At 38.2% G+C, this 66903-nt stretch overlaps 1 protein-coding gene across 1 annotated transcript; it reads right to left on the bottom strand.

Annotated features, from left to right (window-relative positions):
- Positions 1-6304: 6304 nt before the first annotated feature.
- On the bottom strand, positions 6305-55210 carry LOC115210938 (F-box/WD repeat-containing protein 1A). The gene is made up of 15 exons (XM_029779729.2): positions 55096-55210; positions 47625-47715; positions 44511-45210; positions 39260-39325; positions 34888-35032; positions 31650-31810; positions 30330-30420; positions 28058-28122; positions 22983-23108; positions 22792-22881; positions 20663-20751; positions 19497-19575; positions 17684-17877; positions 11699-11756; positions 6305-7311 (listed from the first exon to the last, which is right to left on the bottom strand). Exons 1-15 carry the CDS (start codon positions 55208-55210, stop codon positions 7168-7170), a joined length of 2214 nt encoding a protein of 737 aa, XP_029635589.2. The 3' UTR covers positions 6305-7167.
- Between the last annotated feature and the right edge of the window lie 11693 nt (positions 55211-66903).

Raw genomic sequence — 66903 nt, 5'->3', positions numbered from 1 at the left:
ATTTAGCAACATGTACGCGAAAGGTTGCGTCATCACTCATGTAAATACCCAGGTCACGCACTGATTGTGCCTCTGGGATTGCAATTCCTCCGGGTCCAGTGTATTCATTGGGTATTGCATTTAGTTTTGCATGTTGATAGCATAAAGCTTGAAACTTTTCAGCATTGAACTGCATGCTATTCTTTTCAGCCCACTTGTATATTTTGTCCAGCTCACATTGCAGGCATTTAGTGTCCTCAGGGTTCTGTATTGCCTGTGAAACTTTTGTATCATCTGCATAACTTGTGATCGTGGCTCTCTGTGTGGCTGAGGGCATGTCTGAGAGGGCCATTATGAACAGTAGTGGTCCCAAAACAGTGCCCTGCAGAACACCGCTCACTATTTGCGTATTAATGGAATTGGCTACTACCACCTGACTTCTATCTTTCAGAAAGTCATGAAGCCATTCTCCCAGTTTTCCAACTATGCTAAGATCACGCAGTTTGTGACATATCATTCCATGATCGACTTTATCAAAGGCCTTTGCAAAGTCGAGATATATCCCTTCCACATTTGAGTGGTTGAGCAGTCGTTTCAGCACCCAGTCATAGTGTTGTAGGAGCTGAGTTAAGCAGCTTCTTCCTGGTTGGAAACCATGTTGGGTGTCAGGCAGCAAGTCATTTTCTTCAAGGAAGGTGATCAGTTTCCTTCTGACTATTCGTTCCATGACATTGATGATGTGTGAGGTCAGAGAGATAGGTCTGTAGTTCTTGGCCTCCGCTCTGCTACCTCCTTTATGAATAGGGCATATTTTACCTTCCTTCAGTTTTCTTGGAAGTTTGCCAGTTGCAAGGAAGCTCTGAAAGAGGAACTGCAGTGGTCTTGCTAGGACTCTCTTACATACTTTTAGGAGGATTGCTGGGAATCCATCGGGGCCAGTAGCTGAGTCTATTTTCATTTCATCTATAGCCTTTATTACATCGTCTATGCAGGATACGTACATACAGATGCACACACATACATACATATGCATGCACACACATACATACATATGCATGCACACACACACATACATACATACACATGCAAACACACACACACACACATGTATAGGCACACACACACACTGACCCACACACATGCGCACAAACAAACAAAAGGGAACAGGGTCGATAAATTAAGTACCAGTTACACACTGGGATCGATCTAATCGGCTTACTCCCTTTGTCTGTTCTTGTTTGTCCCCTCTATGTTTAGCCCCTTGTGGGCGATGTTGGGGGGACAAACAAAGACACACAAACATATACACATATATATTTATATATATATGACGGGCTTCTTTCAGTTTCTGTCTACTAAATCCACTCACAAGGTTTTGGTCAGCCCAAGGCTATAGAAGACACTTGCCCAGGGTGCCATGCAGTGGGACTGAACCCGGAACCATGTGGTTTGTAAGCAAGCTACTTACCACACAGCCACTCCTATGCCTATGCTAAAACTATTTTTTTGTTTTCTGAAAAAGCAACATTGTGGACTTACAATACTTTACATAACAACAACAAAATTAAGATCTGGCAATATATAGGCACAGGTATGGCTGTGTGGTTAAAATGCTTGCTTACCAATTATGTAACCTTGGGTTCATTCCAATTGCAAGGCACATTGAGCAGGAGTCTTCTACTATATCTCTTGCTATGGTACTATACAACCAAAGAGTTGTGAGTGGATTTGAAAAACGGAATTGGAAGAAACTCATTTTGTGTGTGTATTTGTGGGTATGTAGTGAAGGCATGTGGCCTGGTGGCTTGGATGTTGTCCTCGAGATCACAAGATCATGGGCACTGCATTGTGCTCTTGAGCAAAAACAATTCATTGCATGTTTTGTGATCACCTAAATGTCTGAGGTGTGACACACTTTGCACCTGTACAGGTAATATTGATTTGATGGAGAAAGTGAGCTATGTACAGCACAAGTGTTTGATAAGTATACACAAATCATCCGTGTAGTTTGATCTGCAAGAAATTACAGAACCCTCTTTCTCACACTCCAGAGACTACCATTTATATAGAAGCACTGTTTGTCCCACCCACACTCTACCACAATGAACCAAACTACGTCTCTACATCCCTTTTCTTGCTCACATTTCTGTTTCATGTACTACGATTACCTCCCACTCCCCAATCCTGTCCTATTGGCCCAGTGCCACTGTATCATTGCTCTCTGCTTGCCCCTGACCTGTGCATTCTACCCACATGCCTTACCTCACTCTGTTATTGCCATCTGCTAGCCCCTGACATGAGTGTTCCACCCACATGTAACAAGAAAACTTTTCCTCTCACCCTACCCCAACAAACCAATCTACATCTCTTTGTTTTCTTGCATTTCCTCCTCCATTCACTATGCCTAGCTCCCACTCCTCCATCCTGTCCCTCTGTATCATTGCTATTCGGTAGCCACTCCAACTTTATATATGCCCAGGTCTTTCGCCACTTACACGCCCTCCCTTCACAATATCCTGTCACTTATGACATTTGAACCTCAAGGGTATGGCCTGGCACTTGCCACTGTTTGATAATGATAATGATAATGAAATTCTGGTATACAGTGCTCAGGTGCACCACAACTTGTCAGAAAGTGCATATAAAGTACATGCAGTAATGTAAAAATGTCTGGAAAGCGAACAATGTATGAGTCAGATACATGCTTGTGTGTGTATGGAGGGGAGAAAATCAGGTGTAGTGTTGGCGAATCTCAGAAAGCATGGAAGTTTTGAAGTGTTCGAAAGTTCTCTCATCTTAATTAAACATAGGAAAATAGAAATTGTGAAATATAATTTGACAATATATATTTTTTTTATTGGTGATAGAAAAACTGTGCATCTTTACACAATGTGAATAAAATAAATAGATCAATTGTTTTTCTTTGAAAACTGATATCAGCAGAGAAGAGATAGGTTTGTAAACATTAATGAAATCATTAACAACTTACAACAAAATAAATAGATCAAATATCTCTCTCTCTTCCTTTACTCAGCTATCTCATTTATACTGATCCCTGTTAGTATACCCAGCATTTTGTCACCATCTCCATTCTGTTGTTTCCCACTCTCTCTCTCTCTCCTGCACTCCCCTCAGGCTGGGCAACCATGTATTTTCTTTGCGGTAGCACATCTGTTTCTGTCTTCATTCTTGACCTTTCTCTCTCCAGCTAGGTAACCTTGTACTTCCTCTACAGCAAGACACCTGTATCTGTCTCACTATAATCTTTTCATTACCTCCTCCCCTCTTAAAAGATTTTGTCTTGCAAATACTTGGTGACCTTGTCAGTGCAGGTGCCACTTAAAAGCACTCAGTCCATACTGTAAAGTGGTTGGTATTCGGAAAGGTATCCAGCTGTAAAAATCTTGCTAAAACTGACCTCACCTGGGCTTGTGCCACATAAAAAGCACTAAGTCTATTCTGCTGAGTGGTTGGTGTTAGAAAAGGCATCCAATCCTGCCAAAACAGTCACAGAAGTCTGATGCAGGCTTCGGCCTGGCCAGCTCTTGTGGTACCATCCCACCTATGAACACGGATGTTAAATGATTATGATAATATATATATATAGGGGGAGAGTTCACAAAAAAAAAAAAACCAACAAAAAAGACGAAGACAGGTGGTGTACAGAACAAACAGATGTATTAATATAACGCTCATGAATTGAAAAAGTCTTTTATGTTTCGAGCCTATGCTCTTCTACAGAAAGGGACACAAAAAACAAGGAGAAAAAAAAATGTGTGTAGTGGCTACCGATCTATATATATATATATATAAAATCATTATTACTTAATGTCTGCTTTCCATGCTGGCATGGGTTAGACAGTTTGACTGGAACTGGTAAGCTGCACCAGGTTTCAATCTGATTTGGTATGGTTTCTATAGCTGGATGCCCTTCCAACTACTCCAAGATTGTAATGGGTGCTTTTTACATGTCACAAGCATGGGTGCCATTAACATGACATCAGCAATGGCCACAACTATGATTTCACAGGTGCTAATTACATGACCCTGGCCATGACTACCATTTCACTTGGCTTGAGTCTTATCAAGCACAGCATATCGCCAAAAGTCTGTCACAAGTCATCACTAGTGTGAAGCTCAACATTCAAAGGTCATTCCTTCCTGGGTCTACCTCACATATATCACCATTTATGTATATACTCTCTTTTACTTATTTCAGTCATTTGACTGTGGCACCACCTTTAGTTGAGCAAATCGATCCCAGGACTTATTCTTTCTAAGCCTGGTACTTATTCTGTGTCTTTTGCTGAACTGCTAAGTTACGGGGATGTAAACACACCAGCATCGGTTGTCAAGTGATGTTGGGGGGACAAACACACACACATATATACACGACAGGCTTCTTTCAGTTTCCATTTACCAAATCCACTCAAGGTTTTGGTCTGCCCGAGGCTATAGTAGAAGACACTTGCCCAAGGTGCCACGCAGTGAGACTGAACCCAGAACCATGTGGTTTGTAAGCAAGCTACTTACCACACAGCCACTCCTATGCCTATATATCATCCATTATCCATGCTGGAATGGGTTGGATGGTTTGACCAGAGCTGGCAAGCTGTATCAGACTCCAGTCTGATTTGGCATGGTTTCTACAGCTGGATGCCTTTCCTGATGGCAACCACTTTACAGAGTGTGCTGCGTGCTTTTATGTGGCACCACTTGAGATTATAGTGTTTGTGTACACCCTCATACTGACATGATGTGATGGTTGTAAATGAGCATATTGTTTGTTTCCAGTCTTCTGTGAAAAACATGTCTGGCTATGGGAAATATTACTTTTCCTGAAAGCAGGTAAGGGTTGGAGACACAAAAGGAATCCAGCCATAGAAAATCAGCCTCAGTAGATTCTGTCTGATGCATGCAAGCATGAAAAAGTGGACGTTAAATGATGAGGATTTGGTTACTTACTTTATAACAGAGAAAAGTTTTAAAAAAGCAATTGAACTCTTAATAATGTTAAAATATTTTATATTTATTGAAATCCAGCACAAGAAAATGTACAACTTATCTAAATATATTACAGATAATGACAGAAATCTTTAAAAAAAAATAAAATAAAAAGAAAGCAAAGCACTCACAACCAGGTTGGTCTTATTGAAGTAGATTTTGAAGAACACAAAAATTTTTACAAAAAATGTAAAAAATAAAAAAATAAACAAGAAAAACAACTTGAAAACAAACAAAAAAAAAATTCTAAGTTTGATTTTCTTTATTTTAGTAAAATTTATAATTCTGAATTTTTTTTTTAAATACATATAACAAGAGTTCACCTGATTTGCGGAGCTTATGCTTGTTTATATACAATAGTAACAAACATTTTTGAACAAAAGACTATTTGGAGTGAAATAAACAACACACTTGGATGGAACTACAGAGAAAATAATCTACTTTTGATTAAAAAAAAAAAAGAAAAATTTCAAATGGAAAGTATGGAAGAATTAATGCTCAATTTAGTTTTACAGCTCACAATATCTAAGCCTTTAAAGTGAAGCAACTATAGGATTCCATATTTTTCTTCACACAACATTCAAATATCTATTTTCACAGAAAATCTCTGGGTGCCATATTTTTGCTTTAACACTGAAAGTTGGATTCCAAATTCTAAGCTATTAATTCCACTCCAGACAGTTAAAACAAAGTACATAATTACAACTAATTACAAAACTATTGCATTTTTTTTTATTTAAGTAGCACACGAGTAATAAAACTGCATAGTAACTGACTTAAAACCTTAGTTTTATTTTCACATCTCAGCTTTTTTAATTATTCATTTTTATACACATTAACACAGATTGTTTAGTAATTGGCGGTGATTGAACCACATTCAATTGATTTGTTGTGCAGTGTAAGATTAAAAGATACACCTTAAAGACATCGCAATAAATAAATAGATTAAAAAAAAACAAAAACAAAAAATGATTTTGTAAATATTTCTGATTTGAACCTTCTGCTTTGTTCATGTCAGCCTGTTACGGGAAATTTTGTTAAATTTTATTCCTTATTTACAGAAATTTAATTTAAATAAATGTATAACTCGAATTCTCAAAATTCAATGTAAATAATAAATAAATCGTCTTTCAAAACAAAAACAAAAAAAAAATATATATATATATATATATAAATATGTATATATATAAATTTAAAATAAGGGTGAGGGTCGACTTCTAGCATAATGGATGTCCACTTAGTGGTCATCCCTCTTATATGTAATATATATATAAATATATATTCTTTTATTCTTTTACTAGTTTCAGCCATGCAGCTGTGGTAATGCTGGAGCACCACCATAGTGGTGTGTGTGTGTGTGTGTGTGTGTGTGTGTGTGTATGTATGTAAATATATATATATATGAGAAAGAGAGAGAGAGAGAGAAAGGAGAAAAAGCAGAAAAGTCAAGAGGAACACTTGATATTTTCACATAAAGAAATCCTTTTTCCAAACTGAACCACAGAGAACTTGCATTATAAACTTTATTAAACAGGCATGGAAGTTGACTGAAAAGCTCAGAAAGGCTATTTTAATTAGTATTAATGAAATAGCAATTCATTTTACAATAAATTATCAACAGTAGTAACCAGCAGGAAATAACTGGATGAGAACCATAGATAAGCTTGAAATCAATTGATATTGAGATGGCGCTACCATAAAAATTGCTCTTATTACCGTAACAAAAAATTAATGTTAAATACAAGTTACAAGACAACTATTAATTACATTTGAGAGTGAAAAAGTTAAATCAAAATCTTAGACAGTAATTAACATGGAGGTTTAATAAACCAGTTCTAAGGCAAATGATATAAATAAAATATTTTTCAAAAAGAAAGAGTTGAGAATTTATCAAAACTCACTACATTGATTGTTCAGTAGCTAAGCAAATTGTTCAAAGAAGATTGGTAAAGAGTATCATGGAAAGCTTTCGAAATATTAATTTGGAAAACTGACCTTCAGAGATCATAGAGAAAGAATTGTTCTTGGAGTAAATTAAGAAAGACAGATGTATATATATATGTGTGTGTGTGTGTGTGTGTTTGATGATAGTAAACAGAGAGCAACAAGAACAGAAAAAAAAGTATACATGTGCAAGTACACATATACACACATAAGTTTGAAGACATTAAATAAATGTTCTCGTCAGCAACAACTGAAGTCCCAAAGCTTTACTGTTTTATCGTAGGAACCAGACACTATAATGAAGTCACTAAACTGCAAACAAGTGACACCATCAGAATGATTTCGTAGAGTTATCAGTCGTTTTCCTGTCTCCAAGTTCCATACCTGTACAAAAGAAAAATGCAACAAAAAAAATTCATATATAATTTCTTCAGAAAATGAATCAGGCCCACCAAGGCCTTGTGAGTGGATTTTGTAGACAGAAACTGAAAGAAGCCTGGAATATATATTTATTGTATATGCATGTGTGTGTACATTTCTACATCTTGACATCACGTGATAGTCGTAAATGATTGATATTCGGTATAAACATGTCCGCCATGGATCCGGACTTGGAAACAGGTGAAGGTTGGCAACAGGAAGAGCATCTGTCCACAGAAAATCTGCCTCAGTGAGCATAGATAAAGTGGATGTTAAAATGATAGTGAAGTCACAAACATAAACACCTTCTTGGCCCTTTCAATCTTGCCCCTGTATTACATCAAGGATGTTAATGGGGTGGGGTTGCACCAGCACCTGGCTGCTACGCATTTATAACAGAATAGACTGGAGCAATGTAAAAATAAAGTGCCTTGCTCAAGAACACAACACTCTACCTGGTTCAAGAATTGAACCAACAGCCTTCTGATCACGAATCCAACAATGTAAATACTAAGGCCATGCACCTAAAAATAAATATAACATGTCAGAAACTGAAAATAAGAAAATAAGGGGCTAAACACAGAGAGGACAAACAAGGACAGACAAATGGATTAAGTTGATTATATCAACCCCAGTGCGTAACTGGTACTTATTTAATCGACCCCGAAAGGATGAAAGGCAAAGTCGACCTCGGCAGAATTTGAACTCAGAACGTAGTGGCAGACGAAATACCTATTTTGCCCGGCATGCTAACGATTCTGCCAGCTTACCGCCTTATCGCCCCTTCTTATACCTTGAGAATCCTCCCAGATAACCTCACCTCCACTATCTTTACTCCCGTTCCTGTTGGGGTGCCCATGCATCTCTACAGCAAGACAAACATCCCTATCTCACTTTCCTACTTTAGCTTCTCTACACGTGATACAATGCCACCTCCCTCAGTACTGCACATCCACTCTGTGAAGGGGGTCTTGCTTTTTCAGTGGTTGGCATTAAGAAGGGCTTCCAGCCATAGAAATTTGGCCAAAGCAGACAATGATACCCACCACAGCCTCCAAGCTAACTGGATCCTGTCAAACCATCCGACCTATGCCATTATGGAACAAGGATACTAAATGATGTTGATAATGATGATGTTTAGATTAAATGTTTCCTGAAGTCAAATTCCAAAATTCTACAAAGTACCAAAGATAATATTGTAACCTCAAAGGTAAGCCTAAACTAAATATCATCATCATCATCATCGTTTAATGTCCGCTTTCCATGCTAGCATGGGTTGGATGATTTGACTGAGGACTGGCGAACAAGATGGATGCACTAGGCTCCAATCTGATCTGGCAGAGTTTCTACAGCTGGATGCCCTTCCTAATGCCAACCACTCCGAGAGTGTAGTGGGTGCTTTTATGTGCCACTGGCACGAGGGCCAGTCAGGCAGTACTGGCAATGGCCACACTCAAATGGTGTTTTTTTATGTGCCACCTGCACAGGAGCCAGTCCAGCAGCACTAGCAATGACCTTGCTCGAATGTTTTTTCACATGCCACCGGCACAAGTGCCAGTAAGGCAACACTGGTAACGATCACGCTCAAATGGTACTTTTTACGTGCCACCAGCACAGAAGCCAGTTAGCTGCTCTGGCAACGATCACACTCAGATGGTGCTCTTAGCGCTCCACTAGCACGGATGCCAGTCATCGAATTTGATACTTAATTGTTACATTGTCATAAAGCCACAGATTTGTAAGAGAATGCACAACAGACTGGATCAACCCCAGTACAGGTTTGGTTTTTACATTATGCCACTTCAGTTTTTGGCTCCATGTAATTAAGACAAAGTTGCTACAAAAACTATATCCAAAAGACTAGCCTTCCTCTTCAGATCCATAAAATACCTCAGCTCTGAACAACTGCTGTCTTCAAAGCTCAAGCGAAATGCACACGAGAGGATTTCACCTCAGTCGTGGATGATACTGTTGCTGGTACAAACAAAATCATCCTGGACTGCATCCAAAAGGTGGTCAATCCAACTGATTGGCAAGGAATTACTCACAAACTCACAAAACCTCCAGGACACAGACACACTGCCTCTTCTAAAACTACTACAATGGCCTGCCAACTATGTCCATCCATCTTCCTTCTTGTCAGCCATTCTATGTTGCTTCCAATAAGGCTCCACATTAACTTCTGTGTCCAGTCTCTCTAGAATTCCAACCTTTTGGAATACTTTCCAACCTGGATTTTGCTCTAAAGATGTTGATCTATAACTGTTCAAACTAAACGTCAACCACATCAGGTTGACCAGTTTGGATGGCCTGAAAATCACATTGGCATTGTCCCTTTATAGTGGTTGCTTACGTAGACCAGTCACAAGTCCTAGGACTCAAAGCTGGAACGTAACCCGATTTTCACTGCACAGGTGACTGAGATTGCCTCCCCTTCCCCATCAATGTGACCTGGCACAGGTGCCCATTATCTGTGTCTGGCGATATGGCTTGGCTAAAATAATCCATCTTGTGATTCTTTCCTGCAACATTCTAATATGATATCTGTAGTACCAGACTCCTTGATCTCCAAGCTACACACCCTGTGGTGTAACATTACTCCCTCAAATATTAAATCTTGTAATTTTCCTGGTGGTGACAATATTTTTTGTTTAGTTTTAGTTAATAAGGGCACATAGCTTGGTGGTTAGCATGTTGCTGGTCAGTCACAGAGTTAACTGCCCAGTGATTGCTGGAACTCATTCACAGCTGAGTGGATTGGAGCCACAAGGAATGAAGTGCTTTTCTCAAGAACACAATGCAGTGCTTGGTCCAGGAATTGAAACCACAATCTTATGACTGTGAGTGCAACACCCTAACTACTTGGGGAGATCAAGAAGTCTCTCCAGGTGGAACTGTTATTTCTAGCATTTGGAATTCACGTGCCAAGAGCACCATCTGAGTGTGATCGTTGCCAGAGCAGCTAACTGGCTTCCATGCCGGTGGCACGTAAAAGGCACCATTCGAGCGTGATCATTACCAGCGTTGCCTTACTGGCACCTGTGCTGGTGGCATGTGTAAAAAGATTCGAGCGAGGTTGTTGCCAGTACCACCTGACTGGCCCCGTGCTGGTGACACGTAAAAAGCAGCCACTACAAGATGGTGGGAGGATAAATATGAACACACAAATTTTAGTTTCCATTCACTATCTGTTCACAAGGCTTTGGTCAGCTCAACGCTATAGTAGAAGACACTTTCTCAAGGTGCCACACCCTGGAACTGAACCTGGAACCAAGCAGTTGGGGAGCAAACTTCTTCATTTCATTATATTGGCCATAAAGGCCTTACATTGAGAAAGGAAGCTGTGAGCTGGACACAGACATAATGTTATATGAAATGAAAAATGAAAATGATGATTAATGGGGGGAAAAGCGACGCCTGCCGATCGTTTCTTTTTTCCCCGAGAACATTGATCCCTTATATTATTCGTGAGGCAGCAAACCTCTTACATTGTTCACAATTCAATAACAAAATGAGGCACCTAAGCCTCTTATCCATATTCCTCCCCAACATCGCTTGTGACCGCATCCTCCGCCATCACCCACGCCTCTTATCACACAGCCATGCTAGCACCTCCAATTAGTATGTCACAAGACAGGTTATCAAAGTCAAGCCAACCAGCAAGAGACCCAGGGGCAACCAAGAACGAGATGGTTGGACGATATCCATAAACTTAATTGGTCATGCTTGGGAATCTGGCTGCAAAGAGTCATGGTGGTTGCTCGTAAGGTGGCAAGCTGGCAGAAACGTTAGCACACTGGGCGAAATGCTTAGCAGTATTTCGTCTGTCTTTATATTCTGAGTTCAAATTCCGCCATGGTTGACTTTACCTTTCATCCTTTCGGGGTTGATAAATTAAGTACCAGTTACGCACTGGGATCGATGTAATTGACTTAATCCGTTTGTCTGTCTTTGTTTGTCCCCTCTGTGTTTAGCCCCTTGTGGGTAGTAAAGAAATAGGTATTTCGTCTGTCTTTATATTCTGAGTTCAAATTCCACCATGGTTGACTTTACCTTTCGTCCTTTCATGGTTAATAAATTAAGTACCAGTCACGTACTGGGGTCAATCTAATCAAGTGCCCCCCCCCCGCCCCTCTCCAAAAATTTTGGGTCTTGTGCCTTGAGTTGAAAAGAATGGTGGTTGCTTGTGATAGGACTTCATGGACAAGGTGTCTGAAAGCTCTACCCACCCCAAAATAGTAAGTGGAGAATATGGATGTGTTGAATGGGAGTTTGAATTCAGAACAAGGGTGAAACAGAACAGAAAATAAAGAAACTGAAAATAATCTGAAGGCAATGTTAATAAGCTTACTTTGATAGTTTTGTCATCAGCAGCACTTACAACCCTCCAGGAATCAGCTTGGAGACATCTTAAATAAAATAAATAAATAAATAAATAAATACTAAAAATACAAACAAACAATAGTTGTAGTTTCTACAATTAACACTAAAAGAAAAGAAAATTTTTTAAATGTAAAAATTTTAAAAGATAACTTTTTCACATTTTTCTTTCTTTTCTTTTTTTGTTTTGCTAAAGTTACAGCAAATTCATCAGATTAAGATGAAATTCCATAGCATAACACTATCCTTAATTGTTTAGCTACAAACCTATTTAACTTTCAGAAAATCTGAGTGGGGAAAGAGGAGAGGAAATGAATTCAAAATATTTTTGGTTCTTCAATCAGCAGTCAGAGAAACTAGAGTGGTAATAAGAATAACAGGCAGGAAATTGCAAAACTGGGCCGATAATAGATCAAACAGAAAAGCCAGAAGGTGAGAGTGTGTTGCCATAATCACCCATAGTAATCTACAGTTTGCTTCCAACCAACCAACCACATATTTCTTAGATTACTTCACATTCAGATTTGGGTTAAATCAGTCTATAGTTTGCATAAATTTTATCAGCCTTATACACTGCCGCCTCCCTACCACTCATATATATATATATATATATATATATATATATATATATATATATATATATATATATATATATATATATATATTAATAAATGAAATAAAACATATGCATATATATAAACTTATATGTACGTACCTACCTCTACATGTACATATACATGCATATATGAGTACAGGACACCAAAGGGATGTCGAACACAATGAGAAACGAAAACATAGACACAAACCAAAGGAACTGGACATTTTTTTAAAAACAACAAAAAAATAGAGTACAAGACAATTAACACAAAGAAAAAACCCCTTCTTCAGTCGCTACGGTTTCATCTACTCTACGTTTTGAAGGATAAAAGCGAAAAGATATATATATATCTTGTTATATTTCAGAATGGTCATTTTGCCAGTTTAGCCAATAAATATATAAACATACAATATATATATATATATCAGCAAAATTTTGATTCAGATGAATATGCTACTTAAGTCAAAGGCACCAGAATTTTGTATGGTATTATCCATATAAATCAAATGGGGTGATTATAATCAAAATAAGCAACAAGTATATCTGAGGTAGAGCAGTACAATTGTTTCATGCTACTTCATTTTATTAAACACTGTAAGTATTACATCAGTTTTAAAATGTCGAGCAATCTTCAGCCACTTATAGAATTTGCCAGTCAAACGGACAATGCACATTCTTATCTCTATTTTTGGCTGAAGATTGCTCGACATTTTAAAACTGATGTAATATTTACAGTGTTTAATAAAATGAAGAAGCATGAAACAATTGTACTGCTCTACTTTGGATATACTTGTTGCTATTTTGATTATATATATATATATATATATATATATATATGTATATATAATATAATAATAATAATAATGAAATTATTGTATACAGTGCTCAGGTGCACCACAACTTGTCAGAAAGTGCATATAAAGTACATGCAGTAATGTAGAAATGTCTGGAAAGTGAACATGCTTGTGTGTGTATGGAGGGGAGAAAATTAAGTGTAGTGTTGGCGAATCTCAGGAAGCATGGAAGTTTTGAAAGATGCAGTGCTCCGACAACTAACAACAGATACCGGCAGTTTGTTCCACGCTTCAGCAACTCTCAGCGTGAAAAAATGTTTCCTGAAGTCATGGGAGCTGTGCTGTTTTCTTACTTTGTAAATATGTCCACGGGTGTTAGATAGGTGGAGTTTGAAGAGGTGCTCAGAGTTATTGTTTGTGCGATGGTTGATAATTTTATGGGTGTCTGCCAAGTCAGCTGCCAGACGTCGGAGTTTCAATGTGTCCATGCCCAGGGAAGTAAGGCGTTCAGGATATGGCAAATGCCTGATGGAGGGTATTCTTTTGGTTGCACGTCGCTGAACAGCTTCCAGACGATTGATGTCCTGGGCAAGATAGGGGTTCCAGACCGGTGATGCAAATTCCAGGTGAGGTCTTACCATAGCTATATAAAGCCGCAGATAGATAGCCGGAGAGCGGCTCACAAAGGATTTGGTGAGTGATGCCAAGACACCCTCAGCCTTCTTGACAATTTTAGCGATGTGTTTTGTCCAACGCAAATCACTGTCGACAATAACACCCAGGTCACGTTCACTTGAAGACTTTTTGAGACTAGTGTTGTGGAGGGAGTAGGTGGACGCTGGGTTTCTCCTCCCAAAATGCATGGTGGTACATTTGTCCACAGCCAGCTTGAGTTGCCAGTCCATGATCCACTGCTGCATTGTGTCCAGGTCTGCTTGCAATAGAGATCCATAGTGTACAGGATTTGACCTCTTTATTTCGAGGTACAGCTTGATGTCATCTGCATATTTCAGTACTGTGGCATTCTTTAAGTTGGCATCTATGTCATTAACATATGCAACAAATAAAAGGGGGCCAAGAACAGATCCCTGCGGCACACCAGATGTCATCTCATAGGGCGAAGAGTGCTGTCCTAGAACTGTGACAACCTCTTTTCGGCTGAAAATAAAGGACTTTAACCAGTTATAGAGTTCGTCTCTTACACCCAACGCAGAAAGCTTCACCATAAGTCTTTTGTGTGGCACAGAGTTAAAAGCCTTAGCAAAGTCCAGGTAAACAACATCCACCCAGGATCCGCGATCAGTGATTTGGGTAACGTCCTCAAGAAACTCGATGAGTTGATTACAGCAGCTGGAGTTAGGAATAAATCCAAATTGTGACGGCTGGATGAGGCTGTGAGACTTCCAGAAGTTCCAGAGGGTTTCTCTGATACAGGATTCCATCAGTTTGGCGATGCAGCTAGTAAGACTGATGGGGCGATAGTTGACAGACGATGTGCGGTCGCCTTTTTTGAACAGAGGGATGACACTGGCAGTTTTCCACTGTTCTGGAGTAACACCATTGTCAAGACAGAATTGGAAGAATAGAGAAAGTTGGCTTTATTTATTCAAGGTCACAATACATATATTAAATTGCTACTAACAGTTCCATATGTTGAGAGAACTCAAACATATTCTTCAGGTGTGTGTGTGTGTGTATAAAATTATATTCAATTTCTTTAGTTCATTATCTGTAGTTTGCACCTGAAGAATATATTTGAGTTCTCACACCAGATGGAACTGCTAGTAGCACTTTAATACATGTATTGTGACCGTAAATAAATAAATATTTCTCTCTCAACAGATTGTTGAATTTTCTTCATGGATCAGTACATTATATATGTATGTATGTGTATACTCGCTTTAATTGTTTCAGTTCTGTGACTGTGGCCATGCTGGAGCACCGCCTTTAGTCGAGCAAATCGACCCCAGGACTTATTCTTTGTAAACCTAGTACTTATATGTGTATATATATATATATATATATATATATAATACCAATGATCAACTTCTCATTGTTAATTACTGCTCCACTTCTTTTCTTTTCTATAGACACACACACTAAATGATGATGATTGATCACACACACACACACACACATTTATATATGTATATCATCCTTTAATGTTTGTTGTCTAAGCTGGTATGGGTTGGACTGTTTGATCAGGGCTGATAAAGTGAGGGGCTGCACCAGACTCCAGTCTGATTTGGCATGGTTTCTACAGCCCTTCCTAATATGCCAACCACTCCAAGAACATCAAGGGTGCTTTTATGTGCCAGTTATGTGACACCAATATCTGCCACGACTTCAATTTCATTTGGTTTGATGGGTCTTCTACTGAAGCATGGCATATTGCCAAAGGTCTTGGTTGTTTGTCATTGCCTCCATGGGGCCTAATGCTCGATAGGTGCTTTCTACATGTCACTGGCACAGGTGCTAATTATATGACACCAGCATCGGCCACATTGCCTCTATGAGGCCTGTCACTCGAAAGGCGCTTTTTATGTGCCACGACTATGATTTCACTTGGTTTGACGGGTCTTCTCAAGCACGGCATATCGTCAAAGGTCTTGACCACTAGCCATTGCTTCCATGAGGCCCAGTGTTTGAGGATTATGCTTCACCACCTTTACCCATGTCTTCCTGGGTCTACCATTCCAACAGGTTCCCTCCACAGAAATCAGCACTTTTTTTAAACAGTTGTCCCGTGCGGTGGAATGTAAAAAGCACCATCTGAATGTGGCTGATGCCAGCACTGCCTTGACTGGCGTCTGTGTCGGTGGCACGTACAAAGCACCCACTACACTCACGGAGTGGTTGGCGTTAGGAAGGGCATCCAGCTGTAGAAACACTGCCAGATCAGACTGGAGCCTGGTGTAACCTCCTGGCTTCCCAGACCCCGGTCGAACCGTCCAACCCATGCTAGCATGGAAAACGGATGTTAAACGATGATGATGATGTCCTTGTCCATATGCATCACATGATCATACCAACGCAGTCATCTCTCTTGTGCACCACATCTGATACCATTAATGCCCAACCTTTCTCTCAAGATGCTTACACTGTTGTACATGCACACTGACATTGCACATCCAGTGAAGCATACTAGCTTCATTTCTTACAAGCCTATGGTAATATATATCTAATATGATAAATGTGAAAACTAATTTCTGTGTGTCACTTAGACTCCCTGATGGAGTGAGAATAATAATAGGCATTGAGACAGTGAGGGCGGTGGTGAAGACAGACAGAGAGAGGGAGAAAGAAAAAGAGAGAGAGAGAGAGAGAGAGAGAAAGAAAGAAAGAAAGAGGTTAGCAAAAAAAAAAAAAAAATTGTACTGACCCCCACGAATGGGAAGACGAACAATATTTACCATGCAGCTCTGCAATAAGTTCCAAGTTGACAAGTTATATCATTGTTTTAATGAAAATTGTTCATTGCTTGAAAAATATTGTTTAATAAAATTTAATACATACCCCATGCATGATGTGTGATAGTTGGGCCCAATGAAGAGCCCTTCATAGGAGCTAGCTTAAAATCTGCCTGATAGGGTGGCTTTTAAGCGAGTATGTGTATGTTTGTGTATACCCTTGTCTTGACATTGTATGTTTGTCATTGAGCATCACCATCATACAAAGATGATATTCATTTCCAATCTTCAGTGAAAGTCAAGTCTGACCAAGGTGCATGTATGACCTTGTTTGGAAACAGGTAAGTGTTGGTGACAGGAAGGGCATCCAGCTGTAGAGAATCATCCTCAACATATTTTGTCTGAGCCATGGAAAGGAGGATGTTAAACAATCTATATCTGTGTGAGTGTGTGTGGATAGGTAGATAGATAGATAAATAGATAGCTGTTGTCTAATAATTTTGGTGCTTTGGCTACTTGCACAAATGATGATTGTTTTCATCATCATCATCATCATCGTTTAATGTCTGCTTTCCATGCTAGCATGGGTTGGACGATTTGACTGAGAACTGGCAAACCAAATGGCTGCACCAGGCTCCAATCTGATCTGGAAGTGTTTCTACAGCTGGATGCCCTTCCTAATGCTAACCAGTCCGAGAGTGTAGTGGGTGCTTTTTACATGCCATCGGCATGAGGGCCAGTCAGGCAGTACTGGCAACAGCCATGCTCAAATGGTGTTTTTTACGTGCCACCTGCACAGGAGCCAGTCCTGTGACACTGGCAACAGCCTCGCTCGAATGTTTTTTCATGTGCCACCAGCACAAGTGCCAGTAAGGCAACGCTGGTAACAATCACGCTCAAATGGTGCTTTTTATGTGCCACTGGCATGAAAGCCAGTTAGCCGCTCTGGCAATGATCACGCTTGGATGGTGCTCTTAGCGCTCCACTAGCATGGATGCCAGTCATCAAATTTGATTTCGATTTTACTTGCCTCAACAGGTCTTCACAAGCAGAGTTTAGTGCTCAATGAAGGAAAGGTACACCCAGGCTGAAAATTAGGTATGTTTTAAGAAATGATCTCAGTTTAAAAATAGCAGAAGTGCATTATACTTTACCTGACTACACCCGTGTGTCCTTCAGCAGCTTTCCAGTCAATAGTGTTAACACACACTCCAGTGTGAATGTCCCAAAATTTGAGGTTACAATCAAGCGACCCACTAACAATTCGAGTCGAATCAAACTGCAGACAAGTGACAGCATTTTGATGACCATCCAATGTCATGATACAGTTAGCATCAAAATTCCAAACCTGTTTAATAAATAAAGCTTAATTAATTAATTAAAAAGAAATGTGAGTGTGTTGCCATAATCTCCCATTGTACCAACATATGTAGTGGGTCTCCGAAAGTGGTCTCAAGGAGTAACGTCCCTGCCTTCCTGAGCTAGTTTTCCACTACATTTCTTAAAAATTGTGGTAGAGGCCTTGGTCTCGGGACCACTCATGTCTAGAAATTGAGGTTGGGGGTAAGCAAGGGCATGCTCCCCATAGAAAATCCAGCTCCAAAAAAAGCCTTATGATAGTGAAGGTGAATGGGTACCAGTCAGTCAGCCAGCCAGCCCAAAGGTTGGGGTGGGCTGCACCTGCCTACCTTAGTTGCTATGGCATTGATGTAAATGTGGCCATCCCCATTAATGGGGACAAAACCTGAATTTAAAACACTGGATGATGATGATGATGATGATGAAAGGTCTGGTAGTAATATTTCAAAAGTATTCCATCTAATAGTGTGGCTGTGTGGTTAAGAAGTTTGCTTTGCAGCCACACGATTTTAGGTTCAGTCCCACTGCATGGCTCCTTCACCAACCAAATCTTTGTGAATGAATTTGGTGGGTGGAAACGATGCGTGTGTATCTGTATACATGTGTATGTCTTTGTGTTCATTCTCCCACCATTGCTTCTCAACCGGTGTTGGTTTGTTTACACCCCCCATAACTTAGTACTTCAGCAAAAGAGACTGATAGATAAAAAATAAGTATGGGGGTTAATTTGTATGACTAAACCCTCAAAGGCTGTGCCCCAGCATGGCCGCAGTCCAATGGTCCGATGGCAGGATCAAGTAAAAGATATGGTTGATGCTGCAACATCCCCACTATCTGTAACAGTTCCTCAAATCTATGATAGTCCATTTGTGTTGAGCAATGACAATTTTATGTAAATGAGAGCAAGCATGGCCATGTAGATTAAGAAGTTCCTTTGCAGCTATATGGTTTTTGGTTCAATCTCACCGTACAGTACCTTTGGTATTGCCTTGAACGAAATAGTTTTATTTTTTATAATAAAAGCTTAGTCAAAGAAGGAAGGGCAATTCCCATAACTGTTTTCAGGCATCCTTGGGTGCCTTTAACAAAGTATTTTGTTGCAAACTCATTGGGAAATGTATTGTGTTCCCCAAAATTCCTGAGTGAGGGATTAAGTCTACCAGCCATGAACAGAAATAATCCTGTTAATGGGCTTCCACATAGTTACCATCTATCAAATCTTATGCACAGGAGTCAGACAGATGGCACCTGGCCAAGGTGCTATGCAGTTATGCAGTGGGATCGAATCCAGAACATGATTGGAATTAGGAAGACAGAAACTGTGCAAAGGCTCATCATTTTAACGTCCACTTTTCCATGCTTGCATGGGTTGGACAAAGACTTAATGAGGTAGATTTTCTGTGGTCAGATAGTAGAAACCTTTTGCTCATGTTGCCAAGGAGCGGGACTGAATTCAAAATCACAAGGTTGCAAAGAAAACTTCTTAAAAACACAACCATGCTTGCATCTTATACTATCCCTGCAATAAACAATATCGATCTAATATTTGCTAAATCAGAGTTAATTAGGTTGATTATGAACTATGAAGTTAATAAAAGAATTAATTACCTTGATTGTTTTGTCTGCCGAGCCAGATACAATTTTTGACTCATTGAAGCGTACACATAGAACAGCAGCTGAATGGCCCCTAAAAAGAAATAAAACGTTTAATAGAAGTTTATGTCAACCTGCATGCAGTAATACCATGAAATCAAAATTGAAATTTCAAATTCTTAACCCTTTAGTGTTTAGATTATTCCATCAAATGTAATGCTTATTGATTCAAATTATTTTTAATTAATCCTACACCATCCCATATCTTCAAGGGCATCCAGCCGTCGAATATCATCCTCAACATATTTCGTCTGAGCCATGGAAAGGTGGATGTTAAACAATCTATATCTCTGTGTGTGAATATATATGATAGATAGATAGATAGCTGCTGTCTAATAATTTTGGTGCTTTGGCTACTTGCACAAATGATGATTGTTTTATTTTTATAAAAATAAACCAAGCTGAAAATTAGGTATGTCTTAAGAAAAGGATCTCACCATGATGTGATTATTTAATCCAGGTAGGCATGAGAGAGCCTGGATCTGGTCAGTTTGAACGTAAAACATGGAATATTTTGGCCAGATATGGCCAGTTTAAATGGTAAAGGTCGAAGCATCTAATAGTATAAGAAATTATTTCTAGGTTTGTTCTCAAGTAATTTTGGAGTTATAACCACGAAAGGTAATAAATGGAATTCAAACCTACAAAGCTTCAACTTTAGATTATATTTTTTACAAACGAAAAATATATATATATATACTGCACATTAATTTAATGTTTTTGTCATGAAATACATTAACCCTTTAGCATTCAGAATATTCAGACAAAAGCAATGCTTTCTCACTCAAATTGTTTTGAGTTAATCATGCATTATCTCATAGCTTTGAGATTTTGATGATGTGACTGTATATTTTTACAATGACAGTGTAAAGTAGTTGTGAGAGGTCAGATCAGGTCAGTTTGAATATAGATCAAATAGAATATTTTTGGCCACATATGTCCAGCTTAAATGCTAAAGAGTTAAATTATGTGACCTATATTTAATGAATTCCTAATGAGCCAGTAAAATATTACACAATATCAACTACCATGAAGAATAGTTGAGAGTAAAAGATGATCAATATTATTCTATTTTTCGCTGACCAAAATAAACTGCTTAACCAAAATTGTAATATTCTTACCTGAGTTTCATTTTACATTCTCCTGTTCGAATATCCCATACTTTCAGTGTTTTATCATAAGAGCCACTTATTAACTTCTCGTCGTCTGCCTACAGAAACAAAAAAATATTGTATATGTAGTCATTTTTTTATTCTTTTACTTGTTTCAGTCATTTGACTGCGGCCATGCTGGAGCACTGCCTTTAGTCGAGCAACTCGACCCCGGGACTTATTCTTTTTGTAAGCCCAGTACTTATTCTATCGGTCTCTTTTTGCCGAACCGCTAAGTGACGGGGACGTAAACACACCAGCATCGGTTGTCAAGCAATGCTAGGGGAACAAACACAGACACACAAACACATATATATATACATATATACGACAGGCTTCTTTCAGTTTCCGTCTACCAAATCCACTCACAAGGCATTGGTCGGCCCGAGGCTATAGCAGAAGACACTTGCCCAAGATGCCACGCAGTGGGACTGAACCCGGAACCATGTGGTTGGTTAGCAAGCTACTTACCACACAGCCACTCCTGCGCCTATGATCATTTTTTTTTTTATTTCTTTGGTAAAAACTTTTTAAAAACTTAAAGCTCGAGAGAAAGAAGAAATGTTGCTGTATGGATAAACACTTGAAGTAAGTTTTCATATTATAAGGTGCCTCTATACTATAAAGTCTGTCACGAACTTAGAGGCAAATCTTATCCAGATTTCTTGTTATAAGGGGTCTCTACAGTGTAAAGTCTCTCTTGAGATCCATGAGGTCAGAGCTTATCTAGATTTTCAAGGAATTTAGGTGACTTAGAATATAAAACTTCTCTCTGAAGACCCTGCAAGCCTTCACAGAGTTAATTCCCAGCTACTGATGGTACTTATTTTCAGCTTAGGGGATTGGAGGAATGTGAAATGAAGTGGCAACTTCTATGCGGTCACTTGATCTGCTAGAAACAGCAGTCAAATTTCCTTTAAATTACATCCTGTCGTAAAGGAGAGGACATTGGATATTGTAGTCAATGGTACATGGACCAGAATAAAACAAAAGAGAGGACAATCATGACTAGAGCACCTTTGATCAGAGATCTTTGTTTTCTATTTGTTGAATCTGAAGGAAAGGTTATTATTACTCATGGCTTTTGTAGACCCTTGGAGGTCAGTGAACTTGAAAGCAGAAGTTCTAGGAAGCAAGGCCAGAGTATAGAGGTTAATATGTGTGTGTGTGCAGGTTGGATGTACTAAGAGTGATAAGAGGTGGAGAGACAATTAGGTTGGAGTGTTTGAATGGTGGAGGTACAAGATCAGCTAGTTTTGAGGAAGAGAGGTGATTAGAGAAGCAATAAAAAAAGCCAGAGATAGGAGACAGCAGACTTGAGGACTAGAGGTTGGAGCATGTCAATTGGTGACTGAATTCCATTTGATCACAGGACACTGTCAATGTGGTCCAGGAAAACTGGGGTGATTAAAGCTGATATGGGTGGGGCCAGACGGCAACAATTAAATATTAGTTATTAATTAGCAATCCATTATCTTTTCAGTCATTATACTGTGGCCATGCTGGGGCACCGCCATGAAGAATTTCAGCTGAATGAATTGACTCCAGTGCTTATTTTTGCTTTGTTTTAAAGCCTTGTACACACACTATTGTTTTTAGCCTAATTGCTAAGTTATGAGAATGCAAACACCCCAACACCGGTTGTTAAGCGGTGATGGTGGACAATCAAAGTCAGACACACACACACAAGATGGGCTTCTTTCCATTTGTAAAATTCATTCACAAAGCTTTGGTTGGACTAAAGTTAGTAGAAGACACTTGCCCAAGGTACCACGGAGTGGGACTGAACCTGGAAACATGTGGTTGGGAAGCAAACTTCTTAACACACAGCCATGCCTGCACCATTGTCACACACTATCAGGCTGATTCTGAGGACTGTGTTAAGGGTACAAGTGCCCATGGAATATTCACCCACTTACACTACAATGTAGTGCAAATGGGCGAGTATTTCACAGACACCTGTATTCTTAACAAAATCCCCAGAATCAGAATGATCATGTGTGACAAAGCTAGCCTGCTTTGAATTAAAGAGATAAGTTGATCGAAAGGTCTACAACACAGCTGACATCTGACCAATTTGTAATTAAAAATATTCTTACCTGTAAACACCTTACTGTATCCAAATGGCCTACCATCGTCACTTTACACGCTATACTGGACCATCTGTCTTGGGTTGATAAATCCCAAACCTATGTAAACGAGTGAGGGGAAAATATATATATTATGTATGAAAGATCAGGTTGTGGGAAGGAAAAAGAAGTTTCTATTTTGAAATTAGTTAAGGGCTTACTTTTATTGTTTTGTCGGAAGAACCACTCACAAGACGGTTGCCTTCTAAATGCAAACACCGTACAGTCCCACTATGGCCAACTAATGTTTGAACTGACCAAGGAGCATTTGTTCGAATATTCCAGACCTGTAAAGAAAAAAAAAATCATAGGGACACATAATATTTAAAAAATTGAACAGAAGCACATCAGTGAAAGTTTACATACAAGAAATGGACATGTTCTTTTTCTGTCAGTTATCCAAAAACCATTAATGCCTTTAATGATTTTATACATGCACACACACACACACACAAGAAAACAAAATCATAGGGATACATATACATATATAATCACACACACACACACATATATACATATTTATACACACACACACAATCATTTTAATAACTGCTTTTCCATGTGCACATGGGTTGAATTGAATTGATGGGGAAAATTTTCTTTGGCTGGGTTCCCTTCCTCTTACCAACCCTCACCTGTTTCAAGGTATGGTAATAATTATTATTGTTCATTTATTTATCTATTTAGCCCCAAAGTTTCATTTATTCCATGCTGTATGTTATAGTAAAGTTAAATGCAAATGTTCAATTGTTTCACTTTATAACACTCATTATAATTATTTTTTGTTTTTGGATTAGGCTTGCAAGATTCTTTATGTGAGTTCGTGTGTTGAAGCATATTCTGTTGTATCTGAGGAGAGTCATTTTCTTTTTGTACCTTATAATGTAACACACTCACCGGTAAAATTTCCACTTATTTCCTATTTTTGCAAGACGCAACGGAAATTTTTGGAAAATAAAAATAGGAAATAAGTGGAAATTTTACTTGTGAGTGTGTTACATTATAAGGTACAAAAAGAAAATGACTCTCCCCAGACGCAACAGAATAATTATTATTCATTTAGTTATCTATTTAGTCACAAAGTTTCATGTATTCCATGCTGTAAGTTATAGCAAAGTTAACAAACCCAACTGTCAATTCTGTTTACTGTTGCTCTAAATCTTGAGAATTCCTCTTCTTCATTTGTTTTGTTTTGTTCCCACTATCTTATCCAAATGTTCTATTGTCTCCTTGACTGTAGCCCTAATTCTCGAAAATGTCCCCTCTCTCAGTTTCTTACCCACTTGCTTTCCCATGTTGATTGTTAATTAGGGGCTTTCACCTTGTTTGTGGAAATGTTACATCGCCTTTAGCTAGGGAATAGGGCATCCATAGTGTTTTGTCATTTGCAGTGTGCCCTTCCAACCCACCCCCTATACCAAAAGTCTTCCCCCTCTAACGTCTACCAGATGTCTTTCTCCTAGCTCCTCTAGTGGTTACCTATACAGAATGCTCTCCCCCACTTCACTCCATCTCTGTCTAGTGTCTATCTCCTGGTGGATGTAGTGATTGTGAAGTGAATAAAATAACGGTGAAGCGCATGCAGGTTGAAGCCTGTTTGTATATTTACAATGTCTGCCAAATGCACATGCAAGCTTTCTTTACAGACGCATAATCCTGTCTCCCATCCTTGGGTCTTGCTGGCCCATACCTTCCACAACCTCAGTGTTGGCACACTTAATGTCTGGAGTATGAAGGGTGATAAGTGGAAGCACTTTGTCGGTTACGACGACGAGGGTTCCAGTTGATCCGATCAACGGAACAGCCTGCTCGTGAAATTAACGTGTAAGTGGCTGAGCACTCCACAGACACGTGTACCCTTAACGTAGTTCTCGGGGATATTCAGCGTGACACAGAGAGTGACAAGGCCGGCCCTTTGAAATACAGGTACAACAGAAACAGGAAGTAAGAGTGAGAGAAAGTTGTGGTGAAAGAGTACAGCAGGATCACCACCATGCCCTGCCGGAGCCTCGTGGAGCTTTAGATGTTTTCGCTCAATAAACACTCACAACGCCCGGTCTGGGAATCAAAACCGCGATCCTACGACCGCGAGTCCACTGCCCTAACCACTGGGTCATTGCGCCTCCACCAAGGGTGATAAGTATCAGGTGAATGAATGAGGATGCTAATAAAAATAGACTGAAGCAAATCTGGAGTGAATTAGGAAAGCTGATAGAATATGTTTGCTATTTAAAGGACAACATAGGAAACAATTAACAAAAAAACATTAGAGAGAGAGAAAATTAAGTTATTTAGAAGTAATTAATTAATTGTTTCCTCTGAAACTATAATACCAACTACATAAACACATTAAAGGGAAACAAATGTAATTTTTTTAGAAACTGAATACATTTTTTCATCCACCAACAATTCAGCAAAACGAATTGTTACCAGAAGGCAGGAAGTATCATCGCGGTGTGTACAAGTTTCATTTTATGGTCAATCATGGGAGACAACTCTCTAGGTAGTCTGAATCTTATTCTGGTATCCTGTGAAATGTAAACTTATTGGAGGAGAATCAATCGAATAGATAAATAAATATAGAGGAATGTATATTTATAGGTATAGATAGATGGATTAGTTCAGAAACTATTGTGATGCCCGCTGGCCGTTATCATCACCATGATGATGGTGGCATGAGTTGGAGCATTTGGCAGGAGATGGCAAGCCAAAAGACTGTACCAAGCCCCACTCTCCCTTTCTCTTTTACTTGTTTCAGTCGTTTGACTGTGGCCATGCTGGGGCAAATCGAGAAAATCGACCCCAAGACTTATTCTTTGTATGCCTAGTACTTATTCTATCGGTCTATTTTGCCGAACTGCTAAGTTACAGGGACGTAAACACACCAGCATCGGTTGTCAAGCGATGTTGGGGGGACAAACACAGACAAAAACATACACACACACACATACACACACACACACACATATACACACACACACATATCATATATATATATTATATATATATATAATTAATTAATATGGGTGAGAGAATTAGATACTAATTAATAGTATATCTATTCAACACCAAGTGGCCTAGTGCTCCGAGAAACCTGGATTATTATAATATTTTATAACATATTATAATATTTTTACAAAATAAATATAAGAGAGTGGTCACTATATGGCTCATCTAGCACCAGTTAATCCAAAAGGTTTCAACCACGAAAATACATGCTTCCCATGAAAGTCAGTACGATTGTTAGCTCACACGGACAGGGCAAATAAAAAATAACAAAAATACAGATTATTTTGGGACAATTGTTTCGCTATTAATGAATTAAATGTAATTTTACTTACAAAAAAAATCCATTTGTAGCTCGTCAGCCAAAACTATCTAGATGAAATCCACTCAATCACACGCCAGATTTTACCATAACGATAAATACGCGTGTGGTTCAATTGATTACATCCGACGTTATAATTCAAATGCCCCAACTAACAGCGCGCCAAACTTTCACGGAAAACAAATACAGCATTTAGAAATAAATGCAGCATAATTATAATTAATTAATAAGGGTGAGAGAATTAGATACTAATTTAATAGTATATCTATTCAACACCAAGTGGCTAGTGCTCCGAGAAACCTGGATTATTATAATATTTTATAACATATTATAATATTTTTACAAAATAAATATAAGAGAGTGGTCACTATATGGCTCACTCTAGCACCAGTTAATCCAAAAGGTTTCAACCACGAAAATACATGCTTCCCATGAAAGTCAGTACGATTGTTAGCTCACACGGACAGGGCAATAAAAATAACAAAAATACAGATTATTTTGGGACATTGTTTCGCTATTAATGAATTAAATGTAATTTTACTTACAAAAAAAATCCATTGTAGCTCGTCAGCCAAAACTCTAGATGAAATCCACTCAATCACTATTAAATTAGTATCTATTCTCTCACCCTTATTAATTAATTATAATATGCTGCATTTATTTCTAAATGCTGTATTTGTTTTCCGTGAAAGTTTGGCGCGCTGTTAGTTGGGGCATTTGAATTATAACGTCGGATGTAATCAATTGAACCACACGCGTATTTATCGTTATGGTACAAATCTGGCGTGTGATTGAGTGGATTTCATCTAGATAGTTTTGGCTGACGAGCTACAAATGGATTTTTTTTGTAAGTAAAATTACATTTAATTCATTAATAGCGAAACAATTGTCCCAAAATAATCTGTATTATTTGTTATTTTTTATTTGCCCTGTCCGTGTGAGCTAACAATCGTACTGACTTCATGGGAAGCATGTATTTTCGTGGTTGAAACCTTTTGGATTAACTGGTGCTAGAGTGAGCCATATAGTGACCACTCTCTTATATTTATTTTGTAAAAATATTATAATATGTTATAAAATATTATAATAATCCAGGTTTCTCGGAGCACTAGCCACTTGGTGTTGAATAGATATACTATTAAATTAGTATCTAATTCTCTCACCCTTATTAATTAATTATAATTATGCTGCATTTATTTCTAAATGCTGTATTTGTTTTCCGTGAAAGTTTGGCGCGCTGTTAGTTGGGGCATTTGAATTATAACGTCGGATGTAATCAATTGAACCACACGCGTATTTATCGTTATGGTAAATCTGGCGTGTGATTGAGTGGATTTCATCTAGATAGTTTTGGCTGACGAGCTACAAATGGATTTTTTTTGTAAGTAAAATTACATTTAATTCATTAATAGCGAAACAATTGTCCCAAAATAATCTGTATTTTTGTTATTTTTTATTTGCCCTGTCCGTGTGAGCTAACAATCGTACTGACTTTCATGGGAAGCATGTATTTTCGTGGTTGAAACCTTTTGATTAACTGGTGCTAGAGTGAGCCATATAGTGACCACTCTCTTATATTTATTTTATATATATATATATATATATATATATATACAATGGGCTTCTTTCAGTTTCCGTCTAGCAAATCCACTCAAGGCTTTGGTCAGCCCGAGGCTATAGTAGAAGACACTTGCCCAAGGTGCCACACAGTGGGACTGAACCTGGAACCATGTGGTTTGTAAGCAAGCTACTTACCACGCAGCCACTGTCTGTTTTGGTATGATTTTTATAGTTAGGTGCCTCTCCTAACGCCAGTGGAAATTAATATTTAATACATGCAACATTCAAGAGCTGAAGTAGAATAATATGTGGAGAAGAAACCAAAATGATAATTAAGATATAACATACCCGAATAGTTTTGTCTGACGATCCACTAACGATTCGTGTATCATCAAACTGAATACAAGAAATACCTATAAAAAAAAATCAATAAAGCAGAGGCTGAGATAAAACAAAAGCATTTTTAAAATGAAAGCATACACCATTATTTTATGGGTCAGATAAAGTTTGCTGAGGCAGATTTTCTATAGCTGGATGTTCTTCCTGTCACCAACCCTCATTTATTTCCCAGCAAGACAACATTTCCTCATGGCCAGGAATGTTCTTCACAGAATACAGGAAACAAACATCATCTGTATGACAATGATGCTCATTTGCAACCATTGTGTGATATTTATTACCGGGTACACACAAGCAAACAAACAAACACAGAAACAGACAGACAGAGGCTTCTTCCAATTTCTGTCAAATCAAATTCACTTAATAGTAGTTGTGGCCGATACCAGTGTCGTGTAACTGGCCCGTTTAAAGTACCCTTCAATCGTTGGGTGATATGCAGTGCTTGTGAAGACCTGTCGAGCCAAGTGAAATCGTAGTTGTGGCCGAAGCCAGTGCCATCTGACTGGTACCTATTCTGGTGGCATGACACTGGCATCAGCCACAACTACAATTAAGTGGATTTTGATTTGATATAAATTGAAAGAAACCTGTATGTGTGCTCCCTGTAATAAATATCACACGATAGTTGCAAATATACTTGCCCAAGGTGCCACTGAACACAAAAGGCTGCATGATTGGGAACTAAACTTCTTAACCACAAAACCATATCTATTTCTTTACTACCCACAAGGAGCTAAACATAGAGTAGACAAATGGATTAAGTCGATTACATCGACCCCAGTGCATAACTGGTACTTAATTTATCGACCCCGAAAGGATGACAGGCAAAGTCGACCTTGGCGTAATTTGAACTCAGAGTGTAATGGCAGACGAAATACGGCTACGCATTTCGCCCGGCGTGCTAACGACTGCCAGCTCGCCACCTTGCACAAAACCATATCTGTCTGCACCTAACAGCCACACTTGTGCCAAGATCATCTTTTTAATAGATGTGAAGACATAAAAGGGATTGGATTCGGCAGAATCTATATAGAAGCGGATACAATGCCATTTGGTGCTTAGTGGTCACACCTTGTCACGAGTTCAACTCCTGCTGAAGTTAACCTTAGTTTACATTTTTCTGGAGTTGATAAAATAAAGTAACAGTCAAGTAGTGAATTGAAATTTAGTCAACATCCACAAGGAATTGTTGGCCATGTGTCTATGTTACAAATCATTATGAAGACATACATATGACTGAAACTGCTATAAGACATACACGTAATCATTGTACTAAAACCATAAGTCTAATTAAGGCTGCTATAGCTATCATCATCATTGTTTAACATTCACTTTTCCATGATTTTTTACTCTGGGCAGAAGGCCTTAAATTTTGGGGGAGGGGCCCAGTTGGTTAGATTGACTCCAATATGCAACTGGTACCTAATTTATCGACCCTGAAAGGATGAAAGGCAAAGTTGACTTTGGCAGAATTTGAACTCACAATGTAGAGACAGACGAAATACCACTAAGCATTTCGCCCGGTGTGCTAACGTTTCTGCCAGCTCACTGCCTTATTCACTTTGCCATGCTTGCACAAAGTTTATTAAAGCGGGTTTTCTATGGCCTTCCTGTCACCAACCATCACCCCTTTCCAAGCAAGGTGACATTTCCTCAATACCAGGCTTCTTTCAGTTTCTATCTACAAAATCTACTTTCAATGCTTTGGTTGGCCTGGGGCTATAGAAAAAAAGACAACAACACTTGCCCAAAGTGCCAAACAGTAGGACTGAACCTGAAACCATGTGGAAAGGAAGTAAACTTCTTAACCACAGAGCCTATTAGATATGTGTAATTAAGGGTAATAAAGCTTTATATGTAATTAAGGGTGTTAAGGTATGTATAAGCAAAGGTGCTAAAGCCACAGGTGTACTTAAGAGTGCTAAAGACGTGTAATTAAGGGTGTTACATACGTACATATAATTAAAAGTGCTAAAATCACATGTAATTAACAATGCTAGACTCAAACAAGTCTGAACCAATAAGGAGCCTCTGTGTAATTGCTTGATCTACTAAGATAGCAGTCCAGTTTTTTAAAATCACGTCCTACCATCTTGAAGCAGGAGCAAGGCATTCACATTGGACAATGTACATAGGGTGGTCACTGCTGGAATGCCTTTGACCATAGGTTTGCTCAATCTGAGCAAGACAATGAAGGTTTAAAAATTCAACAGTTATTTACCTTGAGTGTGTCCCTCAAAAGTCCTGACTGTGCAACGCCCTTTTAACCAGTTATTTCGCAATCGAAACCGCTCAGCAAAAACTCTCTTCCACTGAAAGAATTAGAAACAACAAGTTCAGGACAGTAGAGAATAATTGCAAAAAGTTAAATAATTCCAATGATCCACAGTTATGTACATTACTCAATTGGAAATTCATCAGAACCCCCCCCCCCAAAAAAAAACCAGCTAAATTTTTTTATGTATTCACTTTTTCAAGCTTCCCCGTCACAGAAGTTTAAAAATGTAGGCTTTTGAAATGAGAATAATGGCAATTTTCAGCTTCTGTAGAACTAAATTAAATGGACAATTGTATTTTATCTAAGAGCACAATTCGAAAGCAGAGACAGAAATAGAATATATGGTAAATCTTTAGTCATATTGCTAAATTTCCTAACTAGACATTTTTGTAGGCTAATATAGTAATATGGAAACAGCCACCTGTGTCCTATACCTAATGTATATACACCAGTGAAAGGCATGATGCGGTGGTTTTCTCTGAGATAAAATCTCTTCATAGATACGTGTTTAAAATACAATATATATTGGAATGTGGTGAACATCATCCCAGCAGTGACTCACAAGAATGTCAGATGTATTTTGGCCTTTTGAAGCTTTGTCAATGGTGTGTACCTGATTGTTGTAAGCCTAAATGAAATTCCTCCTCTGCTTGTGCTGGTGCCATGTTAAAAGCACTCAGTACATTCTGTGGAGTGGTTGGTGTTAGGAAGGGCATCCAACTGTAGAAACCATTCCAGAACAGACAATGGAGCCTGGTGTGGCTCCTGGTCTTACCAGCTCCAGTCAAATCATCCAGCTCATGCCATCATGGAAAACAGATCTATGATGATGATATACAGTGAACAGTGAATAATACTTTCACTGATACTGCTGAAAGCTTGCTGGGATAAAAGAAACTCAGTACATGCAATTGAAACAGCATTAAATTAAAATGAGTTAATTGGTCAAATGAGTTTAAATGGTTAAATAATATTTTTTTAGTAACAAAACATAATTTTAATGTAGAACTATATTTTACATAGAAAATTACTTTATGTAAAAATAATATAAGAACAGCTGTAACTAATAGTTTATGGTTTTACAATTATCGTAAAAGTTCAATTAAAAAAAAATTCAATTAGTTTTCTTCAAATATCAAAACAAACGAAGTAAAATAGAATCAATGTGTGTGTTTATTCTTGGCATAAGGAACCTCCTGAGATACAAAAGCTGTTTGGTAATTATTTTTTTTGTATAAGTTTTAGTAAGAGTTTACCATTTACCTGAATGCAACCTTCAGGGGACATATGATTGATCACTTGCTTATGTTCTGCCAATTTAGACAGTTGCCATTTTGGCTGGCAACAAAACCGACGCCAGAAAGTAGGATCCTCACCAATTCGGCGCCAAATTTTGCAAACTTGTGAAGAACGGCATAGAGTCACTGTAACAAAGAAATTTCTATTTTCATCCTATGAAATTATATTACAACACAAAAATATTTTTAAAAAAAATTATCAAAACTCAGGCATTTACCACTCATTAAAATTTATTAAAACTCATTAAATGTAATCCATAAAATCCTTCTCCAACAGTATCTACTCTCTTACTCTCTTCACCCTCCTATATGAACAAAGGGTGCTCATGTAGGTTGTTCTTATTATACCCAACCCTTTATCATCACCTTGCTTAAAATTATCCCAGTCTCTCTTTCTCTCTCTCCTATTCTCTTTAGTTGTGAGAGATCTTTAGTCATGCATAAGTTGATCTTACTAGTGCTGATGAAAGAAAAAACCCCCCAAAAAAACTCCATGAAGTGGTTGGCATAAGCAAGGGCATTCAGTTGTAGAAATCATGTCAATACTGAGACACTCAAGTACAATAATAATTAAATTATTGTATACAGTGCTCAGGTGCACCACAACTTGTCAGAAAGTGCATATAAAGTACATGCAGTAATGTAGAAATGTCTGGAAAGCGAACAATGTATGAGTCAGATACATGCTTGTGTGTGTATGGAGGGGAGAAAACTAAGTGTAGTGTTGGCGAATCTCAGGAAGCATGGAAGTTTTGAAGGATGCAGTGCTCCGACAACTAACAACTGATGCCGGCAGTTTGTTCCATGCTTCAGCAACTCTCAGCGTGAAAAAATGTTTCCTGAAGTCATGGGAGCTGTGCTGTTTTCTTACTTTGTAAATATGTAAATGGGAGGTGGGGGTCTTCAAGTTTGTCAGATTCTATCAAAGTGTCCAACTAAAGACAACATGGAAAGCACTTCCACATAAAAAGATGATGAAAGAAGTGGTGAGGAAACAGAGGCATCAAAATGTCATAAAAATGGAAACGTGGATATGCAATGAGCAATGAGAAGGGATGTAAGTGAAAATATATCAGGAGTGCCAGTGTTTATGGTTTTGAATTCAAATCCACTGAAGGTATTTTGTTGTTTTCCTGACCAGGATACTTAAAATTCGGCATGCCTTAACTGAATTAGATCTTTTGAGTTGAGAACAACCCTTGCAACAGACATTTGTCCAGGAAGAGATTTATCTCGCATCAACCTTGTGCTCAGAAGCTAAAGCTAAATACTGATTTCTCCAACTCCTTCGCGACATTGTAGATAGACAAACAGGAATCAACAAAATACTGGTTTCAAATTTTGGCACAATGTCAGCACTTTCAAGAGAGGGGTTAAATTGATTACATTGATCCCAGTGGGCAACTGGTACTTATTTTATTGACTCTGAAAATGATGCAAGGCAAAGTGGATGTGGGTGGAATTTGAACTAGAATGTAAAAATTGAACAAAATGCCACCAAACATTTTGCCCGACATGCTAACGATTCTCTCAGATCGCCGCCTTTGGAACAAACGAAACAATACCAAGAATAATGTATATAAAACTGGTCACAGAAACTTTAAAGCTTAAAAAACCAAAAAAGTCAAAGTTTATTTTGCAAATCTAGAAAATCTTATTAGTATGATTAAGTACATTAACACACACACACAAAAAAAAATACCACACTGTGACCAATTCAAGCAATACCAGTAAGGAATTCCATGCTGGCATGGGTTGGACAGGATCCAATGTATCCAAGGGATGTATTGAGCTCCAATGTCTGCCTTGACATGGTTTCTATGGCTGGACGTCCTTCCTAACCACTTCACAGAGTACTGAAGGCATTTTTTATGTAGCATTGGTACCGGTAAGGTGACCAAGTTATTCACAGACAAAACCCCTTGACAGAATGTGGTGTAGTATAGTGAGTATTGGTTTTGTGACAGGTGCTGAAGGGTCAAAATAGAATAGAGAGACAGGGAACAGGTGTCTTAATGTAGAGGAGATACATGGGTGCCCAAGCAGGAAAAGGAGAAAGGCTGGTGGAGATGAGGTGTCAGGGCATATTCCCAAGGTACAAGATGCATAAAGATAAAATTATCTTTTAACATTCATTTTCCATGCTGGCATGGATGGATGGTTTGACAGGAGCCGCACTGGTTCCATAGTCTGTATTGGCTTGGTTTCTACAGCTGGATGCCTTTTCAAATGTCAACCACTTCACTGAGTGTACTGGGTGCTTTTTACATGTGGCACCGTCGCCAGTGCTTTTTACATGGCACCGTCACCAGTGCTTTTTACATGGCACCGTCACCAGTGCTTTTTACGCGGCACTGTCACCTGTGCTTTCTATGTGGCACCATAACCAGTGCTTTTTATGTAGCATCAGAAAATTGAGGTGGTTGCGTGGGTAGGTTCATGAAAGTGACAGATAGAGATGAATACAGTGAATGGTGAACATGGGTGGCGGCATGGTCACTGGTGAATTTCAATTTAGGGAAGATCAGGACGGTGGTGGTAGGTGGTAGTACATAAAAAGGGGTTCAGGGTAGAGATCCACATAATAAAACTGTAGATAAATAATAGAGAAATGGTGTGAAGTGTGAAGAGAGAGAGAGAAGACACAGTGCCAAAGATGGAGGTCAGAGGTACATAGAGTGGATAGAATTAGTGATGAAAAAGGGCATCAGTGGTAGATGAGATCATGTTCATGGGAAAAGGAGTGTTCAGTGGAAAATTGAGTGGTAAAGAATGATGTTGAGAATGTGGGATAGGTGACAAGTGAAGTGGTTCTAAGGTGGGGATAACTGTTAGCACAAAAGTGGGGGATAATATTTAATGGGAAAGCATTAAATGCTTGTGTCAGTGACTAAAGCAGTTGAGCATAATTGCAACAGGATATGGGTATAACCAGAATATCAACTAGTGAGGTTATCAAGTACAAAATCAATCTTTCCACTAACCACCTAATTTGTGGAAAGTACAAAAAAAGTGTTAGATAATTTATATTTGTATGGACTGGCAGAGAGGGGAGGGTGTGGGGTTGTCAAACTCATCCCTACAGGTGTGAAAATCAGGGGACAGAAAAATATTTTCGATTGTCTTACGGAAGTGAATTTGAAGTATTCAATGATTGTAATACAGTAAACAAAAAAAAAAAAGGAAAAAAACAAATTACTCACCAGGATCTAGAAATGACATGATTTTAGTGGCTAAATTAGTTGGTAACCAAGTAATGATATCTTGGCAATTTGGAGGACAGCCTCGATGCAAATTAGGCTCCATTTTCACAGAAAGCAAATGTAACTGAGGTAACTCACAACCTTTCTAGATTTAAAATGAAAGTGAAACATTTTATTAGAGACACAAATCATATGGAATGTTAAAACAAACAATTTGTGAATATTTCTACAACTGTTTATATAAATTATTCAGATAAAAATTTGGGCTCAATATGAAGATATTAAATCTATCTTTCCATTTTCTCTGTTTACTATTTCTGGGACAGTTGTGGGGATTGAGTCCTTAGGCACCTCCTCCATAGGATCCTATCAGAAGCAACTGTCCTTACACTTTCCAGTTATCAATCACTATGCTTGTTCCCTTTGGGGTCCTAGGACATGCATCCTTTGTGCTCCTACACTATGTCTCCCAGAATAAGTTCCAGGTTTACTGCTGCTTGTATCAGCATTGAGTGGAGATGGCAAAATATTTTATGAATAGATCCCTCTATTTAAGGTCCAAACACTTCCTATTTATTAATTACCCACAAGGGGCTAAACATAGAGGGGACAAACAAGGACAGACAAAGGGATTAAGTCAATTACATCGACCTGAGTACGTAACTGGTACTTAATTTATTGACCCCAAAAGGATGAAAGGCAAAGTTGACCTCAGCGGAATTTGAACTCAGAATGTAATGACAGATGAAATACCGCTAAGCATTTCACCTGGTGTGCTAATGTTTCTGCCAGCTCACCGCTTATTAACTTGCATGATGTGGTATGATTTATTCCTTTAAACCCTTTTCCTATTGCAGCTTTTGGTGGTCTCATTTGTGTCAGGCATGAAGCTCATATTCATATTGGACCAGCAAATTAATATTAATATTGACTTTTTTCATAGGACTATTTTTTGTGTTCATTTAATCAGTTCCACTGTCTGATTATGTTTTAACTTTGAAAAGTTGAATGCTTAATGTATTTAAGTAAAAATATGGAAGTATGATACATTTAGTTGGGTTTTCAACCATTTTATTTTGACATCACACTTTAACAGTTTCTTTTGAGATAAGGCAAATGAAAATGAGCCACTGATCAAATTGAACCAGTATATTACTGGTATTTATTTTACTAACATCATCTCCATCACCAGATAGATGAAAGGCAAAATTGATCTAAGAAGAAATCTTATTCAGAATGCAGAGGGAAAAAAAGAAACATTCATTTTGATACTCTGCTGTTTCTAATGATTTACCATAATCTTAATAATAAAATGTTAACTTAAAATTGTTAAAGGGAACCCAACCCAATATCCAAAAGCTATAAAAAAACAAAACAACATATTTTGGATTCGAGTCACTGGTAAACAACAAAACTTTTAAATCCTTTTAGGAAGGATTTTAAAAAAGTGGGACGATAATGGGGTAGCGATTTGTGTAAAAAGTAGAGCGATAATGGGGTAGTGATTAGAAAGGATTTAAAACTGTTTTAAATCCTTTCTAATATGGTTGTAATTTTAGTATTTTTAACATTTCATCAAGCCAAGTGAAGTGTGTGTATAGCCCCACCTGAAGAGAAAACGGGATTTTCTAATGAATAACATCATTCAATATACCCTACATTTTGTTTTTTGTTGAAATTATTAGTCTACACCAATAGTTCCCGAACTTTTTCAGGTTTCCACCCACTTCGCACCCAGGGCACATTCCTAGTGCCCCTACCCAAAATTACCATCACAAGCATAGACTTCTTTCTGAAGCAAATTCAAAGCAACTGTATTTCACAAATATAACTTAACCTAAAGAAACCCATTATTTTGTTGTTTTTACACGAATTGCTACCCCATTATTGCCCCACTTTTTACACGAATCGCTACCCCATTATCGCCCCACTTTTTACACAAATCGCTACCCTATTATTGCCCCACTTTTTACAAGAATCACTACCCCATTATCAACCTACTTCTCTTCAACGTCCCCTTGGAACTTTCCACCACCTCCAGGGGGACAATCCGCCCACTTTGGGAACCACTGGTCTACACAAACCGTCACAAACTTTTATTTTTTTACTTTTGTAAATGAATGATATTCCTTTTACTTCTGGAAATGAATGATATTCCTTTACAACAATCATGTAATGTCAAGACAAGGACGCGTGCACACATTACGATGGGCTTCTTTCAGTTTCTATCTACCCAATCTGCTTACAAGGCTTTGGCTGGCCTGTGACTATAGTAGAAGACACTCACCCAAGGGGCCACACTGTGGCAAATGTCTTAACTGCATAGCTCCATCTACACCTATTATATATGTATATATTAGAACAAAATAAACATGCAAAAGAATTTGATTTATGAGAAAAGATTAATGAATAAGAATTAAAGTAGTGCTCTTTGTGCAGGTGGCATGTAAAAGCACCCACTACACTCTCGGAGTGGTTGGCGTTAGGAAGGGCATCCAGCTGCAGAAACACTGCCAGATCAGATTAGAACCTGGTACAGCCATCTGGTTTGCGAGTCCTCAGTCAAATCGTCCAACCCATGGAAAGCAGACGTTAAACGATGATGATGATGATGAATATAGCAGAATGGTAAATAGATTTTCTATCCAATCAGAAGGTCCCAGGTTTGATCCCATTATGCAGCATCTTGGGCAAACATTTTCTATAGCTTCAGAGAGACTTAAAATGTGATTGAAATTCATCATCAATCTCTGGTTTTTACTATCTTGAGTCGTGGGACTCACAGGGCTGGCTACTCATTTTCTATGGTGTGTAAGTGACTGAAACCACAACGCACCTACTGAATGGAATGCAAAATATTTTTTCCCATGAGAGTTCCGGATCCTAGTAATGAATTCATTTGCATACAGCCAATCAGAGCTCACCTTGAAAATCCACTTACTGTGTACTACTACAGTACAATCAGTCAGGCATAGAATGGTGTATGCCACTCTCTGAGTACAGCATAGCAGGTCTCACATAAGCACCACATCCCCCCACCATCCTCATAGATCAATTGAGCCCCATCTCTATATGTAACTAACAGACTGAGATTACTGATACTGTATGTACCCATGTACCCAAGGAGAGCGCAATACGACAACGCCATATTGATTACGATGTTTCCAGATCAACACCAACATCTTAAATTAGGAATGTACAAAATCAGTCAAAAAATTAGGAAACTATCCTCATTTACATTTTCTAGTAATTTACACAAATTGGCAACACTTCTGGCATCATCGGTGAGCAGCTCTCCATTCACTTTATACATTAAATTTCACATTTGTCACCCCTATTAACCTGTTTAGGACAGCTAAATTTTGCTATAACACACATTATCCACTGAACTCAGCCAAAGTGTTTTTGTGACTAGGTGGATACTAGTTTAATAATTGAGCTCTGATTGGCTGTATGCAAATGAGTTCATAACTGGGGTCCAGAACTCTCGTGGGAAAGAAACATTTCGCGAACGGGACACCAGTCAATTACAGAGTTATTTGTTTGAAGCTGAGTGGACTGGAGCAATGTGAAATGAAGTGTCTTGCTCAAGAACACAACATAGTGCTTGGTCGAGGAATTGAAACCATGATTTTGTGATCATGAGGGCAATACCCTAACCTCCAAGGCCATGCACCTTCATCTTGAGTGAAAATGAGAAGGTGGAAACTGTACAGAAGCTCATCACTTAGATTGTACCTGTAATTCTAACGTCTAACCTTGTCGCACCATATGCTGTTTCTGTATTAGAATTCCATTCGGATTGGGTTGCCTATGTTTAGTCCACCACAGGATGAAGGCCACAATATGTTCTCTCCACTAACCATAGTCCAATGTGGAGCCTGTGAATTTGAGATCACACTGGTTTGATGAGCCTACTTTGCCACACTGGCACAACATGGCTTGGCGGAGGAGTGCAGTTTCTATACTCTTACTCAGGAGTAGTTACATTTACTCCAGCGCTCAACTGGCATTTATTATGTTAAGAGTACAGGTATCTGTGGAATATTCTGCCTCTTTCATGTTAATTGAATGATCCTGATCATTCAGTCGAATGAACAACTGAAAAATCATGGCTGGAAATTCTGACCAAGATCCATAAATATTATTTACAAACCATGAATACTGCAGCAGACTGACAGATCCAGGACAAGCTATGTAAAAATGTAGTGGTTACTGCGATAGTTCATTTAATGGAGTAAATAAATACCAGTGATAGACAGGATAAACATAATGCTTAAATTTACAATACAAATCAATAGAAAGCAATTATGAAAATACACAGAGAAGAGTTCATTATGTTGATTTTGTTAGAAAATGTTCAGCCTCTTACCAACAACCCTTTCAGAAAAATATTTTTCTGTTCATCATTAAATTCTAGAAACCATTTTCCCATTTCCTGAAATGAATAAAAAAAAAAAGAGAGATAAAAAAATTAATAACTAGTGGAAGAAAGAAAACAACCCCCCCCCCCCGAAAAATTAGCAACACACAGTGCACAGATAGCTTTAACATTAGCAGCCACATAGAAAAATACCTAAGGAAGTCGGGGAATAGTACAAGGGTTGGCTGAAAAGTTCATAGGCTGACCAAGATATTCTTGCGTGACCAAATGAAGTCTATTTTTCAGCATAGTTTCCCTTGCAGTCCACACACTTCTTCCAGCGGTGTTGCAGTGTTTGGATCCCATTGATGAAAAAGCTTTCATTCTGTTGGTTAAAAAAAGTTATCAACAGCCAAGTATTTTTTAATGTTGGGAAATAGATGATAGTCAGCTGGGGGCCAAATCAGTAGAATAAGGAAGGTGATCAACCAGTTCAAAGCCAGTCATAAACAGCAGCCATTAAAAGTAAGGACTTGAGTGATGGAGTATTGTCCTAATGCAACAAAACTTCAGTTGTTTTCCTGGATGTTTTGTCTTGATAACATTTCGTAACTGCTTCAGCAAGTTGGCATAGTATTCTCCATTGATAGTGTTGCTTTTTTGAAGATAGTAAAAAAAACACAATGCCTTTTGCATCCTCCAAAAACCAAAGCCAACACCCTCCCTGTAAATGAAACAATCTTGGCCTTCTTTGAAGCAGGTGAGGAGGGGTGTTTCCACTGCATGGAATGTCTCCTTGTCTCTGGCTCAAAGTGATGAAGCCAACACATATCCTGGCATCCTGGCTTAGGAAATGTTTGGAGATCAGCTGGATCTGCCTTAAGCAATGTCAGATTTTCTTGTGATGAGAACAGCCTGGTGCACTTTTGATCAGGTGTCAGATGTAGCACCCACTGAGCAGGAACCTTCACCATGCCAAGCTCATTGTGCAGAATATACTCACATAATATGCTAATAGCATTGGCTATTTGATTTATAGTCAATTGCCTGTCATCCATCGCCATGTGGTGAATATGGTCAATATTTTCCTTAGTTGTGGCAGTTGTAGGACATCCAGACCACAAGTTATCTTTAAGACTTTCTTGCTCTCCTAAATTCAGCTGTCCACTTTTGCACTGTTGATAAAGGTGGAGTATTATCCCCTAATCGTGGAGGCGCAATGGCCCAGTGGTTAGGGCAGCGGACTCGCGGTCGTAGGATCGTGGTTTCGATTCCCAGACCGGGCGTTGTGAGTGTTTATTGAGTGAAAACACCTAAAGCTCCATGAGGCTCCGGCAGGGGGTGGTGGTGATCCCTGCTGTACTCTTTCACCACAACTTTCTCTCACTCTTACTTCCTGTTTCTGTTGTATCTGTATTTCAAAGGGCTGGCCTTGTCACTCTGTGTCACGCTGAATATCCCCGAGAACTACGTTAAGGGTACACGTGTCTGTGGAGTGCTCAGCCACTTGCACGTTAATTCCACGAGCAGGCTGTTCTGTTGATCGGATCAACTGGAACACTCGTTGTCGGAACTGATGGAGTGCTTCCATCCATTATCCCCTAATATAGCAACTATGTCAGCATAAATGTCCTTGGGAAATAAACCATTTTTCTGCAGACACTTGATAACACCGCAATGCCAAGTTTTGTCCATTTTCAAGAGAAGTCACTACCAGTTACTTTTGAAGTCTTCTTTGAACAGTCAGCTTAGCAGGAAAGAAGCAATGCAGTTATTAATAAAAAATTCAGTCCATCCTCATAAGCGGTGGCATTCATAACTTTCTTAAATATATTAAAGCACACAAGTGAAATGATGTTTTAATCATGTTCCAAGGCCTCCAATGGTTTGGGTTGATTCTGTATCTGCACATGTATGCAAATTTGATCAGCAAGCTCCTTCCTGCTCTAAACTCTCAATGTTGCCCAAGTAAAAGACTGCTATCTTGGAGCAGATATGACTTGGCATGAGTATTGTCACAGGCATTGGGTCAGAACTCAAGGGGCCAGAACAAATACATGGCATTTGGTCCAATATTCTTCCAGTTATGCCAATCTACCATCCTAAATTGGTATTTTTTTTTTTAACCAACACCAAAAGGGTAAAAAGGCAAAGTCGATCACGGTGGGATTTGAAATCAGATCTCAGAGCAGTGCAGCAAAAATATTTGTACAGCCTAAGCTTCTATGGAAACACCAAATATAAAAGAAACAAACAAATTAACAGATATGGAAATTTGAGTTGACTAAAATTCTAGATAGCATTTAATATAGAGTATTAGATTTGACATATGCGAGAGAATATCTATATTTAACCCTCTTGGGACATCTGGACCAATTGATCGGCCCAAATGATACAAGTTGAAAGGATTTTGAAGCCAATCCACCAGCCTGATGAAACAAACGTTGTGAATGGTTGGTTTTGAAGTGTAATAGCCAATCAGAGATCATCTTTCAGCACATATTTTATTTTTTCACAAAAACATTTATGCTTATTATTTTATTTATTTACATGTATTGTGTTGTTTTGTGGAGACGCAATGGCCCAGTGGTTAGGGCAGCGGACTCGTGGTCAGAGGATCGCGGTTTTGATTCCCAGACCGGGCGTTGTGTGTTTATTGAGCAAAAACACCTAAAAGCTCTACGAGGCTCCGGCAGGGGGTGGTGGTGACCCCTGTTGTACTCTTTCGCCCAACTTTCTCTCACTCTCTCTTCCTGTTTCTTGAGTAACGCTGCGATGGACTGATATCCTGTCCAGCTGGGGGGGAACACATACGCCACAGAAACCAGGAAACTGGGCCCATGAGCCTGGCTAGGCTTGAAAAGGGCGACGTTTATCATTTTTATTGTGTTGTTTTAGGTTTTCTTATGTAATAGATGTATTGTACTGTTTATAAGCTTTCATAATATATATAGTTTTACATATCAATACAGTAGTTTTAGGCACTTTATCCTGTTTTCTATTAATACATGCACCCATCAATTTCAATCATCATCGCCATCAACATTTGATGTCCATCTTCCATGTATGCATGGGTAGGGATGGTTGATAGGAGCCAACTAGGTAGAAAAACTACCCTCGACTACTGTGTCTGTTTTGGCAGGGATTTTACAGCTGGATGCCCTTCCTAACACCAACCACAGAAAAAAGGTTTGGTCTTTTTGGTTACACATACCAAAACACCGTGTGTCTCAAAAGGGTTAACAGACTATTATCACGGTTAGAAAGTGGTGTTCATGAGAGTGTTAGATAAAATATCTTTAAAAAAATAATAATAATGAAATTATTGTATACAGTGCTCAGGTGCGCAAGTATCTGCTGCGATTCTTTGTGTTCTGAGTTCAAATTTCCCCAATACCAACACTGACTTTTTTATCCTTCCAAGGTTGATAAAATAAAACACTATTCTAGAAGGATGACTTGATGGAACTGTAAGACAAAATGTTTTGCAGCTTTTATTCTGGTTCTTTATATTCCAAGTGTGTCCAGACAGGTGTAAAAGAGTGTTGTAAAATCCCCATAGGAAAGTAACTGGGGGCGGAGAACTACCTTTATATCATATTTAAAAACTCCCATGACAAGTGCATCACACAGGTCAAAGAAGTCAACTGGAAGCTGTTTATTAATCTGATGCCAATAATAAATTAATATCAATTTGGCTATTGATCTCGATACTAGGAAATAAAGTCTATTACAACTATATATACTATATATGTGAAAGCATATGTTTAAGCGGTTAGGGTGTTGGTCATAAAACTGTAAAGTCAGGGGTTTGATTACTGGACTGGGTAGTACATTGTGTCCTTAAGCAAGGTACTTCATTGCTCCAGTCTACTCAACAATTCCCTTTCCCTCCAGCTGTCATACACATGATGTTCTGCTGGATCCAAGGTGGGAGGGATGAGAGAATGTCTATGTCTGCTCACAGCTACATAGGTACCTAAAACAATTAGCAAAAGAATAGTACATGTTGCCAAGGCCATACACACTTACTCGTACAGCTAAGCACTGTATATTTACATATGGTAGTAAAACACTTTTTACACACACACACACACACACAAGATAAATGCTACAATCAAATCTATTATAATATAGATTACAGTAATATGAATTCTATAAAAAATAGTTTTGCTAACTCCAGTTCTTTTTTCGTGACATTAACCCTTACCTGTTTTCAAACGAAGGACCTCTTGATCATGTTTATTTTTTTTTATTCTTTTATTTGTTTCAGTCATATGACTGTGGCCATGCTCGAGCGCTGCCTTTAGTTGAAGAAATTGACTTATTCTTTGTAAACCTAGTACTTATTCTATTGTTTTTTTTTGCTGATCTGCTAAGTTATGGGGACGTAAACACACCAGCATTGGTTGTCAAGTGATGTTGGGCGGACAAACACACACATATATATATACACGATGGTCTTCTTTCAGTTTACTTCTACCAAATCTACTCACAGGGCTTTGGTCGGCCTGAGGCTATAGAAGACACTAGCCCAAAGTGCCACGCAATGAGACTGAACCTGGAACCATGTGATTGGTAAGCAAGCTACTTACCACACAGCCACTCCTGCGCCTGTGAATTTCTTAATTAAAAAAAAAAAATTATTCTGGATATAGTTGACTGATAGATAAAGTAACACAAAGCAAAACATAATTGGAAACTGAAGAAAATTAAGACAGAGACAACAGAAAAAAATTTTTTAAATGCTTCATATTTTTATCACACTGGCAAATAAGTATGTATTTAAAAGACTAACTTCATTTTAAGAAAGCTTTAGCTGAGTTTCAATATTGTGAAAGATGAAAGACACACACACACACACACACACTCTCTCTCCCCTACCATTCTCTCTCTTTCATTACCTATTTCTTTACTACCCACAAGTGAATAACACAGAGAGGACAAACAAGGACAGACAAATGGATTAAGTTGATTATATTGACCCCAGTGCGTAACTGGTTCTTAATTTATCGACCCCGAAAGGATGAAAGGCAAAGTCAACCTTGGCGGAATTTGAACCCAGAACGTAATGGCAGACGAAATACCACTAAGCATTTCGCTATTGTTTCTGCCAGCTCACCGCCTTTCACTACCTTTCTCTCCCCTACCATTCTCTTTCTCTACTTTTCTCTTCCCTACCATCCTCTTTCTCACATACACACACAACATGGTGACACTCAATGAAAAGGGAATAAAGTTAAAAAGTAATCTGGCTTACCTCAGTACATTTGCGAAATCTTTTGGGACTTACTCCATACTTTGTAGAATTTGTTGCACTTATCTTCTTTTTTTGAGAGACACAGTTTAATTTCCCTCGAGAATATATACAAAGAGGCAGGTGAGATTTCTGAGATTTTAATGAACTTTGGGTGATAGCTACGTTTTCAATCACAGCATTTGACTGTTTGGTTGGTTCAACATCGTTACACAGTAAACTGTTATTCAAAGAATGTTTTGAGGAGTCTGAGGTACATAGAACATTTGGGTGATGCTGCAGCTTCTGTGAAGAACAGTCTTGGTGGAGTAGAATACTTTCACCATTCCTCTGAACAATATCCAAATGAGAAATTTCATTAAGGGTATTACGTTGTTGATTCTGTTGGCTCATCGGATCCCCTGAAAGTTTCCGTACGGAGGTAGTTTGTTGGTGATAAGAGTTAGCTTTTGAAGGAATGTTACTCTGGTGACAATGGCTGTAGTTTGAACAATGACAGGATAATTCCCCAAATGATTTCAGGAATGACTGCTGTTCTGGATTCAAAGAGCCATTGGTCATGGTTTCATGGTCGAATGTAGCATTCTCTTTTTCCATTGATGGGGAATGTAGTTTCAAGACTGGAAATGTTGGCTGTGCACTACTATGATAGGAATCATGTAGTTTGTTGTTTTGGTTAGACCCAAACATGGCTGCATTTAGCCTAAAAGAGAAAAACACAGAAATAGAATACAATCAGTTAAATATAACTACAAATTAAACAGTTTAATATTTAGCTTTTTTTTTAAAAAGAATTACCAAGTTTTTCAAATTCCTAACCTGTTACTCCCCACCACCTTCTACTGCTTAATCCCCACCCTTGATAACTTGTTTATTTTTCTTTCTTTTCTCCCTGTAAAAATGTTAATAAAAACAAAATCTCAGGCCAAAAAGTAAAACATTAAACAAAAAAACAATCAAATATACTTGGAATTTTTTTTTTGAAACATAGAATTACAAAAATTATCATCATTAGCTCATCATATAAATTCAGTATTTACAAGTGTATATAAAAGTTTTTGCTATAACGATTTGTAGGCTTATATCTTTTCTGCATAAAGAATTAAGTTGTTACTGTTTTTCTTTGTGTGTTTCAGTTTTCCACCTTTTTTTATAAGATACTTAGCAGCAATATATTTTGAGCAAACCAAGTCAGATATCTAATTATTTTCTTTTCTAGCTAGAACATCTCCACTTACAGGGAAAAGATCTCAACCAGCTAGAAACAATAGCCAAAGGCTATTAAGGTGGCGAGCTGGCAGAATCGTTTGCACGCCAGGCAAAATGCTTAGCGGTATTTTGTCTGCCGCTACATTCTGGGTTCAAATTCCGCTGAGGTCAACTTGCCTTTCATCCTTACGGGGTCGATTAAATAAGTACCAGTTACGCACTGGGGTTGATATAATCGACTTAATCCGTTTGTTCTTGTTTGTACTCTCTCTGTGTAGCCCCTTGTAGGCAGTAAAGAAATAAGAAACAATAGCCAAATCCACCTAAAATCACACCCATGTCTTAAATAAAAGCATGAAATAATGTAGTTTTAGATATCCTTAAAAAGACAGGATCATCACAGGTGGAATGTCTGATCATAGGTCTACCAAATTAGGGCCAAATTGGGGCTAAACAACACAGGAATCCTTTTCACCAACTCTCCCCTATAAACATGAGATTTCATGCTTCTTTTAGTCTAACTGTATTGGACTACTTTCAGAACAAACTTAACTGCTAGCCATCCAAACAAGTGTTGCACATTCTTTCACTTACACAAAAAGTAACAAAAGCTTAAAAGAAATTGATGCTACACCTGTGCACATTCCTACACACTTGGCAGCACTGCTAGCACGGTTCATTAACTTGTATATTCTTCATCTATGACATGCAAATCTTAAAACTGAATTTCTTATGTATATGTATAATTGAACTTATTTTATGTAATGTTAATGAGATTCAAAAGATTCTAGTTTCATTCTTGTAAAATGCACAATTAAATACAAACAACCCAGTAGCTACCGAAGTTGAAAAGCATAGGAATTACGATACTGTTCAGTTATCAACACACACACGCACACATGAGAGAGAGAGAGAGAGAGAGGGAGAGAGAGAGTGGGAGATTAAGAGAGAAAAAAGAATTTAGTGAATAAATACTTTGATAAAATAACGATGGGATCAAGCCAGGAATTTCTTGTGTAGCTGTGGGCAACAAGCCCAGCGGTACACAAGAAAATCTTTTCAAGTTGCAGAGAAAAATCAATGATAAAGTAGCAAAAATCAAATGTTAATTCGACACGTTGAAAAGTTAGCTCTGATTGCTAAGGTGGATGTTTCCGCCAGGTCAGGTAGATTACATTGATATTTCATTTTGTAAGAGAAGAAAGGTATTAAAAAACAGAAGAAAAACCCTCTGCCATGGAAATTAGATAGAATATCGAGCGTCTTACAACGAATGCATTTGCCAAAATTACAGTTCATATTGTTATAAAGTCGAGATCAATACATTCCTAACATTTTATTGATTTTCATATATATATATATATATATATATATATATATATATATATACACACGTCCTAATAGAAATTAGTTAATGTGAATATAAACGATAGTATAATAAATGCCGTAAGAAAAAGTATGGGATTACAATAGTTTGTTAAAATCGAATCGAAGCTCTTAAAATCGAAGTTGACAACTAGGTAAGCCGCTTTTACAAAAAAGAAATTACGAGAAGTTTAAGAGTTGCACAACCTTATAAACTTTAGTAATAACAGTTCTTTAAACCCATCAAATCGAACTGTTGTCTATAAAAACCACGACAGAAAATACAAATGCAATAAAGAAGTTTTTCTGAACTATAAAACGATAAGACTTACCTAATTTATTAATGGACCGTCCGAAACTTTTTTAGAACAAATACATAAATGAAATGAGAGTTTTAAAAGAAAAATAAGACAAACCTCTACTGATAAGATTTATATATGGTGTAAGAGCTACAATAAGTGGCGGAAAATCTATTGGGCAGGAAATAATTTGCATAGAATGATTAAATGAAAGAAAACGTGGGACGGTTTAATTTCGTCTCACCTTTTTGTTGATCTGTCACCAATAGGAATGTTAGAGTTATCCTCCCTTGCACTAAACCATCGGACAGTTTTACCTTCCCCCCTCTTTATATCTAGAAAGTCATCCAGGTAGGGTAGTAGTAAGTGAAGTAGGTTTTCTTAGCGATAGAGACGTTGTCCCCCGCCTACATGTTCCATTACAGATCTCAGGCACTTAAGTTATTACATTTCAAAAGTTTAAAACCAAAACGAAAATATAAAAATGCTTTCGCGATTTCTACTTACGTGGCTATAAAACTGTCGTGTAACACGAGCTGAACAATACTTAGCAAATTGATAATGGTATAGTCATTGTTATATAAAACTCTTTCTTCACTGCTTTAAATACAATAAAGTACAAAAGTTACGGGTCACAATTAGTTTTAATGACAATTAGCTGGAGATAATAAACACCCAGGTAAAACTACTTTAGAAAGTAAAGATTCTGGTTTATTCTACACGTGTCTGTTTCACAAAGGTGCGTCCACGAAATATTCCTTACAATACGAGATGAATTGTAAACACGGGAAAAACAGAAAAATACGAATGATTAAGCAAGTTATATTAGCTGTTATATATACTGATGGGAAACCGAATTTGTTGTCCGGTTTAAGGATGGTCTGTTAAGCAGAACCGTTAGAGTGTCATGCGAAATGAAGTGTGATATAGAGTTACGGCTCGTTCAGCTCTTAATTAAAATCCCGCCGTAGTTTAACTTTCCTTTTCTGGGGTCATAAAAAAGTGCCAATCAAGTACTGGGATCAATATAACCGTCTGTTCACTTCTCCAGTTTATCGCCCTGTTCAACGCCAAACCCATGAGCGCCTTCAGCAGAGTCCTCAGTTGCAAGTAAGTCAGGTCTCCAGTTTGAGGGATAACTTCCTCACACTAGTTTCGTAGGGCATAAAAAATGTTATGGGTGCAACCCTTCATTCTATCTCTGACTAAGCCACCAAAAATGTAGGTATTACAAGACTTAAAAACGAAACAAAAAACAACTCCCTCCACTCACTCATTCTAATGAAAAGCCATGTTCCCATCCCTAAAACTAGCTTTCAGACCTAGAATAATTTAGTGTTAGCATAATGCAAAAATGCTAAATGAGGTTTAAAAATTTAATGAGAAGTACTTGCAATGAGAAAAAAGCAACCTTATCATTATTTAAGTCTGTTTTCCATGCTGGCATGGGATGGACAGTTTGGCAGGGTCTGGTGAGCTGCAAGGCTGCATCAATGTCAGCTCTAAATGGTTTCTATGGCTGGATGTCTTTCCTAATGTCAAACACTTAAGTGTGTATTAGGTGCTTTTTTTTCTGCCTGCCACTAGCATGTGAGATTGCCAGGTAACTTACAAGACAAGAAAAAGGAAATAAGTCCTCTTGACTAAGAGGGTGGGAAGGGCTATTGAGAGGTGGAGATGGTTGTATGTCATGTGTTGAGAGACTAAGAAGTATGATAGAGGGACAAGCCCAGGTGTCTTGCTGTAGAGGAGATACATGGTTACTCCACATTATACAGTGGTGGGTGGGAGTAAATGGAAAGAAGGGAGATACTGAAGGTATGTTTCTGTACTTTTGGCCTTTCGCAGTTAAGTATACACTTCCTCATACATGCTGACATAGTGATGAGATAATCATTAAGTAAGTTCATAACATTATCACAAGTACAAACGAAAAAGTATTTGGATTAGAAAAAAAAAATCATTGAGATTAATTGCTCAAGGCTGCCATCTGCATGAAAAATGACAGTTAAGGTAAACACCAAAACAGTAAATTAATGAGATTGAATTATAGTACATTTTGAAGATTAATGAAGTTAGTTTTCTTTCTTTCATTTATTTTATTTTTTCCTAATCAAAACACCTTTTTGTAGGATCAATATTCTATTAATGCTTTTAAACTCATCCTTTTTGAATGAATTATTGTTCACTTTCTAATCTTGTTTCCTGTTTTTTTGTTGTTGTTGTAATTTTCTAAATAACTCAGCGTCGATGTGAAATGAATTGAAAACTTTGAAATGTAGAAATGAATTAAGAAATTTTCAAAAACTGCTTCCAGTTTTTTGTACTAAGATCTATTTTTAATACTGCAAATAAAATTTATTAAAAATTTAATTTTTCTGTTGAATTATATATAGCTAGCAAAGTATCCATAGAAATTTATAAGATTTATTTCTATTCTTGTTGAGTAATTCTTAATCTTTCTACTCCAGGCCTTGTTCCAGTATCTTGTGTGTCATTTTGTTGTCTTTCAGTTACTTTTACTGTTTTTTGTCAAACCTTGCTCTATTTTCTTCATGTGTTTCATTTTGTCTTCTTTCAATTATTTTTATACAGAGTATTGCTTTACTTTTCTTGTGTTTGTTTTGTGGCACTACTACTCTCTAACACATCCACAACAGGCTTCCTATGATAATCATCTTTCTGCAGTTCAAAGTTGAATAGTTTCTCTACAACAGAGATCTTCATCTTGTTCTGTTTGAAAAGTCATTTCTTATTCTTACACTGTCACTCCCCCTACTCTTCAACATTTTTTCTCCTTCTCTATACCGTTCCCTCTCTTTCTCCCTGCCTCATTAAAAATCTACCATTTCTCTTCATTTCTTAACATTTATACTCTGACACTTTCATCATCATCATTTAACATCCGCTTTCCATGCTAGCATGGGTTGGACGATTTGACTGAGGTCTGGTGAACCAGATGGCTGCACCAGGCTCCAATCTGATCTGACAGAGTTTCTACAGCTGGTAGCCCTTCCTAACACCAACCATTCCGAGAGTGTAGTGGGTGCTTTTACGTGCTACCGGCATGAGGGCCAGTCAGGCGGTACTGGCAATGGCCACGTTCAAATGGTGCTTTTTATGTGCCACCGGCACAGGAGCCAGTCCAGCGGCAACGACCTCACTCAAATGTTTTTTTCGCATGCCACCAGCACAAGTGCCAGTAAGGCGATGCTGGTAACGATCACGCTTGAATGGTGCTTTTACGTGCCACCAGCACAGAAGCCAGTTTGTTGCTCTGGCAACAATCATGCTTGGATAGTATTCTTAGCGCTCCACTAGCACGGATGGCAGTCATTGAATTTGATTTTGATTTCACTTGCCTCAACAGGTCTTTGCAAGCAGAGTTTAGTGTCCAATGAAGGAAAGGTACACTTTAAACAATATAAACAAATTTCTATGTCATACTAACTATCTAATTCCTCCTATTATATATCTGTTTTTTGTTTTACTTCCCCTATACTTTAGAACTTACACTGTCTCTTTCAATTTTTATTTCATCACTCCCTATATTTCAGTATTTGCTGACATGACTACTTGTCTCATGAGCATTATTTACTGCTGACTATTTCTCTCCCAACCCACCTCCTACACTGTCACTCCCCCCTTCTCTTTATAATACTCTCTCTCTTTCACCTCTTTTGGCACAGCTACTGCTTTCTCTTTTCATATTTCTATACATGAAAGAAAGACAAAAACCAACAAAGAAAAATAGTTACTTGACATTTTATATAAAAAATTATGACTAATAAACAATTTGCATTGAGATGTCATTACTTTAAATCCATTGTAGAAGTTGTTGTATAGCCCCAGGTCAATCCAGATAAAGCAAGCTGATGAGCAAAGGAATCATCGAGTTTTTTTTCCCTATAAGCAAGGAACCTAAGACCACAGTATCCAAGATGTCCTTTTTAACACAGCAGAGTGTGAGTGAAATAATTTGGCTGTTATTTCTAGCAGATCAGCAGCCATGTTGAGGTTCACTCGTTAGCTCTAAGTTGTTTATTCTCAAATCATTTCTGATCAAAGACATTCAGTCGTGACCGTCTCCATCAAGAATAACATGGACTGTATCATAGAATGTGTCATTTTTTAAAGTTGGTTTATTGTGGTTTGAGAGAAAAGATTTAGTTGTTATTTCTCACGAGTCAAGTGATTAAGTAGAAGCTTCCATATTGGCTCTTATAGAAAAATATTTATTAGTTAAGTGCTAGTTTGTTCCTCCTCAAGCCATGCCTGGCTCATTAGGGCTGGTTTCCTTGGCGTATAGGTTCCCCACCTGGATGGGACGCTGGTCCGTTGCAGGTGAGCTGCAAGATGCAGGAGGAAAAAGTGAGAGAAAGTTGTGGCGAAAGAGTCAGCAGAAGTTCACCATTACTTTCTGCCGGAGCCGCATGGAGCTTAGGTGTTTTCGCTCATTAATACACACATCGCCCGGTCTGAGATTCGAACCCGCGATCCCTCGACTGCGAGTCCGCTGCTCTAACCACTAGGCCATGTGCCTCAACTAAGTGCTGGTAAGGACACCATATTTCATTATGTGACCATAGCATACTACAAAGCATATTAAAGCCTTATAAGTCAATAATGTGTCCTACCTGTGTTAGCAGTGCTATAACTTCACTTTTTAAGGACATCTCTGCAGATATTTTATAGAAATTAGAGGCAGCATTGATTTGTTATGATCAGAGAAACAAATCAAAGCTGGCTATAATCTCTATAGAATATCAGCAGTGATAACCTTAAAAAGTGATATCTGTTAGTATCCGCCTAATAATCAGTCAATCAATATGTAGTGCTGAGTTTCCATGAATAACTTATGGACCAAATATAGCATTCCATTATGTAGATACTCTGTGTAAAATGTCAGACTGAAGTAGTTTTAGAGAAATTTACCCTATTTGGAAAAATAAGATTATAACAAAGATTTGTATTTTTTCTTTTTAAGAGCAACAATAATTTCAGTTGTCTCTATGGATGTGAAATATGAGTGTTAGGTGTTGAACAGGATCTTGAAATGAAATGTTGCAGGAAGATCCTACAATTCTTTTACTTGTTTCAGTCATTTGACTGCAGCCATGCTGCAGCACTGCCTCTAGTCGAACAAATCGACCCCAGGACTTATTCTTTGGAAGCCTAGTACTTATTCTATCAGTCACTTTTGCTGAACCACTAAGTTACGGGGATGCAAACACACCACCATCGGTTGTCAAGCGATGTTGGGAGGACAAACACAGACACACAAACACACACACACACACATATATATATATATATATATATATATATATATATATACATACATACAACAGGCTTCTTTCAGTTTCCATCTACCAAATCCACTAACAAGGCTTTGGTCAGCCTGAGGCTATAGTAGAAGACACTTGCCCAAGGTGCCACGCAGTGGGAATGAACCTGGAACCATGTGGTTGGCAAGCAAGCTACTTACCACACAGCCAATGTTGAAAAAAAAAAATAACTGCAAACCATGAAACTTGATTAATTTTAAAAAGGTTGGAAATGAAGTGGTTTAATCATGTAACACACACACCAAAAGGGCATTCTACCTCTCTAGCAAAGGTTAATTTTGGACAAACACCTAGTAATAGAAGAATGGGAAGACCACAAAGAGGTGGTGGTAGTTGAGAAACATTAATGCATGGACAGAGAAGATGGTAGAAAACATGGTTAGCTGATGATCAGGTAAGGCGTGTGTGTGTGTTATGTCCCTTATTGAGAACTTACAGCCCTCCTGATTTTAATTGATTAATTAATTATATTACCACCACAAAAGAAAATGACGAGCTTTTAAGTTTCAGGAATGAAATTATAAAAGTTGCTTTGAGTCTTTTGTAATAAGATCTATTTATGTTGCAATTAAAGCTAATTAAATCTAATTTATCTGTTAATTCTTTCTTCATGTGAAAGGTCTAGGGTAAGAGCTAAACTGTTGATAACTTTTTAGTTGTTTTGGCAAACCATCATCATGTGCTCTTTCAGTCCTTACCTCCTGTGCCACCAGATAATTGTGGTTGGAAGATTGCCAACAAACCCAGCAATCTTTTGTTGAGAGACCACTGCAACTACTTAATTTATTATTTTTAAAACCAAAAAGTAAAAGATGAAGAGAGAGAGAGACAAAGAGTAGAGGGAACTTTTTAGTCTTGTAAGGGACCACCCCTCTAGTGCTTAGTAGCAAGATAAAATGTACTCAGTCTTTGCTGTAAATTGGTTGGTACTTATAGTGGAATTGAGCCATTGAAACCATGCCAAAATATTGGCATAAACAACGAAGTTGACTTTTAATTTGTTATTTTTTTCTGCAGCTATGCAGGCCAGATGACAAAGGATTTTGGTGGATGGAGAAGGGATATAAGTCCCATCCAAACTATGTCAACATGGAAAAATGGATGTATGAGGATTATCATGATCTGATTAAATTATTGGTGAAGTTTAAAAAAAAAAAAGGTTTCAATTATAGAGGTATGACCATACTGGGGCATAATCTTCAGGGTTTTTTTTCTTAAAGTTAATCGTATTGATCCCTGCACTTATTTCATTGACCTTTATCAAATGGCTTAAGTTGCCCTTTAACACAAAGAGACACAACTTGATACACTGGTATGCATGTACATGCATGCGCATGCACACACACAATGGCCTTTCATACAGTTTACATCAGCCAAATTCCACTCACAAGGTAATGAGTGAAATTTGGCAGAAGACAGAAGAAGACACTTTCCCAAATTGCCATGCAGTGGGATTGAACCTTCTATTTTGAAGCAAACCTCTTAACCATGTGTGTATGCCTAAGAGTGTATAAGATACAGAATAGGGTTTAAAAAATATTTTATATGCACATGGATATACTGTATTTTGACACACATACATGCACACACACAATCATCATCATCGTTTAACGTCTATATTCCATGCTGGTATGGGTTGGACAGTTTGACTGAAAACTGGTAAGCTGGGGAACTGCTTCAGGTTCCAATCTGATTTGGCAAGGTTTCTATGGCTGGATGTCCTTCCTAATGCCAACCACTCCAAGAGTGTAGCGGGTGATTTTTACATGCCACACACAGACACATATATATATTAGTGACAGTATGGCCAAGTGGTTAGCCTGTTGCATTCATGATTGCTAGGTTGTGGGTTCAATTCCCAGACCAAGCAGTGCATTGTGTTGTGTTCTTGAGCAAAACACAGTTTCATTTTACTCCAGTACTCCTTTTGATCAGTGATGAGGTTGGGGGGGGGGAGGGGGATCTTGGCCTGCTCACTTAGCCAGTGGGGTGGCATCACTGGAAGACTGAAATGATGCAACAAAGTGCATTGTGACCAGCTTTGTGAAACAACAACTGAGAATCTGGTCAGTCACGTGGTATATACACACATGTATCACAGATGAACAAAAGGTATCACTAGAATTAAATAAATACATTAGGGACTTTTAGACAGAAACATCATCAAAGAATTTTTTTTTTTGATATTTCAGCTATCCATCAGTTACAATAGACATTTGAATAAAATCAATAAATAAAATCTCCATTGAGACTAAACTAATTTTATTTTCACAGCACATATAATCTAATAGACAGACACAGCAGAATGTTAAAATATCTAGAATACTTCATTGCAAAAGTAACTAAACCCTTTTGCTACCAACTCACCTGAAACTAATACAAATTCCGTTTTAAAGAGATCCAAATTAAAGCCTCCCATCAAAATTTCTTGTTGATTTATGTTCCAAATGCCACGACAAGACTGTTTTAATAAATCCTTCATTGTTTTAAACAAATTAACTGAATTAAAGGAAGGCACATAAAATGCACCATCCAAACGTGGCCAATGCCAGCGCTGCCTTGACTGGCTTCCGTGCTAGTGGCATGTAAAAAGCACCAACCGATTGTGGTCATTGCCAGCCTCCCCTGGCACCTGTGCCGGCGGCATGTAAAAAGCACCCACAACACTCACAGAGTGGTTGGTGTTAGGAAGGGCATCCAGCTGTAGAAACACTGCCAGATCAGACTGGAGCCTGGTGCAGCCTCCTGGCTTACCAGACCCCGGTTGAACTGTCCAACCTATGCTAGCATGGAAAACGGACATTAAACGATGATGATAACAAGAGGGTTAAGCAAAGTATAAATGCCATTATATACCAAGACAGTCTTTTTAATACAAAATTGTTTGCCTCTGTTTAACAAATCAGCAGCGAGGAAACTAAAAGAAAAAAAAAAATTGGGTGTCTATATTAGTATTTTTGGTTGAAAATAATGATGTAAATTTAGTGCATATTACTAATGATATTTTGTAAATACCACAACCACAAGACTGTAGTATCAAGGACAAGCACAAAATTAATAATTTTATACCTCCGAATGAGGCAGGGTTGTGATGAAAGCCAACAATATATTTACTATTACTAACTTGCTAATATGTTTCCAAAAAGAATCACTGAATTATCTAAAAGATATATTTTGTAGTTTATTCACAGAAAGCAGGGCAGCTCCCCAGACCTTCTTTCAAGGTTACAATTAAGTGACAAATCAAACAACATAAAATTTAATATAGGTTTGATATAGGTTTCTTACTTTATGCAATTAGCAGAAGTGCTAATGTACGAGAGAATTAAATAACTAATTAACAATGGAAATAAAAATTGTCTATACTGGCTCTCCTCTATTAATACAAAGAATTTTAAGTGTATGTACAATTGGATTACCAGCTAAAAGATTTTGTGTTCTAATCCACTGAAGGTATCTTATGAAACATATTTAGTAATTGTACATTCTTAAGCTTAGTTAGATGGCTAATTAGTAAAATTAGTAGCATATCAAACTAAATACCTAGCAGTATTTGTTTCAGCTCTGAGTTTCAAGTTCAAATTCCACTGAGGTTACCAGTGTTTTTTAAACTTCTAGTCAATAAAATAAATTCAAGGACAAGGCTGGAATTGTTAGAGCTTTGGACAAAATATATTCGAGCTTTGAACATTCCCAACGCACAGAAGTAGCAGACTTCTATGCATGTAGCCAACAAAATGGTGTTTTGCAGAAAATTACTTGTAGGAGTGGGGGATCACCTTAGTATTCATCCATAAAAATTCCATGACAAATACCATATTTAATGGCATAAAAGTTATGGGCATATTAGACATGCTTATATTTCAGAGCTGCATTAAAACATGTAATATAAGCCTAATGTTACATACTGGATTTGGGGGGGATATTTTCGAGATATTTTTCGGACAAAAGTGCATCTCATATTCTATTGAAATAAATCACCAAGGGTTGCTTATAAATCTGATGACAAGGAAGGTTGAGGCGCGGGGATGGTTGAGGCGCGGGGAATGGTTGAGGCGCGGGGAATGGTTGGGGCGCGGGGAATGGTTGAGGCGCGGGGAATGGTTGGGGCGCGGGGAATGGTTGGGGCGCGGGGAAAAGTTGAGGCGCGGGGAAAGGTTGAGGCGCGGGGAATGGTTGAGGCGCGGGGAATGGTTGAGGCGCGGGGAATGGTTGAGGCGCGGGGAATGGTTGAGGCGCGGGGAATGGTTGAGGCGCGGGGAATGGTTGAGGCGCGGGGAAAGGTTGAGGCGCGGGGAAAGGTTGAGGCGCGGGGAAAGGTTGAGGTGCGAGGAAAGGACAAGGCGCGGGGGGGGGGGGAGATCAAGGCGTGGGGAATGGATGAGGCACGGGGAAAGGATGAGGCGTGAGGAAAGGAAGAACAATCAGAGTAAATTGTTGGAAATAAGTAAGATAATCAGGTAATGTAACAGAAGTAGATTGATGTTCTATTTAATAATTTATCTTTCACATTTGATAAATATGAATATAAATATAAATTTTTGTCACATAGCAAAAACTTAAGACTAGGTTTTATACTATTGGATATGTAAGTGAAAACAAGGACACAATTTTTTTAAGCTTTGGACTGGCTTGATAGCTTCACTGAAAAAACAAAAATCATTGATCAAATAAGGACAAACAAAACAGTCACTCTTAATTTCCTGCACCCAAATAGTAATAAAATTAGTCATACATTTTACACATACTTCTTTCATAAAGTAGTCTCATGTATCAGTGAAACAGGTCAACTATGTAAGCACCCTTCGTTTCTATTACCTGGACAGTCAGGTGAAAAAGGTGCTGAGAGACTTTTTTTTGAAGTGTGGTGTGAGTTTTCCAGTTAACGTTTAGTGTGTCTAGCAACTATATTTCAACTAATGTCTACTAAAAAATAAAGCTTGTAGTATCTTTTTTTTCTTCATATTTGTTAATTATCATTTCATAAAAAACTTGATATTTTTATTTTAAAGCAGCTGATCATGTTTTAGATTATAACATTTAAATACAAAGAAACAAAGAAAGAAAAAAGGAGGTTAAGCAGCAGAAAATGGAGAGTGAGGGGGCAGTGGGCCACATATCCCAGAACAAATGGTGTGCTCAGCTGTGCCCCTCCCCACCAATCATGACCATGATGGCAATGCCATGGAGAATGGTCAGCAGCACTCACTGAAGAAGCCACTCTACCTCATGGGGCTCATTTCTCAGACAGGCCACTGTTATCCTGATTTGGTAGTGTAGGGTTTGAAGAACACCTGCGGTCATAATGGCAATTGACACAAACTGATAGCAGCTGGTCAGGCCCCTGTGTTTATTTAATTTTTCTCTATTTTATCTTTAAATTGTCTTGCTTTTGATAAAATTACTTATTTCTTTATTGCCCACAAGAGACTAAACATAGAGGGGACAAACAAGGACACACAAAAGGATTAAGTTGATTACATCGACCCCTGTGCATAACTGGTACTTAATTTATTGACCCCGAAATAATGAAAGGCAAAGTTGACCTCGGCGGAATTTGAACTGAGAACAAAATGGAAGACAAAATACCTATTTCTTTACTACCCACAAGGGGCTAAACACAGAGAGGACAAACAAGGACAGATAAAAGGATTAAGTCGATTATATCAACCCCAGTGCATAACTGGTACTTATTTAATCGACCCCGAAAGGATGAAAGGCAAAGTCGACCTCGGCGGAATTTGAACTCGGAATGTAATGGCAGACAAAATACTGCTAAGCATTTCGCCCAGTGTGCTAACGTTTCTGCCAGCTCGCTGCTTTGATAAAATTACTGTTACCAAAAGTCCTACAGAAAACACCATACAGATTTCATATTGCTAAAAACAATTATGAAATACATTTTCTTCGTTAAGAGCTTCCCCCATGCAACAACACTAAACAAGAACACCTGGCAAATAAGGGAACGGTGTTCAAAGGCAATTAAGAGAGGTGATAATATTAGTTGGCTTCCTTGTGTAAACAGAAAGAATCAAATAAATGTAAGTCTCAATAAAAAAAAGGGGTGTGGAATTTTATCAAGTTGGGAAGTGAATGTTTAATAAATTGATGAGAGATAGTATCAACAAGGAGGTAATTGAAAGAAAATATTTATATAATTATATACTGTGTCAATGAGAAAAGAGAAAAAAAGGTAAAATATAGATATATTTTGTTATTGAAGCAATTCTCGTCTCTGTCAGTTATAAATAAGTGTTTTTGTAGGGCGCCAACTGACAATATGCTATAAAGTGTTTTAAATTCTCAAATTGAGGAAACATTTAATAAATTATTTCATATGCGATAAAAGCTAGCAATTATAACCATATGGTACATAATATGTTATATAAGTGTAGATAATTGCAGCATTTATGCTACATATGTCTACTTTAGGCAGAGTTCAACTTTTACTTCCTGGCAGAAGGAGGCAATTAAGGAATACATGATGGGTACGCCAAGAAAATACATCACCTGCTAATTCTTACTCTGTGTGTGTGTGTGTGTGTGTGTGTGTATAGAATGGTGTAGAGGAAATGAGCGACACATTTTCAATGACAATTTTGGGAACAAAAGTGTTGTTGGTTTCAGGTTTCTAACAAACTAACCACTGGATCATTACATTTATGGTACAAAGAGTAACAAGGGACTGTCTATGTATCTCAGTGGAATACCACAAGGTAGTTTTGTTTGACACATCAAATTATCTTTTACCACTAAACATCATTATTCACACACACAAAATGGGTCTTTGCAGTTTCTGCCAACAAATTCTTACAAAAATGATGAAAAAAAAAAAGAAAAAAATCTTCCAGTTGAGTTGCACCTTTTTCGTGGCCACTAGCAGATCAAAGACAATCATTGTACATACACATATAGACACACATAAAAAGCTAATATATCCCTTCTCCTAAACATGACTAGAAGGTAACAAGACCCCTAGACAGCCCCACAAATGCTAGGTCTCACCAACACTTAATATCTTTCATGGCAAATACATATCCTTAATTTAGCAAAGACCGCATAACAAAGGCTGCTGGCCTTCCTCTTCAGGAGCCAGAGAATACTTTGGCCTTCAACAACTATTAAACAATTACAAAGCTCAGGTGGGACCCATAATAGAATTCTGCTCTCACAATTAGAACATCCAGATATTCTAGACTTCATATAAAAGAAAATAATAATGAAAAAAAACCCAAAAAACAAACAGGCCCCACCATCCTAATTCCAGACTGATTGGCATGAAGTCACTCCACCATCAACACACTAACCTATGACTAACAGACATGCTTTTTGCCTTTTCTTTTGGTTCTACTGAGTTGGCTGGTCCATGTCACCAACATCCAAGTATTTCCAACTCATTCCTCTCCCCTCACTTATACTGTGCCCTCCATTTCCCTTCCTTAGCCTTGTACTATGTCCTCACCTCTGCAGTCAATTCACACCACTCTCAATCAGCCCTCAAGAATTTTTTGAATGCTGGCGCAAGTTTTTTCTTGAAGCCATCAACTTACAACCATATATAAAGAACATCAACAGCATCAATCCTGCCATTTTCAGAAGGCCTGTGATGACCTCAGGCAAATCCCTTCTTCCAGATCAAACCAATTAAAAAAAAAAAAAAAAAGCTCCACTCAATCTGAGGGTATAAAGGACACTTGCTCAAAATGCAGCATGATGGGATTGAACTCGAAAGCCTGTGGTTGCTAAACAAACTTTAAACCACACAGCCATGCTTATTAAACTAAGCACTGAGCTGAGCTCACAATGTGGTAGTAATTCTTAGTTGTAACTATTGTACTTGACTAACATAAAAAATCATGGCCACCACAGCTTTCATTTCTCTTTCCTAAAGCACTTAAAATTTCATGCCTAAGTGACAGAGAAAACAATGGAAAGCCATATCTAAAAAGACGTTATCAGACAGTCATTGTAAGTTATATCTGGAAAGACATGATTTTATGAATGGTAATGATATTCTCCACAATCTAAAAAAGGTTATCAAATACAGCCATTGTAAATTACAGCTGGAAGCATGGATTTTATGAATGGATACTTACTGTGGTAAAGACTAAGTGGTGTAAATGTATGTCAGTTTGCTGAACAAAATTGAAAGTGGAAAATGAGCTGAATAATACTAAATAGAATAAACGGCTGCCATTGATGTTGTTTAGTTCTTGATCAATCCTTATCACATATACTGATTATCAATGGCAGTCCAACAATGACCTTCTCCAAGCAGAACTGTATTCTATTTAGTGGTATTTAGGAACACATTATCTAATATGTCTTCCTCATTTTTAAGATGGTAGGGCATTACTTGAAGGAAATTTGGCTGCTATTTCTAGTAAGGTGAATGACCACATAAAGGGTTCTACATTGGTAGTTTTGCAGGGTAAAATGGTTATGAGCAGGAATTTTTATAGTATAAATACCAGAACCAAAAAATCAGTGAAAGAGTATGTCCTGAATTAGGATTTGAACAGAAAGATTTAACTTTTCTCAACAAGTTTTCTTTATTAACCTTTAGAGAAAGGGTCATACCTACAGTTTTTCATCTTGCTCTGATGAACTTTCTGGTACCCCCTGTCATTTTCTTATCTTCCCAGGTACATAGTTTCTCTTTTGAGCTCCATGTTAGTCATAACTCTTTTTGTTCTAATAGCTTTTTTTTTCTCCAATTGCTGCTCTCTGGAACTCACTAAAATCATTTTGTTTTACTCTGGTCTATGATATCCCTTATACTACAGTGGCCTCAACCCTTGCTTGCAGAGGGATTGACAAAGGGATAGTGACAGCCAAGGAAATTCAGATAGTCCTAACAGATCCTCCTAGAGTGGTGTGGTTAAACTCGAGCAGATTGATATTAGTATGTGATGGTGCTATGTAAAAAGCACCCAGTACACTCTTGGAGTGGTTGGCATTAAGAAAGGCATCCAGCTGTAGAAACCAAGCCAAAACAGACTCTGGAACCTGGTGTGGATCCTGGCTTTGCCAGTTCCAGTCAAGCCATCAAACCTATGCCTGCATGGAAAATGGACATTAAATGTTGATGATATCTGTAAGAAGAAAATATATGGGTAATAGGTAAGGAATTTTAAAGTAATGTATTTGAGGTAAAAAAAAAAAGACTTGGTTGCGAAGAGAAGACCAAACACAACAAGGCAGATACAACAAAATGTGAGATTTAGTATTTGGTTTGTGTCTTGGACAGGGAACTGAGACACTCCTGCCTCATTTAGTAAGAGAAAAAGTTAGAAGAGAAATATGATTTGTTGGCAGAATAACAGATCTTCATAGCTGAAACCAAACATTGTCTTCACTTTTATCCTTTCCTTGTTTCAGTCATTGAACTGTGACCATGTTGGGGCACCCCTCTGAAGGGTTTACTTGCATAAATTGACCCCAGTACTAATTCCTAAGTTTGGCACTTATTCTATTGATCACTTTTGCTGAACACATGTTGAGCACTGGTGGGGACTAAAAACACACAAACACACAAGTTTTCACACAATTTCAGTCTTCCGAATTCACTCACAAGGCATTGGTCAGCTCAGTGCCATAGTAGGAGACACTTTCTCAAAGTGCCAAGCTATAGAACTAAACTTGAAAGCATCTTAACAACACAACCATGCTTGTCATATTCTTTTACTTGTTTCAGTCATTTGACTGCGGCCATGCTGGAGCACTGCCTTTAGTTGAACAATTTGACCTCAGGACTTATTCTTTGTAAGCCTAGTACTTATTCTATCAGTCTCTTTTTGCCGAACCGCTAAGTTACGGGGATGTGAACACACTAACATCGGTTGTCAAGCAATGGTGGGGGGGGGAGGGGACAAACAGACAGACACACACACACATATGATAGGCTTCTTTCAGTTTCTGTCTACCAAATCCACTCACAAGGCTTTGGTCGGCCTGAGGCTATAGTAGAAGACACTTACCCAAAGTGCCACGCAGTGGGACTGAACCCGGAGCCATGTGGTTGGTAAGCAAGCTACTTACCACACAGCCACTCCTGCGAATTTTTAGAAAATAAAATCAACCATTTACCAGTTCTTTCTCAATATACATCTGCAACCCTCATTGGAACTGTACTATAGTAATAATTCCAGTGTTCATTTCAACATGTAAAATATATTTCTTTTAATACAGTGGTTAAACCCGTAAATGTCCAGTCATTAGACAACAAGCACCATGAAAGAGTAGCCTCTATGTGTTTACTCAATCTGCTAGAAATAGCAACCAAATTTCTCTATGGTCACATTGACTAATGTGATCCTGGATATGCTGTCTGAAAATAAGTGGGATGGTCAAGGCTGTTAGACCTTTGATCAAGGCAGTCCTGGACTAAACAACAACAATATTCAACTAATTGCTAACACAGTCTGCTAGAAATAGCAGCTAAATCTTCCTCTGTTATCATGTTAGCTAATGTAATCCTAAAAAAGACTACGTCTCAAAACCGATGGGATGGTCATGCCTTTGATTGTAGCTGTACTTGATCAAGGCAGTCTTGAGCCTAAACAACAACAACAACAACAAAATGATCTGATATTTGTTTGATGTAAGTCCGACAAGAAGGAACTGAATGGGTATGGGCATTGTGTTGACTCATCAGAATATATTAACGTATAATACAAACACGCTGAAGTCATTGCAGTTGGTTAATAAGGAGAAAAGCAATTTCAGTTCAGTTGTCGAGACGTCAGTTGTGGCAGCAGACTGTTTGCCAGTGTTGGAATGACTGGTGTTATCAATGAATCTCCAGTCATTCATTATAGAAGATGGAATGGTAAGAAGTTCTTTAAGTGTAGAGTGTCTTGAGAGAGAGAGAGAGGTAGAGAGGTAGAGAGCAGGAGAGAGAGGGAGGGAGAGAGAGAGGGAGAGGGAAAGAGTGGGGAGAGTGGGGAGAGACGGAAGGAGAGGAGAGGAAAGAGAGATAGAGAGAGGAAAGAGAGACAGAGAGAGGAAAGAGAGACAGAGAGAGAGATAGAGAGACAGAGAGAGAGACAGAGAGACAGAGAGAGAGACAGAGAGACAGAGAGAGAGACAGAGAGACAGAGAGAGAGACAGAGAGACAGAGAGAGAGACAGAGAGACAGAGAGAGAGACAGAGAGACAGAGAGAGAGACAGAGAGACAGAGAGAGAGACAGAGAGACGAAGGGAGAGACAGAGAGACGAAGGGAGATAGAGAGACGAAGGGAGACAGAGAGACGAAGGGAGAGAGAGAGACGAAGGGAGACAGAGAGACGAAGGGAGACAGAGAGACGAAGGGAGATAGAGAGACGAAGGGAGATAGAGAGACGAAGGGAGATAGAGAGACGAAGGGAGATAGAGAGACGAAGGGAGATAGAGAGACGAAGGGAGATAGAGAGACGAAGGGAGATAGAGAGACGAAGGGAGATAGAGAGACGAAGGGAGATAGAGAGACGAAGGGAGATAGAGAGACGAAGGGAGATAGAGAGACGAGGGAGATAGAGAGACGAAGGGAGATAGAGAGACGAAGGAGATAGAGAGACAAGAGATGAGAGACGAAGGGAGATAGAGAGACGAAGGGAGATAGAGAGACGAGGGAGATAGAGAGACGAAGGAGATAGAGAGACGAAGAGATAGAGGAGACAGGGAGATAGAGAGACGAAGGGAGAGAGAGACGAAGGAGATAGAGAGACGAAGGGAGATAGAGAGACGAAGGGGATAGAGAGACGAAGGGAGATAGAGAACGAAGGGGAGATAGAGAGACGAAGGGAGATAGAGAGACGAAGGAGATAGAGAGACGAAGGGAGATAGAGAGACGAAGGGAGATAGAGAGACGAAGGAGATAGAGAGACAAGGGAGATAGAGAGACGAAGGAGATAGAGAGACGAAGGGATATAGAGACGAAAGAGAATAGAGAGACGAAGGGAGATAGAGAGACGAAGGGAGATAGAGAGACGAGGGAGATAGAGAGAAAGGTAGATAGAGAGAAGGGAGAAATAATAGACAGGGAGATAGATATACGAAGGGGAGATAGAGAGACGAAGGGATATAGAGAGACGAAGGAGATAGAGAGACGAAGGGAGATAGAGAGCGAAGGGAGATAGAAGACGAAGGAGATAGAGAGACGAAGGAGATAGAGAGACGAAGGGGATAGATAGACGAGGGAGATAGAGAGACGAAGGGAGATAGAGAGACGAGGGAGATGAGAGACGAAGGTATATAGATAGAGAGGAGATAGAGAGACGAAGGGAGATAGAGAGAGGAAGGGAGATAGAGAGACGAAGGGAGATAGAGAGAGGAAGGGAGATAGAGAGAGGAAGGGAGATAGAGAGAGGAAGGGAGATAGAGAGAAGAGGAGAGAGAAGGAAGGAGAGGGTAGAGAGAGAAGGAGAGTGAGAGGAGATAGAGAGAAAGGAAATAGACGAGAGAGTGAAAAGGGAAAAAATGAAGAGAAAGTGAAAAGAATGAAAAAGAAAAAATTGAAAGAGAAAAAAACTACTGGGAAAGAAAGAAAAAGAGCAAAAAAGAAAAAGGAAAGTGAAGGAAAAAGGAGAGAAAGTGAAAAGAAAAAGGAAAGAGAAAGAAAGAGGAAAAGATGTAGATAAAGAAACAGAATGTGTCTTTGTAAAAGTAATAAGATCTTGTAGTAGTTAGCTTTGGTAGATGCCATATATTAAAGATTTCCTGACACCACTAATGGAAAAACACTTTAACAATACACTTTAAATTTCATATTTCACAGCCTAACTTGCAGACATATTACAAAAGATAACTTAGACATTACATACTTTTTATTATTTCATATGTTTATTTTTTTCTTTTCTCCATCACAAAAGAATAAAAACAAAATAAAATAAAACTACTCGTTTATTCATATGAAGTTTATATAATACAACCAGAGATATTGCTGACGTCTTCATAATTATAAACCTAGAGATTGCTGAAGTCTTACATAATGCAAACCTAGAGATTGCTGTAATCTATATAACAGAAACCTACAGATTACTGAAGTCTATATAAATACAAGACATTACTGTCGTCTGTATTGTACAATCATAGAAATTGCTTAAGCCAATATAATATAAACTGAAGTCTATACAGCACAAACCTAAAGGCTGCTGTTGTCTTATATAATACAAACCAAGAGATTTCTATACTTTCACATAATACAAGCCTAAAAGATTGCTGTAGTCTTTAATACAAGCCTAGAGATATTGCTGAAGTCTGTATAACAAACCTAGAGATTGCTGTAGTTTATATAATAGAAACCTAAATGTCGCTGAAGCACATATTATATATTTATCTTTTACTAGTTTCAGCCATTAGACTGTGGCCATGCTGGGGCACTGCCTTGAAAAATATTAGTTACATGAATCAACTCCAGTACATTTATTTTTCAGTTCAGCACTTATTTCATCAGTGTCTCTTGCTGAACCACTAAGTTATGGGAATGTAAACACACCAACACCAGTTGTCAAGTGGTGGTGGGAAACCAACAGACACACACACAAACACGACAGGCTTCTTTCAGTTTCCTTCTACCAAATCCATTCACAAGGGTTTGGTCAGCCCGAAACTATGGGAGAAGACACTTGCTCAACAGGACACACAGTAAGACTGACCCTGGAACCATGTGGTTGGGAAGCAAACTTCTCACCACACAGCCACACCTATATACACACACACACATATATATATATACATACATACATACAGGCTTCTGCATAGTTTCTATCTACCAAACTCACTCGCAAAGCTTTGGTTGGCCTGGAACTATAGCAGAAGAAACTTGCTAAAGTGCCACACAGTGGTATTGAACTTGAAACTACATGGTTGCACAGTAAGCTTCTTAACACACAACCATGCCAATCATTCCAGCATATTTGCAAAATGAATCTAAGATTGCATAATCCGATATCCTTCAATTTATAAGTTGGTAACAAGTGATTTGGAAGAATTTTGGCCACTATTTTTAGAAGGTTGAGTACCCCTGTAGCAGCTTCCTTTATTGGCAAGAGAAAGTCTTGAGCAGAGGAACTGAAGAACTAGGCTGATACATGAAGATTAAGAAGAGATTACAAAAGTTATAATTTAGGAATTAATATCAATAGAAAGTTTTGAAATCTTAAGGCGGCAAGCTAGCAGAAATGTTAGCACACC

Source organism: Octopus sinensis, linkage group LG4 (genome assembly GCF_006345805.1).
Source record: "Octopus sinensis linkage group LG4, ASM634580v1, whole genome shotgun sequence".
NCBI lineage: Eukaryota > Metazoa > Mollusca > Cephalopoda > Octopoda > Octopodidae > Octopus > Octopus sinensis.
Note: the sequence above shows the minus strand (reverse complement) of the source record. Positions and strands in the feature narration are given on the sequence as shown.

What these genes read in the sequence shown, in the direction of transcription:
- LOC115210938 (XM_029779729.2), bottom strand. Translation starts at nt 55,210, where the DNA reads ATGAAGGATTTATTAAAACAGTCTTGTCGTGGCATTTGGAACATAAAT. An exon ending in GGTGACAGATCAACAAAAAG is followed by an intron (nt 45,211 to 47,624) that starts GTGAGACGAAAT and finishes TTTCTCTTTTAG; the next exon opens with GCTAAATGCAGCCATGTTTG. An exon ending in CCCCTGAAGGTTGCATTCAG is followed by an intron (nt 30,421 to 31,649) that starts GTAAATGGTAAA and finishes TAATTCTTTCAG; the next exon opens with TGGAAGAGAGTTTTTGCTGA.